The sequence below is a fragment of the Bufo bufo genome, chromosome 6, assembly GCF_905171765.1.
Source record: "Bufo bufo chromosome 6, aBufBuf1.1, whole genome shotgun sequence".
NCBI classification, from domain to species: domain Eukaryota; kingdom Metazoa; phylum Chordata; class Amphibia; order Anura; family Bufonidae; genus Bufo; species Bufo bufo.
In genome coordinates this window covers 282253358-282325446 of record NC_053394.1, presented here as the reverse complement: position 1 = coordinate 282325446, position 72089 = coordinate 282253358, and the positions used below count along the sequence as shown (strand labels likewise).

The 72089-nt window shown below is 42.5% G+C and overlaps 1 protein-coding gene across 1 annotated transcript; it reads right to left on the bottom strand.

Moving 5' to 3' along the window:
• Positions 1 to 37178: 37178 nt before the first annotated feature.
• On the bottom strand, positions 37179 to 45794 carry WNT9B (Wnt family member 9B). The gene is made up of 4 exons (XM_040436427.1): positions 45684 to 45794; positions 40117 to 40373; positions 39326 to 39591; positions 37179 to 38669 (listed from the first exon to the last, which is right to left on the bottom strand). Exons 1-4 carry the CDS (start codon positions 45761 to 45763, stop codon positions 38214 to 38216), a joined length of 1059 nt encoding a protein of 352 aa, XP_040292361.1. The 5' UTR covers positions 45764 to 45794; the 3' UTR covers positions 37179 to 38213.
• Positions 45795 to 72089: the final 26295 nt, after the last annotated feature.

Here is a 72089-nt window from a genome sequence, read left to right as displayed (position 1 = left end):
AACCTTAATAATATAGTTTGAGACTGGCACTCCTCCGTATAAGTTAAATATCAGTCGTAGCAGTATTCCCTGAATAATTCACAATATTTAATATGTCACATATAATACAAACATACAGTACAGACCAAAAGTTTGGACACACCTTCTCATTCAAAGAGTTTTCTTTATTTTCATGACTATGAAGGCACCAAAACTATGAATTAACACATGTGGAATTATATACATAACAAACAAGTGTGAAACAACTGAAAATATGTCATATTCTAGGTTCTTCAAAGTAGCCACCTTTTGCTTTGATTACTGCTTTGCACACTCTTGGCATTCTCTTGATGAGCTTCAAGAGGTAGTCCCCTGAAATGGTCTTCCAACAGTCTTGAAGGAGTTCCCAGAGATGCTTAGCACTTGTTGGCCCTTTTGCCTTCACTCTGCGGTCCAGCTCACCCCAAACCATCTCAATTGGGTTCAGGTCCGGTGACTGTGGAGGCCAGGTCATCTGGCGTAGCACCCCATCACTCTCCTTCATGGTCAAATAGCCCTTACGTTCAAAGTTTTCCCAATTTTTCGGCTGACTGACTGACCTTCATTTCTTAAAGTAATGATGGCCACTAGTTTTTCTTTACTTAGCTGCTTTTTTCTTGCCATAATACAAATTTTAACAGTTTTTTCAGTAGGACTATCAGCTGTGTATCCACCTGACTTCTCCTCAACGCAACTGATGGTCCCAACCCCATTTATAAGGCAAGAAATCCCACTTATTAAACCTGACAGGGCACACCTGTGAAGTGAAAACCATTTCAGGGGACTACCTCTTGAAGCTCATCAAGAGAATGCCAAGAGTGTGCAAAGCAGTAATCAAAGCAAAAGGTGGCTACTTTGAAGAACCTAGAATATGACATATTTTCAGTTGTTTCACACTTGTTTGTTATGTATATAATTCCACATGTGTTAATTCATAGTTTTGATGCCTTCAGTGTGAATCTACAATTTTCATAGTCATGAAAATAAAGAAAACTCTTTGAATGAGAAGGTGTGTCCAAACTTTTGGTCTGTACTGTATACTGAAACCAATCTTAATCCAAGGCTTAATAATTGCTGCAGTAAATCTCAACAATATTTAAAATAGCTAAAAGATAATAAGAAATACACATCTAAAAAATCCAATAAAATGTATCCAAAAAAACGTCCAGAGAAAAGGGGAACCAGAATTCCTAGATGGAAAATAATTAAACAGTTCTGAATAGATCCAGACAGATCCTGAAGTTATGATATGATTTGTCCAATCAATATACTTCCTGTGTCTGTCGGTCTTCTTTGACCGTATATTGGGCTTGTTTTCTTATATATAGTGTGACAACAAATCGTTCTCCAGTATTCGGTAAGTATCCACCATAAACATAAAGGGCATCCGGTTTCTACTCACGGTAACTTTGTACCTTCCGAGATCCAAATGTTCAGCGTCTCACTTTGCTTGTGCGCCACTGCTGCCTCTCGATCGCTATGCCAGAATCTCGAGTCTGGTCATGTGACCTGGATTTGTACTCGCGAGAAGTGGACATGTACTGACCGATTTAGGTGGCTGATCTTCCGAACTTTTTCTTTCTGTTTTGGAGCGCTCCAATTTTTATATATGTCGGAGTATTATCGCACGGGCTTCCAGTGAGGATGTCCTGTTGGGAATGTACTTGGTAGCACCAAACGCGTTTCGGGGATCTCTTTCCCCTTCCTCAGTGGTCACATCCCAACTTCCTATGATCCATTTTATATCCCTTTCAGGAGACCCGCAAAAACTGGTCTGGAATTGGTAAAAATCGCAATTTTGGTTGGTATGCGTTTTTCTTCGTGAAGATGCGTTTTTTGAGTATGTTGTGCCCAATGGTCTCCTTATCATAGTCTGCTGAGCACACAGACCCCAAGGAAACACACACCAGGTTTGCCACAGGAAGTATATTGATTGGACAAATCATATCATAACTTCAGGATCTGTCTGGATCTATTCAGAACTGTTTACCGTAATTATTTTCCATCTAGGCATTCTGGTTCCCCCTTTTTATCTGGACGTTTTTTGGATACATTTTATTGGATTTTTTAGATGTGTATTTCTTATTATCTTTTAGCTATTTTAAATATTGTTGAGATTTGCTGCAGCAATTATTAAGCCTTGGATTAAGATTGGTTTCAGTATATGTTTGTATTACAGTCAGGTCCATAAATATTGGGACATCGACACTACTCTAACATTTTTGGCTCTATACACCACCACAATGGATTTGAAATGAAACGAACAAGAAATGCTTTAACTGCAGACTGTCAGCTTTAATTTGAGGGTATTTACATCCAAATCAGGTGAACGGTGCAGAAATTACAACAGTTTGCATATGTGCCTCCCACTTGTTAAGGGACCAAAAGTAATGGGACAGAATATCAATTATAAATCAAACTTTCACTTTTTAATACTTGGTTGCAAATCCTTTGCAGTCAATTACAGCCTGAAGTCTGGAACGCATAGACATCACCAGATGCTGGGTTTCATCCCCGGTGATGCTCTGCCAGGCCTCTACTGCAACTGTCTTCAGTTCCTGCTTGTTCTTGGGGCATTTTCCCTTCAGTTTTGTCTTCAGCAAGTGAAATGCATGCTCAATCAGATTCAGTTCAGGTGATTGACTTGGCCATTGCATAACATTCCACTTTTTTCCTTTAAAAAACTCTTTGGTTGCTTTTGCAGTATGCTTTGGGTCATTGTCCATCTGCACTGTGAAGCACCGTCCAATGAGTTCTGAAGCAGTTGGCTGAATATGAGCAGATAATATTGCCCGAAACACTTCAGAATTCATCCTGCTGCTTTTGTCAGTAGTCACATCATCAATAAATACAAGAGAACCAGTTCCATTGGCAGTCATACATGCCCACGCCATGACACTACCACCACCATGCTTCACTGATGAGGTGGTATGCTTAGGATCATGAGCAGTTCCGTTCCTTCTACATACTCTTCTCTTCCCATCACTCTAGTATAAGTTGATCTTGGTCTCATCTGTCCATAGGATGTTGTTCCAGAACTGTGAAGGCTTTTTTAGATGTCGTTTGGCAAACTCTAATCTGGCCTTCCTGTTTTTTGAGGCTCACCAATGGTTTACATCTTGTGGTGAACCCTCTCTATTCACTCTGGTGAAGTCTTCTCTTGACTGTTGACTTTGACACACATACACCTACCTCCTGGAGAGTGTTCTTGATCTGGCCAACTGTTGTGAAGGGTGTTATCTTCACCAGGGAAAGAATTCTTCGGTCATCCACCACAGTTGTTTTCCGTGGTCTTCCGGGTCTTTTGGTGTTGCTGAGCTCACCGGTGCGCCTAATGTTTTTGCTATCTCTCTGATCGGTTTGTTTTGCTTTTTCAGCCTAATAATGGCTTGCTTCACTGATAGTGACAGCTCTTTGTATCTCATCTTGAGAGTTGACAGCAACAGATTCCAAATGCAAATAGCACACTTGATATGAACTCTGGACCTTTTATCTGCTCATTATAATTGGGATAATGAGGGAATAACACACACCTGGCCATGGAACAGCTGAGAAGCCAATTGTCCCATTACCTTTGGTCCGTTAACAAGTGGGAGGCACATATGCAAACTGTTGTAATTCCTACACTGTTCACCTGATTTGGATGTAAATAGCCTCAAATTAAAGCTGACAGTCTGCAGTTAAAGCACATCTTGTTTGCTTCATTTCAAATCCATTGTGGTGGTGTATAGAGCCAAAAATGTTACAATTGTGTTGATGTCCCAATATTTATGGACCTGACTGTATATGTGACATTAAATATTGTGAATTATTCAGAGAATACTGCAACGACTGATGTTTAACTCATACGGAGGAGTGCCAGTCTCATACGGAGGAGTGCCAGTGTTTGATTTGAGTGAATCAATTGAGATTAGAGCACCCATTCCAGAATTGTCAGAGGGGTGAGCTATTTGTCTATACCATATTTATCCCTAACCTGTCTGGTGTGTTCCTTGGTTTTCATGATGCTGTTTGATCACTAATGTTCACTAACAAACCTTCACAGAACAGCTGTAGTTATACTAAGAATAAATTAGACACAGATGGACTCTATTTACTAATTAGGTGACTTCTGAAGGTTATTGGTCACACTGGATTTTATTTAGGGGTATCAGAGTACAGGGGGCTAACTACAAATACACGCCTCACTTTTCAGATTTTTATTTATTAAAAAATTTTGGAAACCACGTATCATTTTCTTTTCAATTCACACATACTTGTACTTTGTGTTGGTCTATCACATAAAATCTCAATAAAATACATTTAAAGGCTATGTACACCTTTGGAGGCAATTTTTGCTTACGACTGCATTTTACTATTTTTTGGCTAAAAATCATATTTTCAATTGGCCTTTATTAAAAATATTGAGCCATTTTGTCACAAAGGGTTAACAGTTTTTCTAACTGTGCGACTGGTACTTTCACTTTCACTTTGTGTCTCATTAAACTACTGAGAGTTCATAAACACTTATTTAAGCAACATTCTTATATGTAAGATAAGAACTGAGCTATAATGAGCTATATTTAATGTCAGAGAGCAGAGATAAGAAGTCTGTCAGCTCCTCAGATTATGGAAAATACAGAAAATCCACAGGGTGCTTCTAAAGCAGGAATGGCCAACCTGCGGCTCTCCAGCTGTTGCAAAACTACAACTCCCAGCATGCCCAGACTGCCTACAGCTATCAGCCTACAGAAGCGCATGGTAGGAGTTGTAGTTTTACAACAGCTGGAGAGCCGCAGGTAGCTCCATATACAAAAGGAAGGCATATTTTTTTTTAATAAAGACCAATTGAAAAATTTATTTTTAGCTCAAAATAAGTACAATGAAGTATTTAAAAAAATTGTCCCCAAAGGTGTACATAGCCTTTAAGTTTGTGGTTGTAACATAAATAAAAATTTGAAAAAGTTCAAGGGGTATGAATACTTTTTTAAGGCACTGTAGTACACTAACTGCCCTTATACTGTCCCTAATGGTACAGCCTAAACATATCTGACAAAATATACAGTCAGGTCCATAAATATTCGAACATCAACGCAATTCTAACATTTTTGGCTCTATACACCACCACAATGGATTTGAAATTAAATGAACAAGATGTGCTTTAACTGCAGACTGTCAGCTTTAATTTGAGGGTATTTACATCCAAATCAGGTGAACGGTGTAGGAATTATAACAGTTTGCATATGTGCCTCCTACTTGTTAAAAGGGACCAAAAGTAATGGGACATAATAATAATCATAAATCAAACCTTCACTTTCTAATACTTGGTTGAAAATCCTTTGCAGTCAATTACAGCCTGAAGTCTGGAACGCATAGACATCACCCGACGCTGGGTTTAATCCGTGGTGATGCTCTGCCAGGTCTCTACTGCAACTGTCTTCAGTTCCTGCTTGTTCTTGGGGCATTTTCCCTTCAGTTTTGTCTTCAGCAAGTGAAATGCATGCTCAATCGGATTCAGGTCAGGTGATTGACTTGGCCATTGCATAACATTCCACTTCTTTCCCTTAAAAAACTCTTTGGTTGCTTTTGCAGTATGCTTTGTGTCATTGTCCATCTGCACTGTGAAGCGCCGTCCAATGAGTTCTGAAGCATTTGGCTGAATATGAGCAGATAATATTGCCTGAAACACTTCAGAAATCATCCTGCTGCTTTTGTCTGTAGTCACATCATCAATAAATACAAGAGAACCAGTTCCATTGGCAGCCATACATGCCCACGCCATGACACTACCACCACCATGCTCCACTGATGAGGTGGTATGCTTAGGATCATGAGCAGTTCCTTTCCTTCTCCATACTCTTCTCTTCCCATCACTCAAGTTGATCTTGGTCTCATCTGTCCATAGGATGTTCTTCCAGAACTGTGAAGTCTTTTTTAGATGTCGTTTGGCAAACTTTAATCTGGCCTTCCTGCTTTTGAGGCTCACCAATGGTTTACATCTTGTGGTGAACCCTCTGTATTCACTCTGGTGAAGTCTTCTCTTGATTGTTGACTTTGACACACATACACCTGCCTCCTGGAGAGTGTTCTTGATCTGGCCAACTGTTGTGAAGGGTGTTTTCTTCGGTCATCCACCACAGTTGTTTTCCGTGGTCTTCCGAGTCTTTTGGTGTTGCTGAGCTCACCGGTGCATTCCTTCTTTTTTAAGAATATCCAAACAGTTGTTTTGGCCACGCCTAATGTTTTTGCCATCTCTCTGATGGGTTTGTTTTGTTTTTTCAGCCTGATGATGGCTTGCTTCACTGATAGTGACAGCTCTTTGGATCTCATCTTGAGAGTTGACAGCAACAGATTCCAAATGCAAATAGCACACTTGAAATGAACTCTGGACCTTTTATCTGCTCATTGTAATTGGGATAATGAGGGAATAACACACACCTGGGCATGGAACAGCTGAGAAGCCAATTGTCCCATTACGTTTGGTCCCTTAACAAGTGAGAGGCACAAATGCAAACTGTTGTAATTCCTGCAGCTAAAGCCTATCTTGTTTGTTTCATTTCAAATCCATTGTGGTGGTTTATAGAGCCAAAAATGTTAGAATTGTGTCGATGTCCCAATATTTATGGACCTGACTGTATCTGCTTCACAATCTCTTCATGAGATTGTCTGCTTTGTCTGTCAGAGACATGGCAGGCACATCCTATAACATCAGTAGCTGAGCACACAAGGGCGTCTGTGCTTCAGAGCTAACATAGAGCCTGATAGACCAGCCAATATCCTCCCTCTTTATTGACGGGGTGATTGTAAAGCATTGTGGGCAGGCCTGTAAGCCAGAAAGGGGCTGTGAAGCAGCTCAGTACTGAGAGCACCTCACATTAACCACCTCAGCCCCTATAGCTTAAACACCCTTAAAGACCAGGCCACTTTTTACACTTCTGACCTACACTACTTTCACCGTTTATTGCTCGGTCATGCAACTTACCACCCAAATGAATTTTACCTCCTTTTCTTCTCACTAATAGAGCTTTCATTTGGTGGTATTTCATTGCTGCTGACATTTTTACTTTTTTTGTTATTAATCGAAATTTAACGATTTTTTTGCAAAAAAATGACATTTTTCAATTTCAGGTGTAAAATTTTGCAAAAAAAAACGACATCCATATATAAATTTTTCTCAAAATTTATTGTTCTACATGTCTTTGATAAAAAAAAAATGGTTTGGGTAAAAGTTATAGCGTTTACAAACTATGGTACAAAAATGTGAATTTCCGCTTTTTGAAGCAGCTCTGACTTTCTGAGCACCTGTCATGTTTCCTGAGGTTCTACAATGCCCAGACAGTACAAACGCTCCCAAAAATGACCCCATTTCGGAAAGAAGACACCCTAAGGTATTCGCTGATGGGCATAGTGAGTTCATAGAACTTTTTATTTTTTGTCACAAGTTAGTGGAAAATGATGATTTTTTTAAAATATTTTTTTTTCCTTACAAAGTCTCATATTCCACTAACTTGTGACAAAAAATAAAAACTTCCATGAACTCACTATGCCCATCAGCGAATACCTTGGGGTGTCTTCTTTCCAAAATGGGGTCACTTGTGGGGTAGTTATACTGCCCTGGCATTCTAGGGGCCCAAATGTGTGGTAAGAAGTTTGAAATCAAAATGTGTAAAAAATGACTGGTGAAATCCGAAAGGTGCTCTTTGGAATGTGGGCCCCTTTGCCCACCTAGGCTGCAAAAAAGTGCCACACATGTGGTATCGCCGTACTCAGGAGAAGTTGGGGAATGTGTTTTGGGGTGTCATTTTACATATACCCATGCTGGGTGAGATAAATATCTTGGTCAAATGCCAACTTTGTATAAAAAAAATGGGAAAAGTTTTTTTTTGCCAAGATATTTCTCTCACCCAGCATGGGTATATGTAAAATGACACCCCAAAACACATTGCCCAACTTCTGCTGAGTACGGAGATACCACATGTGTGACACTTTTTTGCAGCCTAGGTTGGCAAAGGGGCCCACATTCCAAAGAGCACCTTTCGGATTTCACCGGTCATTTTTTACACATTTTGATTTCAAACTTCTTACCACACATTTGGGCCCCTAGAATGCCAGGGCAGTATAACTACCCCACAAGTGACCCCATTTTGGAAAGAAGACACCCCAAGGTATTCCGTGATGGGCATGGCGAGTTCCTAGAATTTTTTATTTTTTGTCACAAGTTAGCGGAAAATGATGATTTTTTATTTTTTTTTTCTTACAAAGTCTCATATTCCACTAACTTGTGACAAAAAATAAAAACTTCCATGAACTCACTATGCCCATCAGCGAATACCTTGGGGTGTCTTCTTTCCAAAATGGGGTCACTTGTGGGGTAGTTATACTTCATTCGCATCGATCAATGTGGATGAAAAAAAAAAGGAGGGGAAAGGCGTCTGCCAGGACATAGGAGCTCCGCCCAACATCCATACCCACTTAGCTCGTATGCCCTGGCAAACCAGATTTCTCCATTCACATCAATCGATGTGGATGAATAAATCATTGCCGGGATTTTTTAAATTTTTTTTATATACAAAGTGTTTGCCAAAGCATAGGAACACCGCCACCTCCTCAGCTCATATGCCTCAGCAAACGTATCTTTTACTGCAGAGGAGAAATCTCGTCTTGCAGCCCCGCATACACCGACTTGCGTGTAATCTGACAGCAGCGCAATGCTTCTGTCAGAATGCACATCAGTGCTGCAGCTAGTCGATCGGTTGGTCCACCTGGAAGGTAAAAAAAAGAAAAAACCAGGCCGCAACACAATAATTTTAACTTTGGAAGAGAACATATAAGCTTAAACTTTTTGAACTGAACATTAACCTTTTTGCTTACTGTTTTTTTTTTTTTTACCTTTATAGAACAAACCTCTCCTTCCCCATGGGTCAATGTGCAAAGCGCAAATCGCCCAAAGATGTGGCGAAGTGCGTTATGCACTGTGTCCCATGTGAAAGGAGACGTTTGCAGCAGCTGTGAGTGAATGGGGCCTAATAGCCCTGTGTGCCTGTCCTGGTGAGATGTGATCCCTATGCTAGGTGTACCTGTGTGTGGTACTTCCGGAAACACTCTCCTAAGCATAGGGCAGGGTGGTCAGGACAGTCAGGACAGAAATAGCGGGTGTCACACCTTATTCCACTCCTGCTACAGACACAACATCTTTTTCGGGGTGACGGTTGGGTTGAGGTACCAGCAACGACATTGGGGAAATGTCGCTCGTGTAGACGGCTAACTACACTGGTGGATGGGGCCAAGGAACCTTCTGGATACAGGAGGTTCTCGATGATCTCTTCCTGGAATTTGAGGAAGGATCGTGTTCTCCCAGCCTTACTGTAGAGAACAAAACTATTATACAGAGCCAATTGAATCAAATATACAGACACCTTCTTATACCAGCGTCTGGTTCTGCGGGAAACTAAATACGGAGACAACATCTGGTCATTGAAGTCCACCCCTCCCATGAGCAAATTATAGTCGTGGACTGAGAGGGGCTTTTCAATGACACGGGTTGCACGCTCAATTTGGATTGTCGTGTCTGCGTGCATGGAGGAGAGCATGTAAACGTCACGCTTGTCTCTCCATTTCACCGTGAGCAGTTCTTCGTTACACAAGGCAGCCCTCTCCCCCCTTGCAAGACGGGTGGTAACGAGCCGTTGGGGGAAGCCCCGGCGACTAGGTCGCACGGTGCCACAGGCGCAAATCCGTTCTAGAAACAAATGCCTAAAGAGGGCCACACTTGTGTAGAAATTGTCCAGATAAAGATGGTACCCCTTGCCGAATAAGGGTGACACCAAGTCCCAGACTGTCTTCCCACTGCTCCCCAGGTAGTCAGGGCAACCGACCGGCTCCAGGGTCTGATCTTTTCCCTCATAGACACGAAATTTGTGGGTATAGCCTGTGGCCCTTTCACAGAGCTTATACAATTTGACCCCATACCGGGCACGCTTGCTTGGGATGTATTGTTTGAAGCCAAGGTGCCCGGTAAAATGTATTAGGGACTCGTCTATGCAGATGTTTTGCTCTGGGGTATACAAATCTGCAAATTTCTGGTTGAAATGGTCTATGAGGGGCCGAATTTGTGGAGCCGGTCAAAAGCTGGGTGGCCTCTGGGACGGGAGGTGGTGTTGTCGCTAAAATGCAGGAAACGCAGGATGGTCTCAAATCGTGTCCTGGACATAGCAGCAGAGAACATGGACATGTGATGAATTGGGTTCGTGGACCAATATGACCGCAATTCATGCTTTTTGGTTAGACCCATGTTGAGGAGAAGGCCCAGAAAAATTTTAATTTCGGAAACTTGGACTGGTTTCCACCGGAAAGGCTGGGTATAAAAGCTTCCCAGGTTGGCGGTTATAAATTGTGTGGCATACCGATTTGTTTCTGCCACAACTAAGTCTAAGAGCTCCGCAGTCAAGAACAGCTCAAAAAATCCCAGGGCCGAACCGATCTGAGCCGTCTCAACCCGAACTCCAGACTGGGCGGTGAAAGGGGGAACTAATGGTGCGGCTGAAGTTGGTGACTGCCAATCAGGGTTTGCCAGCACCTCAGGGATTCTAGGGGCTCTACGGGCCTGTCTGTGCGGTGGCTGCGACGGGGTAACTACTGCACGTGCCACCGTACCAGCTTCAACTGCCCTTCTGGTGCTCGCTACTTCACCATGTTGTACGGCAGTGCTGGTACTAGGTCCAGGAAGGGCTGCGCTGCTGGTGTATGCCTCACCACGTGATCCGGCAGCGCCAGCCCCACTCTGCTGCTCTTGAAGCGGATCCTGCGCAACCTGTGGTCTAGCGACACGGGGCCGGGTACGCCTGGTGCTATCAGGGACCTCAGCCTCCTCGTCCGAACTTTGGGTCAGAGAGCCACGGCTTTCTACAGGTTCATATTCTGACCCACTAGATTCGTCAGATGAGGGTTCCCACTCCTCATCCGACTGGGTCAGAATCCTGTAGGTCTCTTCAGAAGAATACCCCCTGTTTGACATGTGGACTACTAAATTTAGGGGTATTCCCTGACACTACCCAAGAAAAAAAGCAAGCCTGTCTTACCAAGGGGAGGCTAGCGAAGTACCGGAGGCCGCTGCGGTTGATAAAAAATATCAAAACTGATTTTTTTATCGCCGCAGCGCGTGTAAAGTGAATGTGCAGTGATCAAAAAATATATATTTTTTGTCACTGCGGCGGGGCGGGCGTGGGTGAACGCATGTGTGGGCGACCGATCAGGCCTGATCGGGCAAACACTGCGTTTTGGGTGGAGGGCGAGCTAAGGTGACACTAATACAATTATAGATCTGACCGTGATCAGTTTTGATTACTTACAGATACTATAAAAGTACAAATGCTGATTAGCGATACGCTAAACAGCGAATAAGTGACTGCGGTGCGGTGGGCTGGGCGCTAACTGATCCCTAAACTACCTAACCAAGGGGCCTAAACTATCCCTAAAACCTAACAGTCAATACCAGTGGGAAAAAAAAGTGACAGTTTACACTGATCACTTTTTTCCTTTCACTAGTGATTGACAGGGGCGATCAAAGGGGTGATCAAAGGGTTAATTGGGGTTCAGGGGGGTGATCTGGGGCTAAAGTGTACTGTTGGTGCTACTCACAGTTCAGTCTGCTCCTCTGCTGGATCCAACCGACGAAAAGGACCAGCAGAGGAGCAGACAAGCCATATAACAGATCATATTTACTAATATGATCTGTTATACGGCTTGTGATTAGTTTTTTTTTAAATCGCCAGCCTGCCAGCCAATGATCGTTGCTGGCAGGCTGGTGACGAACTTGTACTTTAACTTTTGCCGGCCCGTGATGCGCATGCGCGGGCCTGCTCTGACCGAAATCTCGCGTCTCGCGAGATGACGCACGGATGCGTCCAGGAGGAATGAATCAACCACCTTCCGGACACATCCGTGCGTTAGGCGGTCTGGAGATGGTTAAAGGCCCCGCCTCCTGGGCGCTTGAAGGAGCAAAGCCAGGCTGTCAGGATTTTACTTAGCCAAAATGTTGTGCATGGTTGGGCTTTGAGGATTACTATGCCAACCAGCCAAGCCCCAGCTGGTGGACTCATCAGTAAGGCTGGAAGACGAAGACCAACCAAAGCTTCCAATCCGAGAGCTAGGCAGGGTAGTTAAGCCTGCTATTAAGTCATGGCATCGGCTGGTGACTGTGTATGCATCATGGCTTACTTTGCACCTCCGTGCTTTGTACCTGAACTCTAGACCTGCTCTGTGTACTGACTGTGGCTAGTTTCTGGATTAACTTGTTTGTCAAACTGGTTTCTACAGATTCTCATAGTATTCTGATAGGAGATGATTGCTGGATTAACCTCTTATCTGCTGTTTGGGCTTTATCTATCTCTCCTGGTTCTGACTCTGATTTCTACTACTCTTTTTCCCCAGGTCATTCTGGAAAGCCTGCTTCTAGCTAGCCCGCACCTGTTTTCTGCCACCTTATTATTAAGACATAATCTATTTCCATTGCAGCCAAATCCATTCAGTCTTGCAGCAGGCTCTGGTGAGGAACCTAGGTGTATCCTTAGCTTCCTACCACCCGGAGAGGTTAAGGGAGACTGGTAGCAGTTTCTAGGTTTGCTGGTTGTGTTGCTGTATGGTTACCATAGTATTTTGTTACACTGGCAGAAGATTACATGTACACTATTCCTGATAATAAAGCTCCAAAAAAGGTATCTTTCACCTGCTCTCTCCATCCTGTACCTAGTGCTGTGAGCAGTTTTGTATGGTGAAAACTGCTGACTTTAAACCATGTTCTCTTTACTTGTGGGGCATTCATTTTTAAGGTATAGAACAGTGTTTAAAGGTTGCCCTGTTGGTAGGAGTAACACAGGTTTTTGGCACACTAGGTAGGATGCAATTTTAAGCCCAATGCATGGGGGATAGGATGGCACAGTGGGTAAAGGTGATAGAGAGGTAGGAGTAAAACAGAAGGGTTGGCACAGCAGGTTAAATTGCACTGCGGGAATATGCCCACAGGGTATAGGATAACATAGTAGGAATTGAGTAGCCTAGCCCATTGGATTTCAATGGCACAGAGTGTTATGGTGGATAGAGAAGGGTCTAGTTATAGCAGTGTTCTTAAGGTTTTATATCATACATGTAAATTACTTTTCTTATTTCTAGGCTTCGTTTATCTGACCTTGTTGATAGAATTATTAATATTGATGCCATACCCCACCCTTAGTCTTTTTCATTAAAAGTTTGTGTAATTCTGTCATTCTTCAATAATGTCGATTGTCCTTAAAGGCTATGAACACCTTCAGAAGCATTTTTTATGACTGCATTCTACTCATTTCGGGCTATTTTTGGGCTAATGTTTTTTCAGTCTTTATTAAGAATTTTCAGCAGTTTTTGTCATAAAGGGTTAAGTTTTAGCCTAGCCATAAGCATCTTATTTCACTTTCACTTTGAGCTTTCTTTAACAAACTTTTGCTACTTTTATCTATGCATTGTATCTGATATTGCAGCTCATCCTAGTTTAAGTATACATAAACTGCAATACTAGACACTGCCAAAGCACAAATATGGCGCTGTAAAAAAACAAAACAGACCTCAATTTTTCTTCTTCAAATCCAGGACAACCCCTTTAAGATGTTACAGATGAACATTATTTTAAAAGTTCTAATAGATATTTTAAAAATCTAGAATAGGAATTTGACCATTTACCATTGACCACTGAATGAATGTTGCAGAATAATTCAAATGGGTAAGGGTACTTTCACACTAGCGTTTTTCTTTTCCGGCGCTGAGTTCCGTCCTAGGGGCTCAAATCCGGAAAAGAACTGATCAGTTTTTATCCTAATGCATTCTGAATGGAGAGTAATTCGTTCAGGATGCATCAGGATGTCTTCAGTTCAGTCTTTTTGACTGATCAGGCTTTTCAGAAAACCGTAGCATGTTGTATTTTTACCTCCGGCCAAAAACCTGGAACACTTTGACTGAACGCCGGATCAGGCATTTTTCCCATTGACTTGCATTAACGCCGGATCCGGCCCCGTGTGTTCCGTCAAAACAGATCCGGCTTTTGCATGTTAAACCCGAAAAATTTGAAAAAAAAAGTTAAAGTCCATAAATGGCGGATCCGTTTTTTCCAATGCATTTCATTGTGATCAAAATCCTGATCAGGATTCAAATGTAATCAGTTTTCACACGTTTTTCCGGATCCGGCGGGCAGTTCCGTTGACGGAATTGAACGCCGGATTCAAACAACGCTATTGGGAAAGTAGCCTTAGGCTACTTTCACACCTGCGTTAGGTGCGGATCCGTCTGGTATCTGCACAGACGGATCCGCACCTATAATGCAAACGCTTGTATCCGTTCAGAACGGATCTGTTTGCATTACCATGAAGAAAAAAAAGAAAAAATTATATATATATATATTTTTTTTCATGATAATGCAAACGGATCCGTTTTGACTTACATTGAAAGTCAATTGGAGGCGGATCCGTTTTCAATTGCACCATATTGTGTCAGTAAAAACTGATCCATCCCCATTGACTTACATTGTAAGTCAGGACGGATCCGTTTGGCTCCGTTTCGTCAGACGGACATCAAAACGCTGCAAGCAGCGTTTTGGTGTCCGCCTCCAGAGCGGAATGGAAGCAGAACGGAGGCAAACTGATGCATTCTGAGCGGATCCTTATCCATTCAGAATGCATTGGGGCTGAACTGATCCGTTTTGGGCCGCTTGTGAGAGCCTTGAAACGGATCTCACAGGCGGACCCAGAAACGGCAGTGTGAAAGTAGCCTTAGTTTTTCACAAATTTTAGTGACATCCTGACTGGGTCTCCTCCCTGTACCGGGGACATTAATAATCCACCAGGAATTTTGATGAGGCTCTTGGAATTTTCCACAGTGCATTCCTTTCCCAGAGACAGGAATGAGTAGACCAGCACGTGAGTCTGAGCTGACAGGCCTTGTTTACCCCCAACAATGAGAGCTGTTCTATAGATCCTAAAGTGTTAATGGGTCAGACCACAGTCTAAGTGATTTTCCTAAAGAAATCTTTGGAGGGGATCCTGGGATGATGGCTGAGGCCTTACTTTTCCTAATATTCATGTATACTATTCCTCTAAACAGCATTATGCCATCTGATTTTGTTTCTGCTCATATTCATCCTGTTAGAACTATCGATCATTCTTTAATTCTTTGTTTCTACAGCTCTCAGTGTTCTTTTCATACTTCCTGTCGTGTGTCTTTTGACTTCTTTCATATCCTTCCTTTCCTCACTCATCTTCCTTCCTTACGCTTTCATTACCTCTTTATAGCTCTACTCATTGCATTTCCATGTCTCATCTTTGTGTTTCTTAGTTTGCCATAATTACTTGTCATATACAGAATATACCCCTCTCAATATCTGTCTTCATCTTTATGATGCATTTTATCTTTCTGTCACTTGTCTTCTATAACATCTTTTTTTTCTTTATTCTCTATTTCCTTCACTCCCGTATTTCCATTTACATTTTTTTTCTTTCCTTCTCTATGTTTTTTTCTTTCCACATTTCCTTTCCCTCTCCCTACTCTCTCATTTCATTTACCTCTGTTTTTCCTCTTTTTTTCTCTTTCTTTTTCTTTCTATTTCTTTCTCTCCTTCCTTCTGTCTTTGTCTCATCTCTGTTTTCCTTTTTTCTTCTCGCTAACCTTTATTCCAAGGATGGCCAACCTGCGGCTCTCCAGCTGTTGTAAAACTACAATTCCCACCATCCCCTGAGGTAGGCTGATGGCTGTAGGCAGCCTGGGCATGCTAGGAGTTGTAGTTTTGCAACAGCTGGAGAGCCGCAAGTTGGCCATCCCTGCTATTCCTTCTTTCTCCCATTTTCATCCTGTCTCTTCTTTCCTTCTCTGCGTATCTTTTTCTCTCTTCTTCAGTATTTCCAACTAATTCTTTCTCATTGTCTTTTTCTCTGTCCCTTCCTTTTCTTTGTGTTTCTCTCTTTCTACCTATTCTATCCATTTCCTTCTATTTTACTCTTTATTCTTTCCTTCACTCTTTCTCCATTCTCTGCCTCGCTCACTCCCTTTCTCTTTGACATCATGTATCTTTTCCTTTCTGTGACTGCATAACACTATGGGGGCAGATTTACTGAGAATGGCATTTCATACACCAGTCTTAGTAAAAAGTCCACTGGAGTAAGAGGAGCCAAATTAATTATGAGGCATGGGCCTTGTAATAACTTTGTAGCATCTTCCGGATGCCAGTGCGCCAGAAACTGAAATCTGTGCCAGACAGTAGTTTAACTTAAATTTAATGCACCTACCCCTCGCCTACTTTTCAAAGAAGCGTGCAAGCGTGGCATAAACTGTCAAAAAGTCACAAACCAGGGCATGTGCAGAAAATGTGTTACTTTTGGCACCACTCTCCTGGCACAGAGAGCTTGATGAATTCTCTCCTGAATCTCCTAATTTCTATCCTGCGTCTTTTTACATTGTGTTGTTCTTTATTTCTCTCTGATGCCCTCTTTCTTTCCCTCTCTTCTCTACCATTGCATATCTTTACCTTGACGTTGTGATTTAACACTATTACTCTGTATCTTTTTTCTTTATTTTTCCTCCGTCTATGTTGTTCTGTATTTCTCTCTTATACTGCATAACTTTTTATTTTCCTCTCTCTCATTCTGTTCTATGATTCCACTATCCTATTCACCACTGTCTCTGTCTCATCTACATCTTCCGCACTGTCACCTTGGCCCTGTCTAATAATCCCCCATCGTTTCTACTCTACCCTCAGGGAGCACTTGGCCTCCCAGTTTGATCTTTTGAGTCTATCTTTCCCACACCTGCAGTTGTGCTCCTGCCCTAGGACTTTGAAACACATGTAGATATGCACATACACATGCAGACACATGTTCATATGCTCTCATGCACTCTCATACATAAACAGTCACATGCATGCTTATAAATACATATGAAGTATAATAAACAAGTGGAAGCCACACATCTGAATGGTGGTTGGAACTAAATTGTAGACATCCCTCGTTTGCGCAAACAAATGCCAAAAAGTAGACAGTTGAACCCTTTTATGTAAGTTTTGTTATTAAACATGCAGAAAGAGGTAAAGTAATAACCTCTACCAAATCCAGAAAATATACTCCAGCTAGTTACCACTTTAACATACTAGGTGGTTTTAAGTATCATTTTGTTTGGATTTTGGGGCTACATGTCCATATTAAAGGGGTTTTCAGAGATTTTTTTTTTTAACTGATGGTCTATCCTCTGGTTAGGTCATCAGTTTGTGATCGGTGTGGGTCTGATACCTGAGAACCCCCGCTAATCAGCGCTCACAGTGACATAGCCTTCTCTCAGCTCAAGAAGCACAGCGCTGTACATTGTGCAGTGGCTGTACTTGGTATTGCAGCTGAGCCCCATTCAATTCAATGGGGCTGAGCTGCGCCTAGGCCACGTGACCGATGAACGTGACATCACATTGCCTAGGCAAAGCTGGGAGAGGGTAGTGGTGATACTGCGAGCAGCAGTGCCTTCTCAAACAGTTGATCAGTTTGGGTTCACGTGTGTCGGACCCCCACCGATCAGTTAAAAAAGTCTTGGAGAACCTCTTTAAACTGTCCTGTATCCTCTGAAGGACACCTAGATAGTGGTCATGAGAGGTCTAGGAGAGTTGCACCAGTCGGAAATTTTTAGTCTGGGCACCAATAAACTAGTCCCAAAAACACTGGAAAGTTTACTAACCTCATCTTGGAAACCATGTTAATGCCTCTAAAATGAACCTATTGGTCCGGTAAAAGTTACAACCTTTTCCTAATATTAGGTATTCTCATGGACAAAGAGTCTGGTGAGTGGTAAAATAGGAATGCATTACCGGTCTTATGACTGAGTACAACCTAGGTGTTTCCCATCATTCCTCAAGCCTGTACTTGTGGCTTCCAAATGAGACATTCAATAATTCAGTCATTTAGAAGACAATTGTTACATATTTACACAGTATAAAAATGTCACGAGGAAATGAAACACACGGTAATATAGATGCATTATCTATCATTATCCTAATTACTGTCAAGTAAAGTCAATTGCCAGAAATGGGTTGCAAACTTGCAATAAATAATTCAGATGTTGTGTCTGATGTATTTGAGAATATCTTTCTTGGTAAATGTCTCATGTATTTTGCATTAATAATTTCAAAGTTTTCAAGAAGTTCTTAGAAAGAGCCATGTGATGAGTGAAGCTCGCTGTATGCTCTCTGTGAGAAACATATTCTGTTTATGCGTTGGTTTGGTACCATTGGCCACTGTTCACAAGGTGTTCACTTTATTAGAGGATCCATCTGTATGTATTGGTCTGAAATAAAAATCTGAAGTGTCTGCAGGGTCCTGTGTTTTTCATTGTTTTTAAAGGGAGTCTCTGGTTTAGAAAAGGTTTTTTTTTAATACCATCTTAGAACATTCTGAATTCATGGGACCTCTGTCCATTAGCCAGAGCGGTATCTCTCTAGGGGTACCCAGCATGTCTGTGCATTACACTTCTTTTTTTTTTCAGAACTGGTGTCACCCCTTGCAGACAAGAGTGTCCAGATTAGGGCCGGATGCGTTGCGAATGCAATCAGTGAAAAATGCGCGATTTTGCAGGCAAAGTCATTCAGTTTTGCCTGCGATCGTGTTTAGTTGTTCAGTTTTTATCACGCGGGTACAATGTGTTTTGATGTGTTTTGCACGCGCGTGATAAAAAGCTGAATGTATACAAACAACATCTCTTAGTAACCATCCATGAAAAACGCATCGCATCCGCACTTGCTTGCGGATGCGATGCGATTTTTACGCAGTTCCATTCACTTCTATGGGGCCAGCGTTGCGTGAAAAATCGCAGAATATAGAACATGCTGCGATTTTCACTCACTGCACAAGTGATGTGTGAAAACCAGGGCACATGTACACAGCCCCATTGAAATGAATGGGTCCGGATTCCGTGCGGGCACAATGCGTTCGTATCACGCATTGCACCCGCGCGAAATACTCGCTCGTGTGCAAGGGCCTTAGGCCCCTTTCACACAAGTGAGTTTTTCACGTGGGTGCAATGCGTGACGTTAACGCATAGCACCCGCATTGAATCCTGACCCATTAATTTTTTTCATGCATCAGTTCTGCGTTGCATGAAAAACGCACCATGTTCTATATTCTGCGTTTTTCACGCAGCCCTGGCCCCATAGAAGAGAATGATGCTTCAGTGAAAACGCATTGCATCCGGAATCAAGTGCGGCTGCAATGCGTTTTTCATTGATGGTTACTAGGAGATATTATTTGTAAACCTTCAGTTTTTTATCACGTGCGTGAAAAACTCATCAAAACGCATTGCAATCGCGCAGAAAAAACTGAACGCAATCGCAGACAAAACTGACTGAACTTGCTTGCAAAATGGTGTAAGTTTCACTGAACGCACCCTGAACGCATACGGACCTAATCCGCCACGCTCATGTGAAAGAGGCCTTATTCATGGGTAACATCCTTTATACCAGCGGACGCCAACCCCCGGGCTGCGGCCCAGGACCGGGCCCTGGAAGATTGTTTGCCAGGCCGCGGCAATCAGGGACGTCTTTAACGCGGTACTAATGAAGCGCTTCCATTATGGAAGCGCTTCATTAGTACCGGAGGACCAGGAAGTGGTAAAGGATCTGTACTCACCGCTTCCTGGTCCTCGGCTCGGCTGTCGGCTGTGCAGGGCTGCGTACAGCGTGAGGGTGCACTGTGACCTCACACTGTGCGCCGCGATACACAGTCGACAGCAGGATGAAGAGGATCGCGATGGTGAGGAGCGGTGGCGTCCAGAAGCAGGAGAGGTAAGTGTTTTTTTTAATTTATTTTTTATTTGCGCTGGGGGCTGACATGATGGCTGATGGCTGACATGAGGGCTGATGGCTGACATGGGGGGGCTGATGGCTGACATGGGTGGCTGATGGTTGACATATGGCTGATGGTTGACATGGGTGGCTGATGGCTAACATGAGGGCTGATGGCTGACATGAGGGCTGACGGCTGACATGGGTGGCTGATGGCTGACATGGGTGGCTGATGGCTGACATGGGTGGCTGATGGCTAACATGAGGGCTGATGGCTGACATGAGGGCTGGGGGCTGATGGCTGACATGAGGGCTGATTGCTGACATGAGAGCTGGGGGCTGACATGGGGGGCTGATGGCTGACATGGGTGGCTGATGGCTAACATGAGGGCTGATGGCTGACATGAGGGCTGGGGGTTGACATGGGGTGCTGATGGCTGACACGGGGGGCTGATGGCTGACATGGGGGAATGATAGATGGCTAAAGGTTGGGGGTCTGATCTGAGGTCTGATTGACATTAGGGTCTGATTAGGGCTGTCAGCAGAGGTCTGATTAACATTGGGGGTCTGATTGCTGCTCTGACCTGAGGTGTAATGGAAAATATTTTTTTCTTATTGTTCTCCTCTAAAACCTAGGTGCATCTTATAGGGCGAAAAATACGGTACAGTGCAGCAGAGACCAGTGCAGCAGAGACCATAGTCAGTTTATATAGTCGTTATATAGTGTTATATATTTTAATATCCACCTTGTGTTTTGTTATGCGCGTGAATCAGTCTATGCCCCCCCCTAAGCCCCGCCCCAGAACCCACGCCCGCTTCCCCCCCCCCCCACACCCGGTCCCTGGTGCATGAAACTGGTCCCTGGTGCAAAAAAGGTTGGGGACCACTGCATTATACTGTATACAGCACATTGACAAGACTGTCACCATCTCTGGAAAAAAACAAAAGAGATATTTTCCTAATCTCCTAGATTCACTTTAACGGGTTGTCTCGCCTCTTATTTTAATTTCTTTCAATGCAGGGGTAAAATCTCTGCGTCAAAACGGAGCATGATGTTTGGAAAGTGGAAGGATCTGGGCAGTGTTGTAATGGGAGCTCTCTCTCTTTCTTTCTCTCTCTCTCTCTTTCTCTCTTTCTCTGTCTCTCTCTCTCTCTCTCTCTCTCCCCTCCACTGTGACTGTAGTAGCCTGCTCCCGAGGTGTACTGGTGAGTTCAGAATGTTCAGGCCCACCAGAGCGACTAGCTTGGGGGACACATGGGGGCAATGACACCTTAGGGTCTATTCACACGTCCGTTGTTTCTTTCCTGATCTGTTCCGTTTTTTGCGGAACAGATCTGGACCAGATCTGGACCCATTCATTTTCAATGGGTCCTAAAAAAAAAATCAGACATTGAGCTGTCCGTTTTTTTTCAGGACCCATTGAAAATGAATGGGTCCAGATCTGTTCTGCAAAAAACGGAACAGATCAGGAAAGAAACAACGGACGTGTGAATGGACCCTTATATGTATGAATTGTATTTGTTCTTTCTCTCCCCCCCCCCCCCCCCCCCTTTTTTTCTGGTTTGTTTTCCCGCCTTTATTTTTACCTCAAGTGAATTTGGGGATTCAGTTTGGCCCGGTCTGTGCTGGGTCTGGTGGCTGGCAGAAAATGAAATACAGCGGGTCAAGCTCAGCCTCTGATTGGTTGCAAGTTGTTGCTGGGGGGGATTTCCAGGTTTATTTTGACAGGTTCGTCGCTACTTCAGGGCCAGTTGAAAAAGATTTAGTCGGCGCCCACCCTCCCCTAATGTTAACCAGTTTTTTCGTTGCATTCATTTGGATGGTTTAAGAGTGGTCTATTTATTAATATGGTTTAATGGTTTGAATAATTTAATTGATTAATTTAATACTATGTTTCTATAGTTACCCATAATAAAGCACTGCGGCCATCTTTATTCCATAAACTCTCTAATGACCTGACATATTTGCCGCCCCTCCCTGCTTGTTAGCTGACGTACCAGTACTTCATGTGTAGTTCCGATCACCGCCGCCTGGCGGGCGGTGATCGGAACAAGGTGCCTGCTCAAATCATTGAGCAGCCACCCGGGGACAATGCGTGGGGGGGTCCTGTGACCCCCCCCGTGTCGGCGATCGCCGCAAACTGCAGGTCAACTGAGACAGGTTGCGGCGGGCAGCGATGCCATCGGGTCCCCGTGCGGCTGTAGGGGGGACCTGATGGCATGGAAGGCAGCGCGTCGCCTTCCTTAGGCATCGGCGCTGCCTTCCGGTGACGAGCCTGTGAGATCCAGCCCCCTGGATCTCACAGGCTGAAAGCTGTATGAGTAATACACACTGTATTACTCATACAGCTAATGCATTCCAATACAGAAGTATTGGAATGCATTGTAAAAAGGATTAGACCCCAAAAAGTTGAAGTCCCAAAGTGGGACAAAAAATAAAGTGAAAAAAAAAGTTTCCCCCCCAAAAAATTAAAAGTTTCAAGTAAAAATGAACAAAAACTTCATTTTCCCCAAATAAAGTTAAAAAAATTGGTAAAAAATAAGGAAATAAAGACCAGCTTTATAAACATATAACATGACCTAACCCCTCAGATGAACACCGTAAAAAATAAATAATAAAAACTGCTAAATAAACCATTTTTTTGTCACCTTACATCACAAAAAGTACAACAGCAAGCGATCAAAAAGGCGTATGCCCACCAAAATAGTACCAATCTAACCGTCACCTCATCCCGCAAAAAATGAGCCCCTACCTAAGACAATCGCCCAAAAAATAAAAAAACTATGGCTCAGAATATGGAGACACTAAAACATCATTTTTTTTGTTTAAAAAAAGCTGTTATTGTGTAAAACTTAAGTAAATTAAAAAAAGTATACATATTAGGTATCGCCACGTCCGTAATAACCTGCTCTATAAAAATATCACATGACCTAACCCATTTCTAAAAATAAAAACGGTGTAAAAAAAGCTATTTTTTGTCACCTTACATCACAAAAAGCGTAATAGCAAGCGATCAAAAAGTCATATGCACCCCAAAATAGTGCCAATCAAACCGTCATCTCATCCCGCAAATAATGAGACCCTACCTAAGATAATCACCCAAAAACTGAAAAAACTATGGCTCTCAGAATATGGAGACACTAAAACATGATTTTTTTTTGTTTCAAAAATGAAATCATTATGTAAAACTTACATAAATAAAAAAAAGTATAGATATTAAGTATTTCCGCGTCCGTAATAACCTGCTCTATAAAAATATCACATGACCTAATCCCTCAGGTGAATACTGTAAAAAAAGCTATTTTTTGTCACCTTACATCACAAAAAGTGTAATAGCAAGCGATCAAAAAGTCATACACACCCCAAAATAGTGCCAATCAAACCGTCATCTTATCCCGCAAAAATCACACCCTACCCAAGATAATCGCCCAAAAACTGAAAAAACTATGACTCGCAGACTATGGAGACACTAAAACATGATTTTCTTTTATTTAAAAAATAAAATCATTGTGTAAAACTTACATAAATAAAAAAAATAGTATACATATTAGGTATCGCCGCGTCTGTGACAATCTGGTCTATAAAAATACCACATGATCTAACCTGTCAGATGAATGTTGTAAATAACAAAAAAAAAACTGTGCCAAAACAGCTATTTCTTGTTACCTTGCCTCACAAAAAGTGTAATATAGAGCAACCAAAAATCATATGTACCCTAAACTAGTACCAGCAAAACTGCCACCCTATCCCGTAGTTTCTAAAATGGGGTCACTTTTTTGGAGTTTCTTCTCTAGGGGTGCATCAGGGGGCTTCAAATGGAACATGGTGTCATAAAACCAGTCCAGCAAAATCTGCCTTCCAAAAACCGTATGGCATCCCTTTCCTTCTGCGCCCTTCCGTGTGCCCGTACAGTAGTTTACGACCACATATGGGGTGTTTCTGTAAACTACAGAATCAGGGCCATAAATATTGAGTTTTGTTTGGCTGTTAACCCTTGCTTTGTAACTGAAAAAAAATTATTAAAATGGAAAATCTGCCAAAAAAGTGAAATTTTGAAATTGCACCTTCCATTAATTCTTGTGGAACACCTAAAGGGTTAACAAAGTTTGTAAAATCAGTTTTGAATACCTTGAGGGGTGTAGTTTCTAGAATGGGGTCATTTTTGGGTGGTTTCTATTATGTAAGCCTCACAAAGTGACTTCAGACCTGAACTGGTCCTTAAAAAGTTGAAAAGAAGATTTGTGTTAAAAAACAGATTTGATACATATGCAAATTAACCTAAGATGTATCCTTTCCCTGAGATGAGTCCAGCATGTAGGAGCCCAGCACCACCCCGCATCCTCAGAATCTCCTCCTTGCTAACCGACGTCAGAAAGCTAGAGCTAGCACATGCGCAATGTCCTCATAGTGTTCCTTCCCTGTGCTGGCATCAGCCTCAGGGAAGGAACTGCGCATGCGCTAGCTCGCGCATCGCGAGATTACGGTGCTCTAGCTTTCTGACGTCGGGGAGCAAGGAGGAGATTCTGAGGATGCAGGGCGGTGCTGGGCTCCTTCACGCTAGACTCATCTCACGTACAGGAATCATCTCAGGTTAATTTGCATATGTATCAAATCGATTTTTTTACACAATAAAAGCACAGAGAGCTGTGGGGACCGGGTATTGCGGATGTGCTAGCGGCCATCTAGCAACCTATATCCTCAGCTCTATACACAAAATCCTGGTGACAGGTTCCGTTTGAGCCTCATGCAGACGTCCGTGGAACATGGTCCGTGAGATACCCAACTGGCATCCTGCTTAGTTGATTGCTATGACACCGTACGCTTCGTGCCGCCGCCACAGTACAGTAATACACTCATATGATCTATAGCAGGATGCCAGTCCGGTATCTCGCGGACCGTGTTCCACGGACGTCTCCAGGAGGCTTTAAGCAGGTCTCCTGGGCAAACTTGCTAAGGGAAGTACACTTAGGACACAAACGTGTCCCGGCCGTTCCGTGCATTGGGACCACAGTTTGCAGTCCCCACTGCATGGGCACCATCAACTTGAATGGGTCTGTGATCCATCCACACCGCCCCAAAAAATAAAACGTTCTATTTTTTTTAAAGGTGCGGAGGCACAGAGAGAAACCCCATGGAAGTACTCCACAGTGCTTCCGTAGGGTTCCGTGCCTCCGTTCCACACTGCTCCTCCTGGATTACGGACCTCTTCAAGTCACAAGGTTAGCACTCCTTTTTTCTGAGATTTCTGAGTTTGGTTATCTAATCTAAGCAAACACCTTAAATTGCTTTTCAATGGCTTTTGTCTCAAGATAATGAAATGAGTTAAGAAGTTTTAGTTAACAGCGGGAGTGCTAACCATGGTACATCTGTATGGTGAGCACACGATCGGTGCCCATATATTGCAGACGAGCAACGGCCGTCTGCATGAGCCCTTAGGCTGAGTTCCCACTTCAGTTATTTACATCAGTTATAGTGAGCCAAAACCAGGTGTGGGTCAAAAACACAGAACAGGAGGAAATCCTTCCATTATACCATATCTCTGTGTAGGCTTCACTACTGGTTTGGGCTCACAATAACTGATGGAAATAACTGACCAAATAACTGAAGTGTGAACTGGGCCCTACCTGCTTGCTGACACTGGCTCTCGGCTTCGGTGCTCGCTGACCTTTGCTCAGGTCCCTGGAGGTCATCATCCATTTTGACGCTGCCTGCAACCAATCGTGGACCACAGCGGTGACTTCTCCCCTTGCGTCAAGTGAATAAATGTGACAGTACTTCAGAATTTGGGGCCTCGCTTTTAATTCCGCCAAGGGCCACATTTTGTCTAAAACCGGGCCTGGACCTATCCTCAGCATAGGTCATCAATATCAGATCAGAGGGGCTCCAATTCCCGGCACTGCTGCTAATTAGCAGGGCCACCTTTACAGTCGAGATGTCATGCAGGTAATTTTGAACAGGAAGTAACACAAGAACTTCTACCAAACAGCTGATTAGCAGGGGTGCTGGGAGTCGGGCACCCACCTATCTGATATTGATGACTTATACTGAGGATAGGTCAACAATATTTAACCACTGCACAACCCTTTTAAGGCTCATTTACATAGGCTGGGCAAATATTGGGAGGAGCCTTCCTAGGAACCTTTGTTTCTGATAATTGCCCTGTATAAATGTGCCACTAATCACCCAATGAACAAGCAAACTCTTGTTCATTGGGTGAAAGTATTGTTGATGTGGGCTGGCACCCAAAATTATTGTTTCTGGACGGCAAATTGTCCTTGATAAACGCCAATCTGCTTCCCAGAAAAAATGAATTTATATTGGGGACGAGTGATTGTTAATCCCCGTACAGTGAAGAGGATTGCTGCATTCAAATGCTGCTCTCACCTACACTGACGATCAGGAAGTTATTTGGAAAAACAGTTTGTTCCCAACATTTGTCTGCTCAGTTGGACTGTGTAAAAGGGCCTTTAGATATCATTTGGATGGCAGGTTATAATATATGGCCAATTCCAGACTGGATTTACACATAATGGTTCCAGCTGTTCCTGGAAAACAATCTTAAAATGTTTTATGTATCAAAAAGATCATGAGTTAAATGTCTGCATCCATTTTTAAGCCTCACGCCACCAATTTTTAGATTTTTTAAGACTTAGGCTACATGCACACGACCGTATGTGTTTTGCGGTCCGCAAATTGCGAATCCGCCCAAAAAAGGATGACTTTCCGTATGGCATCCGTTTTTTTTGCGGATCCGTTTTTTTTGCGGATCCATTGTAATAATGCCTATCCTTGTCCGCAAACTAGAAAAAAAATAGGACATGCACTATTTTTTTGCGGAGCAACGGAACGGACATACTGATGCGGACAGCACACGGTGTGCTGTCCGCGTTTTTTGCGGACCCATTGAAATGAATTGGTCCGCATCCTATCTGCAAAAAAAACGGAAACAAAATACGGTCGTGTGCATGAGGCCTTACTGTAGTTCAAAAATGTGAACTTATTTGTAGCAATATTGTCCTGTGTAATAGCAACCTGCTGCCCAGAAACAAATTTGTAAGGGGGTGAGTGATTGTTCATCCCCATACAGCGGAGGTGATTGCTGCATACAAATGCTGCTCTCACCTTTACTGACGATCAGGCAGGTATTTGGAATGAACGGTTTGTTCCCCATATTTGTCTGTGAAGTTGGACTGTGTAAAAGGGCCTTCAGATGTCATATGGATGACAGTTTATAATATATGGCTAATTCCAGACTGGATTTACACATAATGGTTCCAGCAGTTCCTGGAAAACAATATTAAAGGGAGCCTTTCACCGGGATTTAATGTATAGAGCTGAGGACATGGGCTGCTAGATGGTCGCTAGCACATCCGCAATACCCAGTCCCCATAGCTCTGTGTGCTTTTATTGTGTAAAAAAAACGATTTGATCCATATGCAAATTAACCTGATATGTGTCCTGTACGTGAGATAAGTCCAGCGTGAAGGAGCGCAGCACCGCCCGCATCCTCAGAATCTCCTCCTTGCTCCCCGACGTCAGAAAGCCAAAGCGCCGTAATCTCGCAATGCGCGATCTAGTGCATGCGCAGTGTCGTCATAGTGCTCCTTCGCTGTGCTGGCACCAGCCTCAGGTAAGGAACTGCGCATGCGCTAGCTCGCGCATTGCGAGATTACGGCGCTTTGGCTTTCTGACGTCGGGGAGCAAGGAGGAGATTCTGAGGATGCGGGCGGTGCTGCGCTCCTTCACGCTGGACTTATCTCACGTACAGGACACATATCAGGTTAATTTGCATATGGATCAAATCATTTTTTTACACAATAAAAGCACACAGAGCTATGGGGACTGGGTATTGCGGATGTGCTAGCGACCATCTAGCAACCCATGTCCTCAGCTCTATACATTAAATCCCGGTGACAGGTTCCCTGAACCTGGACAACCCCTTTAAGATGTTTCACGTATCAAAGGGATCATGATTTATGTGTCTATATACATTTTTAAGCTTCATGCAACCAAGTTTTAGATTTTTTAAAGATTTACTGTGATCCAAAAATGTGAACCTATTTGTAGCAAGGAAAAGACCACAGTTTGCAAGTACTTAGTCAGTGGATGCAGCTTACCTCAAAAAGCAATTATCGGAAATCTATGCTTTTCCCCACTGAAGTCTATGAGTATAGGCTCTATTTTTTAATGCTCAATTTGTAAAATTAGGTTACTACATTTCCCAGCAGAGACTTTTAGCAAGAAAGCCCGGGTCCTAATGGTAAGTAACTGGCTTCTGTATAAGCAAATCTGACTTTCCTCTGTGTTCTGCCTTTTGTTGTGCGGTTTTGGTGAAAACCTATCACCAGTCATCCAAGCCTTTAAGTCTATGGAGATTATTGTCAGTGCTATAAAACGATGCAATAAAAAAGCTTCAGTAGTGAAAATACAGATTTACAGCATTTGATATAATACAACAGATTTCTGCTGAGCACAGAACTAAATCCTGCACTGATCACCCGAAAATACATGAAAGAGCTGGAGGTTTCATTGTGCCCTGCCTGCACGTGTCAAGTTTAGGGAAAGTGCTTAAACATAGACAAGTTCTTAAAGGGGTTGTCTCACCTCAGTAAGTGGCATTTATTATGTAAAGAAAGTTAATACAAGGCACTTACTAATGTATTGTTATTACCCATATTGCTTCCTTCGCTGGCTGGATTCATTTTTCTATCACATTATACACTGCTCGTTTCCATGGTTACAGACCTCCCTTCAATCCATCAGTGGTGGTCGTGCTTGCACAATATAGGAAAAGCACTAGTCTATGTGCGCTCCCACAGTCCCAGCCACCAGAGAGGCTGATGCTTTTTACTATAGTGTGCAAGCACGACCACCACTGATGGATTGCAGGGTGGTCTGTAACCATGGAAAAGAGCAGTGTATAATGTGATGGAAAAATGAATCTAGCCAGCAAAGGAAGCAATATGGACAATCACAATACATTAGTAACTGCCTTGTATTAAAGGGTTTCTGCAGTTATTTTAAACTGATGATCTATCCTCTGGATAGATCATCAGCATCTGATCGATGGGGGTCCGACACCGGGGACCCCCGCCAATCAGCTGTTCGAGAAGGCAGCGGCGCTGGCAGTAGCGCAGTAGCGCCGTGGCCTTCTCGCTGTTTACCACAGGCCCAGTGACGTCATGACTAGTATCACTGGCCTGGGCGGGGCTACACTCCATTCAAGTGAACAGAGCTTAGCCCCGCCCAGGCCAGTGATACTAGTCGTGACGTCACTGGGCCTGCAGTAAACAGTGAGAAGGCCGCGGCGCTACTGCCAGCGCCGTTGCCTTCTCAAACAGCTGATTGGCCGGGGTTCCGGGTGTCGGACCCCCGCTGATCAGATGCTGATGATTTATTCAGAGGACAGATCATCAGTTTAAAATAACTGTAGAACCCCCTTAAACTTTGCCTACATGGTAAATGCCACTTGCTGAAGTGAGACAACGCCTTTAACGCCTATGCTCCTCTCCTGGTATCCAGCACTGTACATGTGAACAAATCCTGCTCAATTTTTTGTGTACTATTTCTGTTTCTCATCTAAGACACCAGCATATTCTGAAGTGCAATATAGACTGTCATCACTAACCATGATTCCTATCCCCAATCGGTCTAATAATCTAGATACTAGGGATGACTGAATCGACTTCAGATGAAACATCGAAAGTCGATTCGCATAAAACTTTGTTTCAATACTGTATGGAGGGAGAGCTCTGTACAGTATTAGAATGTATTGGCTCTGAGAGACTTTGCATAATAACTTCATGAATTGATTTCTACTGTAAAAAAACATTTCCCCAACTCAGGTTTGGTTTCAAATGGTACCTTGGAACCGAACCCGAGTTGGGGAAATGAGTTGTTTACAGTAGAAATCAATTTATGAAGTTATTATGCAAAGTCTCACGAGACTTTGCTAAGTAATAACTTCGGCTCATCGGCGCCAATACATTCTAATGCTTGCTCCGTACAGTATTGAAACAAAGTTTTATGCGAATCAACTTTGGATGGGGCTCTGGTTGTGGCACTGTCTGTCTCGCTATTCAAGGGATCCAAAATAATAGCGTGGTTTGAGTAGTGGTAATGACAGCCACTGCCCAAAGCAAGTGACAAAGCAATTGAAAAAATGTGTACACATCCGTTCGTAAAATAGGATAAGCAGTAGCGTAGCTAGAAATGACTGGGCCCCACAGCAAATTTTTTAATGGGGCCCCCCTCCCCCAGTAATTTTTTCGCAACCCCTTCCTTTCATGCCGCCCCCATTCCTGTGGCTAGTAAAGATCGCTCTCGCAGACCAGGCCCAGCCGCTGTTCCATCAGTTTTATACACTGTCTATACTGTCACTGTATATAATTTCATTGTGTAATACTGTTGAGGGGGCCCTGACCAAATCCTTTAGTCCTCCTCCTCCTGGATGGGCCCCTTCTGGGTCAGGGCCCCAAAGCAGCCGCTTCCCCTGCTTCCCCTATAGTTACACCCCTGAGGATAAGTCATCAGTATTAAAAGGGTTTTTCCCGCTGCCTTCTCCGTGCTCACCAAGCACAGTGCCGTACATCGTATTGCTTGGTATTGCAGCTCAGCCCCATTCACTTGAATTGGGCTGAGCTGCTCCTAAGCCATGTGACTGATAAGCGGGAAGTCACTGGCCTAGAAAAAGCAGAGAAAAGGCTGCAGCGCTACTGCGAGTGTTGCCTTCTCAAACTGTTGATCGGCGGGGGTCCCGGGTGATCCAGAGGACAGGTCATCAGTAAAAGAAAATTACTCTCAGAGGTAATGCAGTAAGGTGCTCCCATTTCTTTTACAGTTTGTCAGTTTTTTTAACATGAATTTGCTGAGGGATGGGTAGCCAGTGAAGGGAGTGGCAGAGAGGAGACATAGCAGTTGGGCAGTGGAGTTGAGGATGGATTGAAGGGGCATAACAGTGTTAGATGGATGGTCACCGAGGAGGATGTTGCAGTAGTTATCATTTACGTTATTGTAACTCTTTGTAAAACTAGTCCACCATATAGCTTCCAACATCAAGAAGTACAGAGTCTACAACGAAATGGAAAACTTATTCAAAGGAAAGGAGGGTGGAAAAACTTGATGATATCACCAACTGAATTTTGTGGACCTGAAATCTTATACTAAATTTATATGTAATAATCAAGATAATAATAATAATAATAATAATATGCACCTAAATGATTTAACACAGATTTGGCTTGTTTGCACTTAGATGTTTATTTTGCATTCCAGTTATTCTGATGATTGCTCGCTGCTTGCTTTCATATCCAGGGTTCTACATATATGTCTAGGTTCTTCACGTGTTAAGCAGTTGAAGGTCGTTTAGGTAGCATGCTTCTCATCCCTTCTGTTGGTAACCTTACAATTTAGCTTCGTGGATTTTGCTTGGAATTATGGTTGATGTTACTGGTTTGGGGTTTCAGATGTTGGTTTCTCCTGAAGGAATGTTCAAAAATGTTCCACTTTTGTGACCTGAAGGAAAGTTCATAAAAGCTTTAAACTACAAGACACTGCTGGACAACTATACTAATTATTGCTTCACAGAACAGCGCTAGGTACATTTGGTGCAAGTACTACAGTGAAAGTTACATTGCAAATTGTTCTTCTTGGGGGGTGGTCTTCTCAAAGAAGATGGCTAGTATATGGTAGAACTGAAAATCTGGTCTGCATTAAGGGGTGGTCTTCTTAAGGAAGTGGTCTTTTGGAGAGGTTTCAATATGTCAGTCATTGTTTAGGACATAGGGAATTGTACAGTCCTATGCAAAGTTACAGCGTGTTTCTGCCTGGTAAAATAGTTGAGCCAGTTATCCAGCACACAGCCATATAATGAAGTGTATAGGTGAATGGTGGGTCATTTATAAAGCCAATATCATTCCTACCTGGCGCTCTCGTTATGCTTTCCTGCCTCTCGGTTTCAGTGTATTAAACAGCTCACTTGAATTGTTTTTTCTTCTACGTTTTGTTGGTTTTTGTTGGCAGAAACACATCCATGGATTGGACAGTAAAATATTTTGGCCTTTTTGCCTTTACGGTGGCTCTCATGGTGGTAATTTTTGGTGTGGGTACTCTCTGAGTATTGCGTCCTTTTCTTTGAATTCCCAAAAATAGCACTGTGGATGAGGCACACTATTTGATCGGAGCTTGCCTTTTTCTTTGTATCCTTGCAATCACTGTTGTTTTTGGGTTCGTCCTTCTGCTTCTTCTGATGAGCAGTGCTTGTTTTCAAGCGTTTGTAGCAAGCAGTGTGGACAAGGCAGACGGTGGAAGATGTTGATGGGTTTGGAATGGCCATGGTGTCTTCTGTGGGCAAAGCAAATATGTAACTGAAAAATGTTCACACAGTGTTTCTACTTTACCTTCATCCAGATACTTGTGGGTGTTGTGAAGCGAACTGTGTCACACAGTTATCAGTTAAAAAATCTCGGAAAACCCCTTTAAGTGTATGAGAACTCCCTGTATAATGAGCCATGCAATATGTTCAAGGTGTGGCATTTCACCTCTGGATGCAAACATTAATGTTTCCAGCTTCAGGAGGCAGATGTAATGAGGAAAGCGAGGAATTGATACACAAGGGGGGGGAATTTATCATGAGGACAATATTTGACGTCAGTTTTGCTTGAGTCTGCGTTAGAGTACTTTGTGCCACATTCAGTGGCGTAACTACCCGGGAAGCAGGGGAAGCGGCTGCTTCGGGCCCGGCGCTCGACAGCGTGTCAGTCAAGTTTAATCTTTTTTATTTATATGCAAATTACCTTCCTAACGTGCCCAAGAGGTTGTCCCTCCGGCCGTTTGTGCCCAGCCGCGCCCATTATCGCCAAGCCCACCACTGCCCCGCTGTTAATTATTCACTGCTGTCCTCGTCTTTTTTTTTTTTCTAAGTGCGCCGTAGTCTCACGCATGCGCTGATGTTACTCACGTCCGGGCCCATGCGGTGTCCTGGCAGCAGCCTCAAGTAGTGTAATCACGCATGCGCCAGCTTTCTCCGCTTTCTGGAACATGTGCAATTACATTACTTGAGGCTGCTGCCAGGACACCGCGCGGGCCCGCACGTGAGTAATATCGGCGCATGCACGAGACTACAGCACACTTAGAAAAAAAAAAAGACGAAGACAGCAGTGAATAATTAATAGCGGGACGGCGCTGGGCTTGGCGATAATGGACGCAGCTGGGCACAAACGGCCGGAGGAACAGCCCTTTGGGTACGTTAGGAAGGTAATTTGCATATAAATAAAAAAGATTTTTATCAAAAATAAAAAGGACAGGTGGGGGTAAAAATAGTATATAAAAAATTGGGCGGGGGGCTGGGGGGGGCCCATACAAAAATTTGCTGTGGGGCCCAGGCACTTCTAGTTACGCCCCTGGCCACATTTATCAAATGTCACAGGTTGTTTGATAAATTTGGCTTGTCTTTAAACCAAACACTTCTGTCTAGAGAAGCTACTCCAGTTTTCCTACTCCACCCTCCCCATGGAGTGAGATTGCAACTTTTTTTTAAAGTTGCAATGATAAATCTTGAGTAAAACTCATTAACATAGCTAAAATTAAAAATGCAAACATTCACAAAATATTGCGCAAGTGAGTGTAAAAAGTCACAGATTTTTACGCAAGCGCTTAAATTTTGCATAGGCGAGTGTAAAAAAGTCATAAAACCCCTATTTTGCGACTTTTTGACTCCAGAATTCTGGAGTGAAGGTATGATAAATCAGGGCCAAGGAGTATTATGAACTTGAGTTATACAATGAATTAACTATTAATATAAAACTGTGACTTCTTATTTATATATCTTATTACCTTCATGATTCACTAGCAGAATCCAGTAATAGGATGTCCTGTAAACTCATCTGAAGAGAAACCAAAGAAAACTTACATGATGATGGATGTGTAGAGCACGAGCTAAACATGAATCATTCCTCTAGATGTTACAGGACTTACAACCCTGAATGTGACACTGGCCACCGGGGATTTTAGAACCCTGACTGACTGAGGTCATAATAACAGCATCATGACATCACAACTCTTTTTCCCCCTAATAGACTACATTGATAACTCAAAGTAAGATGACAGAATTTTTTTCTACTCTGTACCCATAGGGATACATAAGAGCTGTGAACACAAAACTTAAAGGCTATGGACACCATTACCCAAAATGTTTTTACTGTTCATTTGCTTCCTAAATGCAAAATTAATCTTTATTAAAAATGTCCTACCATGTTTCATCTGGAGAGTGTAAGGCTTCTTTCACATATGTGGTAGCTCTCCTACCAGAGCTCTCTGGATCCGGCATAGCTGGATGTTACTTCAATGCCCACCTGCCCCATTGACTGTAATGGGCTCTGGTGGACAGCAGATCGAAGAGTGGAGAGTGGGGAAAGAATCCAAAGAGGGCAGCTCACACAGGCTGTAGATAGGTAGGAAAGCGTATACAAAGTACAGTAGTTTACAGGGGGAAGGCAGTAGCACAGATCCAGCATGTATTACTGGGAGAAACACGACCTGCATGAGAAAAATCTGAAACTAAGAACGGTTAGAAAACTATAAGGAGTTTGAAAACGAATTGAGGTATGTAGGTTGCAGCCTGAAAGCTAATGCTACTTTTTTACTCAGGGTAAATAATAGCATACGTAAAAATCATTATTCCATTTTTCAATGTGGATTTGCCACAGATTTCACACTTTGAATTTTAAAAACATAAATTGACATGTTGTGGATTTAACGGCCATGCTGCATGTCAAGTTATAGGAGGACATTGCTGTGGAAACTGTCCACAGCATGATGATGAGATTTTTTTTAAATCTCATTCACTTCACTGCTACTCTAAATGCTGTGAAATTCCACATGCACTTCTGCAGTTTCTATGCTACCGGCAACTGTACCCTTACAAATAATTTGTCTAGGAAAGAGATATCTGACTGAAGTCTAAGGTAGAGGAAAGATGACATTGATCTTCTGGTGGGCTCAAGACTCTGATAGTGGGCCCCAAAGGTCCAGAAGAAAAAAAAATAATATTTTGAGCCAATCACTAGAGTCTATTTCTTTGAAATAAAACCCATTAGACTTTATTGATGATATGAGGGTTAGTCCCTGAGAATAATTTCTCTGGTGGGCAAGGAACCCAAGTCCAACAATGGTACATAGGGAATGAAGCAGTTCACTGTAATGTTCACCATGTAGGTATAGTTGTAGCTACATGCCATCAAGTGAGACTCGATGGTTTGCTTTAGCTATGAGACTTATAAATGAAGCAGTCTACTAAAAACAGCCGGTTTCACAATAAGCGTTAATGTTTCCACTGCACCCTGCAAGTGTTGGAACATATCAGCTCACCAGGATCCAATATTTATGAGAAGCATGTATATAGCATCTCTAGCTGTTGATGGACTGGACCTTCCTGTTCTTGATGACCCTTTAGCCTGCTAGCTCAAATATGAAGACATTTGTTGAGTCAGCTAGAATATTATTCATCTCAGATACGTAGGCAACTAGTAAATGGAGAGTAAAGTGAGAATCCAATAGAAAACATATATATGTATACAATCTGTGCTGTATTATGGCTGCAATAACCAGACCTCTTACTGTTCTAATGAACTGAATGACAGCTGATGCTGACTTTAACGTGTCAACTAAATGTGTTGTGCATGACCTCATTTTTAAATGTCAAGCAAGGACTACTATGCTGTATGCTTGTGAGACTGATCCAGATTTTAGATATCTACAGAGAAATTTGAGGAAGTTTGTATTATGAACTTTTCATCATATCAATAAAACATTGGTTGGGTCTTGAACTGGGAATCATCACAAATGTTGAAAATGAATGTGGTTTTGATTACGTAAAAACCGAAAGGATACACATCTGATTGTTAGGCAAGAATCTGAGCTAGGTCCTCAAACAAACATTTAGGATTATGGCATAGAAACAAGTCCTGGACCTGTCCATCTTAGACTAGAATGCTTAAAGGGGATGAGGCTTAGTATTCTTTTGATTTCTTTGATTTCTGCTGCAGCAAGCTGCTTCCCAATCACAGGAAATGTAACTTAAAGGGGTTGTCCAGGATTTTAATATTAATGAGCTATCCTCAGGATAGGCCTTTAGTATCAGATGAACACCCTGCAGCCCATCCTTCCATTATGTAGTGGATGAAACTGATAACTGCAGCACTGCTCCCATTCACTTTATATTGTTCTCATGTGGAGACAAAAATCTTCAATGAAATGTATAGAAGAGGTTTTATCTTTTAATGTACTGTGCAATGGATTAGAATTTTTTTATATATATTTTTTTATTATTTTGTGGTCATTAGGGAAATGCTGGACAATATTTTCATGCACATTATTATTTATGGAACAATAAAAAATACACAGTCATTTACAAAAAAAAAATTAGTTTATATTGGAGCAATATATAAACAGAAGTGCAGCGTCTCCTATGTACATAGTGGAAAAAATATAAATACTGAATGAAAAACCAATACCTATATACAATTTTATAAAGCAGACAGGAAGCGGCTTCAAGCAGTGTGAATACTGCAGATTTAAATAACTTAAATAGTTGTAGATTTGTACACACGAGGTAGAAAGTATGGGCCTTGTACTTTGTAATGTGAATTCAATAGGTTAAGGCCCAGTGCTCGTTATTGAGTCCTAACTACAGATATGCATGAAGAATTGTCAAGGTAAAAAAGGCAAATATTTAAATAGATTTTTACATATTATTTTACCATATATTAATGATAAGTAGAATTATTGGTTCTCCCATAGCGGGGCTGTGTTTGTGGTGGCATGTTTGTAGAGCACAGGATTCATTTTTCGCTGTAAATTCATTACCCTGATGTAGGGGGCCGACACAGATCTCATAGGTCCCCATAATAAAAGTTAGTTTGGACCCCCCTGCCCCACCCAGCTTCCCATTATATGAGTGTCAATCACTCCCAGACAATGCAGAATGAAAAGTGCAATGCCCCAGAGTTTTCTTTTTTTCAAATTAGGCATAAGATTTTAATTTAAATAAATTGTAGTAAAACGTCACACCTGGCTTCATCCACTTTATCTGACTTTTATGTCAGAAAAAGTGAAACAGGAGCTTCATAAATATGGTTCTCATTCTGAGCAGCATATTTCTCAGTGTATTCCCACCAGACAACTAGCCGAAATACATTGATAAATCGCTGCTTACAAAGATGGCTTTGTGCAGCCACCACTAGGTGGAGCTCAGTGTATAGGAATTTATGCAGTTACAACGGACTCAATTAGAAGCACTGAGCTCTCCCTACTGATGGGTGTTTGATAATGCAGTGTTTTTACATAAAAAAAAGAGAAGAAGGACTTTACCACCAGGTCCCCCGCCCCATATCAAGTAGCAGTTGCATGGTTTGCCTCCATTGAAGGTATGCCACTACCCGGATTTCCATCTTGTAAGTAAGCAGCTATTTTTCAGTACTCCCCTTTATAAACCACATTGGAAAGCCTGTGCAAAGTAGCCTATGCCTACTGTAATAGACTTACCACCATATATGACATGGTTGCCCATTTATTTGAACGGTACCATGTCCACACAACGCTAATAGCTGATTACCAAGGACTAGAAAAACTAGACTGTGGTGATCAGTTGATCACTGAGTGCCTTTGTTCTAAAAAGTGGTTGTCCAGATGGGATAACCCCTTGAAATACAGATGCCCATAAAGGCTTGAAGAGGTAAAAACTAAGAGCACCTGCTATACAGCTCCCTCAGCTGATGCAGGGAGTCCCTCAGAAGACACCTTCTACTTGACCAATTCTGTGAGTTTGAAAAAACAATATGGATTCCCCTGAACTGTTACTTATGGGGGGGTATATAATGGGCACACTTGGCATCCACCACTTCAACCCTTTATAGACATCTCACACATGATAGATCTGTCTCTTGCACGTTACTATTATATGATAATTTGCTACACAGTTCAATTTTCATCCACTACAATCTTCAGCATCAGTAGTTAGCCCACCAATAGGGAAAGGTACTGTAGGCAGATTTACTAACAATAACAGTTTTCTCAGAACATTGTCCATGCAGTGTGCTTCTACTACAATACATCAGTAATCTATTGGTGTATTCATCAGATAGTGGTTATTGATCCTGTGGGACATGCAAAAAGCTATAATATACCATGGCTTGATCTGTGACCCACCAACCATAGTATCAATGGAGTCAATGCAACAGAAAGTATTTGATGCCTAAACACCTTCCAACAAGGTCCATCCGTCCAAAAATTAGAGGAGGGCACATGTAATAGCAGTCTAGTCAGATGGAAGATAAGAGGCGAACCACCTCTTTCAAGTCTGTGGTCTCTCTTCTCTCCTCCACTTTAATGTCACTGTTTGCAGGTATAGGTGTCTTGTTGCTGTACACACTTCTGACACTCCACGTGGCAACACCAATGCACTTGGCAGTGGCAGGAAAAGGTGACCATACGACTCTGCGTGTTGTACCCTCTTCCACAGCACAGACTGTCACAGGTGGTCTCCCGAGAACACACTCTCCCGGCAGTACCAGGTGAAAAGCGACTGGCACGACAGAAACTGGGAGAATCCTCTAAGTAGACTAGATCAGTGGATCGTGGAGAACGGCCAAAGGAGTGTCCTAAAGACTCATGACCTCCCACTGCCTCATTAGTGGCTCCCAGAACTTTCACCGCGTTGTCGTACTTTGCTTTGAGCAAAGCTCCTGTTTCGTGGAAAGGGGAGAGTTGTTTCCAACAGGTGCGAACAGCACAGGAACCGGATACTCCATGGCATTTACATGTTGTCTTTAGCCCACTCTTTACAGCCTGAAGATGAGAAAAATATAAGACATTAACTGTCAAGGTTATAGAATTGTTGTTAGTGTATAAATATGTCTGACCTAGGGGTATCCATGTGTTCCAGTGTATGTTTGACATCATTCTGTAGTGCAGCTCTTTACAACTACTCTACCTAAATGTAGGGAAGGAATAACCGAGAAGTTGAAGGACTGATTACCAGAATACTAAGCAGCAGCAGTCAATGCCAAGCAGCAGCCGCGAAAGCAAGTTTTAGTGCATATAAAACGGTGATTCAAACATAATGAGGAATTATGCTTACTACAAGGCCTTAGGGGATGAAGAATTCTCCTTTGATGTTCTTTGAATCCTTATATCTAGTAATTGGCTAGAGGGACAAAATAGTAGCTGCTAAATCGAGAACATGCACATTTGTAATTGTTTGTGTGCTTGTTTGCTTTTTCAGATTATCTCAATATAAGTCTTCTTTACTGAGACTCAACCAAATTTTGCTTTCTTGTCTCTGATGCTTTTGATGTCCAGATGTGTATGGTGTAAGCATGAATGATGACAGGAGCTTTGTTCTACTAGTTTACAGTGGTTTACTGTGTATCCTGCCAAGTTTACATGTACTGTAGGTTAAATTGTATGCATCATCTAACATGGCCTCTTTAGGAGCTTCTCACCTTTATTCCAGCATTGGTGTTGTGCAGATCCACCTTGGCTCTCATGTCTCTTCCTCCTTTTCTTTGGCCCAAGAAGTTCTGAAGAAAGCGAGTGCTATGACGTAGATTATCTCCACAGACCCCCCACTGCCATGCTCTCTGGCTCTCTAGCCCTGGAGAATCATCACATGTGCAACGTTCCATTTTACCTCCACTGCAAGCCTTAGCTAGCGAATGAGTTAAAGCAGCAGAAGACACTGCATATAGTAAGGCTGTCTCTTTAAATCCTGGAAAAGAGTGCATATGATTATCTATGTGGCTAGTCATTATATGTGCAAGCTATGTTCCTGAAATTTCAATTGTCATGCTGAAGTCCTAGCACAAAAAGGAACATTAGAATAGACATTTCTATTATTTTATGCATTTTCATATGCATGTATATGAAACCAACTCTCCTATGTGGCCTAAACTCTGCCACTACCTCCAAACTGACATGGATTGCAACTTCTCCTGAAGTATCCACCACTCAACTGTATTGATAAGAACCGAGCCATGATTAAGAACTGCAAGGTTCAAAACGTGTAGGACAGATATGTGCTGTTGTGCTACATGGTATTGTTTTATCTCTTCAATAAAGCCTGTGGATTTTATCAAGACACTTGAGTGCTGGATCGCTTTATCTTGCATGTTCACCTGCTCCTCTCTGGGTTTTCCGTGCACCTAGCAGTCTGGATGAAGCTACATAGGCTAGCTGAACTTTTCTTTGGTTCTCCTGATGTATGGTTTGTCACAAGAATATATCAATTCCTTACCTCTTTTTAAGAGGCTCCCCCTGCCTTGTAGACTGCAGTTCCAGCGTTCACTGCGCAGTTGGTATTGGCATTCCACAATACCCAAACGAACTGCTTCCTTCAGTGCTTCTGCCAAACCTGGTTCTTTTCGACACAATCTCTTCTGCCTCCGTGTAAGGGGCAGCAGATCACACTGTTTGAGGTGGGGTCGATTGTGGTTGCTGCCAATTACAGATGAGGGTGAAGTGTAGTGTGAGAGTGACTCCTTGCTAGTTAGCCTGTGGAGAGTCCCAAAAACAAAAGGTTATGTTTTGATGGCTATAGTTTAGTATCACACATGGCCAGTATTCTCCATTGGTATACTTTTGAGTATAGCATCATTCACATAATCATGTTCTTCATCCGTGCACATTTTTTTGCGGATAGCACACTGACCTATTAAATTCTATGGGGCCATGCACACATTCATAATTTTTCAGAACTGTGTGGCTGTTCTGGAAATTATACAACATGTCCTATTCTTGTCTGTACTGGAAACAAGTCCATTCTATTGATGGGAGTGAGAAAAATGTGGAATGCACACAGAAAGTATCTGTATTTAGTGTATCTTTTGTTTGCAGACCTAAATATGGACGTGTGCATAAAGCCTATATCATATCTGCAGAAATGATGACCCTTATAGATTTTCTGATTACCTGAAGACCATCATTTTTGGAGAGAGATCTTCCCATATATGATCAGATCTAGAAAAGCCAATAAGTTGATATCTAGACATTTTTGTATATAGGGTAGATGAAGCAGATCACTGTAGGCTCCATGCTGGGTTGTGGTTGACTTCTAAATACGGATGTATGCATGAAACGTATATCGTATCTGCAGAAATGATGACCCTCATAGATTTTCTGATTACTTGAATCTATAAGTATGATATAAGGTTAACAGAATCTTCTATATACTCATATAAAAGGGAGGAGTAGACACCACTGTAGATCCAGTGGAATCTGGTCTTTTGCCCAGGTCCAAGGACAAGAAGACCATCATTTTTGGGAGATATCTTCCCATATATGATCAGATCTAGAAAAGCCAATAAATTGATATGATATGATAGGGTAGATGAAGCATATCACTGTAGGATCTATGCTGGGTTGTGATTGACTTCTAGCTCCATCTTAGTTAATAATGAGCCTCTTGATCTTGGATTGTCACTTCAATACCAGCTAGCACTTTGGACAGTTTGGGTTGGCTGTTTTATCATACTATGGCCTCTTTCACTTGAGCGTATTTTCAATCAGTATATGGCCCGGATTTTATGCACCGGAGTCCGCTGGTAATGTTAATCAATAGAGCTCTTCACATGGCCATATAATTCCCATCAGTATTTGAAATTCACAGCACATTACAGTCTATGGGAGTGCATCAAAAGTGCAGGGAGTAAAGAATATTGTAAATCCTGATGAAATCCTGGTGAAATTCTAGTGACAATATCCAAGCATAATCCAGAGCCAGAATACTGATGGATTTCAATACGCTTGTGTTAAAGAGGCCTATGTAGAGGTGGCTTCAAACACATTATGCATAATGAGCAGACAATCCATTAGTATTTTATGCTTTTCTGAACTTTTGTGGCTGTGAAGTGGCTGGATTATATCATTTACTATGGTAGCATTTTCTTGTTTCATTTTCTACTCCACCTGCTTGAAAATACTGATTGTTTGCTGCATACCTACTCCGTCTTCATGTATTATCTCCTGTTATCATTTTAAAATGCAGTCAAATTCTTTTAATCCAGCAACTGGCAATCAAGAATTTGTTTCTTTTGCTGCTAAATATAAAATATATGTGATTGTATGAGATTAAGGCGCCTGCACCTTCAGAAACAGTGCCCAAAGAGGTGATTTCTTAAAAGGAACCCAAAAATGTGTGCTTTTTTTAATCTATGCATGATTATAATAATCCACCAAAATGTATTCGACATAAAGCTCTAGTCAATTCACATGTGGTATTATACTATAGCAATATTTTTACTTTTTTCAAACAAAAATCTAAGTCTTAGGCCTCATGCACACGACCGTTGTGTGCATCCGTGTCCGTTGTTCCGTTTTCCATGATTTTCTGCGGACCCATTGACTTTCAATGGGTCAGTTGAAAACTCGGAAAATGCACCGTTTGTTATCCGCGTCCGTGATCCGTGTTTCCAGTCCGTCAAAAAAATATGACCTGTCCTATTTTTTTGACGGACAACGGTTCGCGGACCCATTCAAGTCAATAGGTCCGTGAAAAAACACTGAGGCACACAAGATTGTCATCCGCGTCCGTGATCCGTGTCCGTTTTTTTCCTATCATTTTCAAGGCAAACTTGACTTAGATTTTTTTTTCACTTTTCATGTCTGGTGATCCTCCAAAAATCAAGGAAGACACACGAAAAAAAAAACAGACAAGGATCACGGAACAACGGAACACCGTTTTGCGGACCGTGAAAAAATACTGTTGTGTGCATGAGGCCTTAGCAAAACTCTGCTGCTGCTCTACTGTATGTTGTTGCATTATTGTGATGTTCAAGTTGCAATACATCTCTAATTCTCTATATTCTAGATATTTTTATTTATAACATTAATAATTTGGTAACCATAAACCCTGTTTAGATTTACATACACTATCTTTTTTATATTCAAAGTATATATATATATATATATATATATATATATATATACATATACACACATTTATCAATTTAGTCCCTATTTACAGTTATTTCTGTTGTTCTGCTCAGTTCTAGGAGTCATCTCTTTAAGGGTACTTTCACACTTGCATTGTTTGATTCCGGCAGGCAGTTCCGTTGCCTGAACTGCCTGACATGCAAACGCATGTCATTTTTTCTGACTGATCAGGCATTTTTCAGACTTATCAGGATCTTGATCAGTCAGAAAAATGCCCGATCAGTCAGAAAAATGCATTGCAATACTGGATCTGTTTTTCCGATGTCATCCGGCAAAACGGATCCGGTATTTATTTTTTTCACATTTTTAAAGGAATACCGGATCCGTCAATGCGGCGATTTGAATGCACTAATACATTACTATGGGAAAAAATGCATTCAGGCAAGTGTTACGTTTTTTTGTCCAGAGATAAAACCGTATTATCTCCGTCCTGAAAAGTCAAAAAGATTGAACTGAAGACATCCTGATGCATCCTGAACGGATTGCTCTCCATTCAGAATGCATTAGGATAAAACTGATCAGTTCTTTTCCGGTATAGAGCCCCTAGGATGGAACTCAGCGCCGGAAAAGAAAAACGCAAGTGTGAAAGTACTCTTAGCAGAGAAAAAAGGCCCCCAACAAAGCCTCTGACTCAGATGTGAATAAGCCCTTTTTTTCCTTTTTATTTTATGTATGATTTTTCATTCAAAACTTTCCTGGAAACATAGTATTCAGGCTTTTTTTTATGATATTAGATATTTATCTACCCTGGCAGTAGAAAAGCAAACAATTTATATTCTAAACAAAATAGACCTTTGACATTATAAAGGTATATTCATACACAGCAGTAACAATTCCATACATGTGAATAGGGTTTGTCATTCAGATGTGTGGAACAGATTTTCCTTCACAGAAATTTCATCAAATTTATCACAAAAGTCTCAAAAATAACATGGCAATGAACTTCACTACCCATCATCTATTTCAGAGATTTTTTTTTAGACATGAAAAGTCTTTTGTAACTTACATTTATAAACTAATTAACCCCTTTTTAATTTCTTATATTTCGTTATGTACTTTTTTTTTAAATCTTAATCTCTAAAGCTCCCCATTATTCCCTTACTATGACCGGAAAGATCGAGAGGAGAACTTACTTCCACCACATCTAGTAACTGAACCCTCATAGAGTTTTTATGTTACAGCTATTAAAAGTTCAGTAAATGTTTTTATTATTATTTCACATTCACAAACACACACATGGTGTACAGCTGGAGGACGACCGTATCTGCCCGCTTTCCCATCACCTGCTATTACCCATATTATGTGATCTTATGAATGTAAATATTTTTTGGGAAAAATAAAAAATCTTCAATTCAAGGTCTCCAAGCTCTGTGTGAATCATCGAAAAGAGAGAGAGAGAGAGATGTTCTACACAGGGAGGAAAAAAAACGACTCTGAGAAAACAGGAAAGGGAAATCTCTGGGATAGAAGTGTGAGAAAAGAAAATGAAAAATATGCATTTATCGGGTTGCCTTAACCCTTAAATTGAAAAAAAAAAATATATATACACACATGCAAAATGTATTTACAATATTTTTATATGGCTTGGAATAATGTTTGCTTTAATAATCTAAATGTGTACATTTCATTAAAAAAAATAAGTAAAACAAAAAGTATGTTAATTTCCTTTTAGTAAATAACAACCTATGAAGCCAAGTGTAATACAAACTGATCAGGTATGCAAAGGTATTATGATTATTAATACATTCATAGATAGGAATATATACTCATCTGTGTGTATATATATATATATATATATATATATACACACACACACTATATATATATATATATATAAAAAAGATATATGTTTGTGTGTATATATATATATATATATATATATATATATATATAGAGAGAGAGAGAGAGAGAGAAAGAGGGAGAGGAAGAGAGTACATACCTATTAATTATTATATAATTATATATGAAGATTATAATTTTAGAGAAAATTATATATATACACACACAGATTTATAGGATATACTGAATACTTTTTTCTTCAATAAAACTATTTTCATGTGTAAAGCTGATGGAGATGAAAGCTTTGCAGATAATCTCTGCCCTGTGAAAAATTTGTAATAATGTAATAATCTCCAGTCTGATCACGGTAATAACATGGATGAATTATGGCAGATAGGATACATAGGGGACAGTAATGATCACCAGTGAGTTCCAGAAATTGCAGCCAGGGCAGTGCATAATAACTAGGCAGGAAATTATAGGACTTGTAGTCCCCACAGAGGTTTTCAAAATACTAATATTATTAGCCTTTGATGTATGTAAAACGCCTATACTTGGCATACTGCTACATTTAATTCTTCTGCAGCACTGGTCTTTAACCTGTGGCTCACCAGCTATTGCAAAACTACAACTTCCAGCATGCTGGGACAGACCACTGCTCCAGAGATATGCAAACTATTCAGACCTGTATAACCAGAATGGAGATGCTTGGACTTGTAGTTCCCCACCAGAGGTTTAGGAAATTATTACATGGGAAACCTGAGAGCTGTACCTTTCCCACAGGTATACATAATAACTGCAAAGGGAATACTAGCATGTGTAGTTTCCTCAGAAGTGTATGTAATACTCACACAGGGAATACTGGGACTGGTAGTTACCCCCAGATGTTTGCAGGCTATCAATGTAAGAAACTGAAGAGATCTGCATTATATCTATGCACTTACATATAGTACTCCTCTCTAAAGAAAGTCACCTCCAGCCAAACGTACACGCAGTCTGTTACAGGTAATACAGGAGAACAAAACTACATCTTCTGTGTGCAGCTTCAGAGTATTGGATGGCGACAGAACAAGGTAATAAGTGGTTTCTCACCCAAAATAGGAGTCCACAGGCTGTCCTAGAAGGGTGAGCAGAGGCAGGGCGGCCAGGAACAGGTGGAGGCCGGCTGGCATGGTGCACACTGGGCTCTGCTCCTCATCTCTCTCCTCCTGCTGCTCTGATCACTGGCCGCTGCTCACTCCTGACCAGTTTAAAGGGACAGGGCACACCTTGTTGCTGATTGGCTGACATCCGACACACCCTTACTCTGGTTGGATAAACATTCAAGGTGTGTAGAGAGGAGGTGGGATTTGTAGTGCACATCAGGCTGTGGGTGACAGGAATTGTCTTGTAGTGTCACAATGAATGAAGCTTCACCCTGTACTCTATCCTTCTAATATCTATCTACCATCTATGTATCCATCTATCTAATATCTATCTACCATCTATGTATCCATCTATCTAATATCTATCTACCATCTATGTATCCATCTATCTAATATCTATGTATCCATCTATCTAATATCTATCTACCATCTGTGTATCCATCTATCTAATATCTATCTATCTATCAAGTATCTATTATTTATCTATCTGTCTAATATCTATCTATCTGTCTATTATATATCTGTATATTATTTATCTATCTAATATCTATCCATCCATCTGTCTAATAGTTATCTATCTATCTATCTATCTATCTATCTATCTAGTATCTATATATCTAATATCTATCTAGTATCTATATATCTAATATCTATCTAGTATCTATCTATTCATCCGTCTATCTGTCTAATATTTATCTATCTATCCCTCTAATATCTATATATTGATCTATCTACCTAATATCTATCTATCTGTCTAATATCTATCTATCCATCTGTCTAATATTTATCTATCTATGCGTCTCTCTAATTTTTATCCATCATCTATCTAATATTTATCTATCTAGTATCCACTTATCTATATATCTAATCTATGTATCTATTTTCTCATAACTATTCTAATTTATAACAATTTTATCTAATATCTATCTAATATCTATTCTATCTACTATGTTATCTATTATGTTATCCTATCTATTTATCTATCTATCTAATATTATCTATTATATATATCAACTATGCTGTCTAATCTATGTATTTATATAATAAATATGTTGTCTAATCTGTCTATATACAACCGGTCACAAAACCGAAAATCCCTGTAGGGCTACTACTTTTTAGAAATAAAAGGTATAAACTTTATTGGATCAATTTAAAACATGGTCTTTTATAAACCATAACCCCACACACATTTAAAACTATCAGGTGGTCGTGCTGATTATTAGCTTGCTTTGAATTATAATAAACCCTCCACAGTGTGGTGAGGAGAGGGTGGAAGGAGGGTGAACAGTTTTCACCTTATATATGCAGTTCCAATGCACAGAGTGGGGATATATCCCTAAATGAGAGACATAATTTGATTTGGGCCCAAATCATAAATTATATATTGCTATCTCCATAGTCCGAACTCATATGTGCATTTTTTCTTCACTGCCCCTGAACTAACAGGAGGTTGCAACATTCACACACATCCTAATGTAATTGTACTCATTGCATGTTACACCTTGTAATGTTTAGCATACACCTAGATCTAAGCACTGAGCATCTGTCTATCATGCTATCTAAATCTATCTATGTCTCTGCTTCTCAACCTGCATGTACGTCAGAGTTCATAGGGTTAGAGGGTACATGGGACATCAAGCAATGTTTTATTTCTGGTTGCTAGAGTCTCTCCAAATTCAACCATACTGCCCCGCCATTCACTCTCCTAGGAACAGGCACTCGGCTTATCAGAGGACAGCACAGGTGGCACATCGTAGACAGTAGCATGGAACCAGAGTGAGGTATTTGAGTTTATTTTTCCTTGGCACCTTATGCCACTCCAAAGGGGTCTTTATTATTACAAGGGGGCATTATGGGGACATTAGTACTACTCAGTGGTACACTAGCAATGAGGTGAGGTGAGGGGCATCAGAAAGGCCTTGGGCAATGAGTGCTTTCATTGTGGAAGTGTTCATCTCTGCATATTCAACTGTATCGCTGTTCTCAGGACAGTGATATAGTTCAATGCTGCGACGGGCAAGGGAGCAATGTCTCCCTGCCTTAGTGTTCATTCTAATAGGATTTAGTTCTAGTGCCTGCAGTCTATTAGAGGCTGTGTTGTCATCATCATCATCTTCTCGCTGCCTGAGCCGTGCTGCATACAGCGCAGGGAACAGACTAGAAGAGGTCTGTGTCCTGCACCACATTGCTGACAGCAGAATAGAGGTAAGTATTTTAGTTTTTTTTATTTGGCAGCATGCTGTTGGGCCACAATGAAGGGGGGTCATTATTTTTTTAACTGGGGGAAACCATATGGGGACATTAGGGGTGCTAAAAAGGGGCATTTTTGTACTGGAACACATTATTAGGGGGCCTCTATGGGGACATCGTTCGACTAGGGGAACTAAAAGGGGGTAATTTTTCTGCACTGGCACATGTTATAAGGGAGCATGTTTTATACTGGCACATATAAGAAGTATTTTTTGTACTCGCACACATTATAAGGGAGCATTTTGGTACTGTCACACATTGTAAGGGGGTATTTTTTGTACAAGCACACATTATTGGGGGAATTATTACTACTAGGGGACTGGACATTATTACTATTGGGGCACTGTTACCACATAGTGCACTCTGGCATTTACTATTTGAGGACTGTTACAGTAGGGAGCGCCCTGGCACAGTATCAGCTTAGCACTGATATTTTTGGAGTACAGCACTATAAGTGTCAGGTGCAGTATTTGTTGGGCACTGTTATTTTTTTTAGGGAGCTATGTGCCAATATTTATTGATGGGGCACTATCTCTGTGGTACTAGTATTTTTAGGGAGACTTTTTCGGCAGTAAAGTATTGAGGAGCACAGTTGGCATAGTATTAGGGGTTGCAGGATGGAGTGTTCAGAGGGTGGGGAGGAGGATGGAAAAGTAGGAAACTAAGATGTCTGTGTGCCAAACTCTGCAGAGACAAGAGAACACTGAAAGAAATCCTCATGGTGGTCTGGTCTGAATGGAGAAGATAAGAAAAGGGAACATCTACATCAGAGGAGACGTCACTGGATGTAAGATATATGTTGTGCTATATTAACCTATATGTTTTAGAGCGCTATATGTAATGTTTTCTAAGTATGCCTTTAACAGTAGGGTTGGAGGGAAGGGATTAGGTTGAGAATGCATGGGGAGGGGCGTCATTTAAGTTCTTGACTCAGGCAGCAGAAAGGCTAGATGCACCCCTGGTACTACTTGTGGTACTTTAAGGACACTTCTTCCTTACGGGGCACTTTATGGGGGCATTTTTTACTGCTGGGTGGGGCAAATAGTGGGCATTATTACTTCTGAGGCATACTATGGGGGCTTTATTATAAACAGGGGCACTTTAGGGGGCATTAGTGCTATTGGGGGCACTATAAAGGGGCATATTTACTACTGAAGCACACTATAGGGGTTTTAATATTACAATGAGAGGCTTTATTACTACTGGTAGCCACAGTAGTACGCTTTATTATTACCGGTAGCACTATAGGGGGCAATGGTATTACTGGGGGCACTATAGGTGGGAATTATTACTTTTGGGGTCACTATGGTGCATTATGGTGGACTTTACTACTACAGGGGGGCAATATACAGTTAAGAACAGAAGTATTTGAACACCCTGCAATTTTGCAAGGTTTCCCACTTAGAAATCATGGAGGTGTCTGAAATTCACAATGTAGCTGCATTCCCACTCTGAGAGACAGAATTTAAAAAATAAATTCAGGAAATCACATTGTATGATTTTTAAAGAATTTATTTGCCTTGCACTGCTGAACATAAGTATTTGAACACCTGAGAAAATCAGTGTTAATATTTGGTACAGAAGCCTTTGTTTGCAATTACAGGGGTCAAACGTTACCTGTAGTTCTTGACCAGGTTTGCACACACTACAACAGGGATTTTGGCCCACTCCTCCACACAGATCTCCTCTAGATCTGTCAGGGTTCGGGGCTGTCACTGAGCAACACAGAGTTTCATCTCCCTTCAAAGATGTTCTATTCGATTTAGGTCTGGAGACTGGCTAGGCCACTCCTGACACTTGATATGCTTCTTACGGAGCCACTCCTTGGTTATCCTGGCTGTGTGCTTTGGGTCGTTGTCATGTTGAAAGACCCAGCCACGACCCATCTTCAATGCTCTGACGGAAGGAAGGAGGTTGTTGCTCAAAATCTCACAATAAATGGCCCCATTCATCCTCTCTTAATACAGTGCAGTCGTCCTGTCCCCTTCGCAGAAAAGCACACCCATGCTTCACAATAGGGATGGTGTTCCTGGGATGTAACTCATCCTTTTTTTTCCTCCAAACACGATGAGTGAAGTTTAGACCAAAAAACTCTACTTTGGCCTCATCTGAGCACATAACTTTCTCCTGTGCTTCCTCTGGATCATCCAGATGTTCATTGGCAAACTTCAGACGGGCCTGGACATGTGATGACTTGAGTAGGGGAGCCTTCCTTGCAATGCATGATTTGAAACCATGACGGCGTAGTGTTCTACCGACAGTGACCTTTGAAACTGTGATCCCACCTCTCTTCATGTCATTGACCAGCTCCTGCCTTGTAGTTCTGGGCTGATTCACCACCTCTCTTATCATCAGTGATACTCCAGGAGGTGAGATCTTGCATAGAGCCCTAGTCCGAGAGAGACTGACAGTCGTCTCTGGTGTCTTTTGACAGCTCTTTGGTCTTGCCCATGGTAGTAGTTGGTGTCTGACTGACTGTGGGGTGGACAGGTGTTTTTAAAGAGCTCAGACAGGTGCTACTAAGTGAGATTAATGAGTGCAGTAGAGGTGGATTTTTTTTAAAGGCACAGTAACAGGTCTTTGAGAGCCAGAATTCTTGCTGTTTCTCAGGTGTTCAAATACTTATGTTCAGCAGTGCAAGACAAAAATTCTTTAACCTGTTGGGGACACAGGACGTACCGGTATGTCATGATGTCCCGGTACTTAAGGACACATGACGTACTGGGTGCCTGCTGAAATCAATCAGCAGGCACCCTGGGACAATGCGCGGGAGGGTCCTGTGACTCCCCCGTATCGGCGATCTGCACCATAAATTTAGGAAAAGTAGACATATTAGGTATCGCCGCATCCGTAAGAATCTGCTCTATAAAAATACCCCATGACCTAACCCATCAGATGAACACAGTCAAAAAATGTAATAAAAACGGTGCAAAAAAGTATTTTTTTGTCACCTTACATCACAAATAGTGTAATAGCAAGCGATCAAAAAGTCATATGCCCCCCAAAATAGTGCCAATAAAACCATCCTCTCATCCTGCAAAAAATGAGCCCCTACCTAAGATAATCGGCAAAAAAAAAAACTGACTCTTACACTAGGGAGATACTAAAATGTTTTAGGTATCGCCGCTTCCGTAAGAATCTGCTCTATAAAAATACCCCATTACCTAACCCCTCAGATGAACACGGTCAAAAAAATAAAATAAAAACGGTGCCAAAATGGCAATTTTTTGGGCAAATTTTCCTTTTTAATCCGTTATTTCCAGTAACAAAGCAAGGGTTAACAGCCAAACAAAACTTAATATTTATTACCCTGATTCTGCAGTTTACAGAAACACCCCATATGTGGTCGTAAACTGCTGTATGACCAAACGGCAGGGCGCAGAAGGAAAGGAATGCCGTATGGTTTCTGGAAGGCAGATTTTGATGGCCTTTTTTTTTGGCACCATGTCTCATTTGAAGAACCCCTGATGCACCCCTAGAGTAGAAACTCCATAAAAGTGACCCCATCTAAGAAACTACACCCCTCAAGGTATTTTAAAACTGATTTTACAAACTTTATTAACCCTTTAGGTGTTCCTCAACAGTTTATGACAAATGGAGATGAAATTTCAGAATTTCTATGTTTGGTAACCTTGCCTCACAAAAATTTTATATAGAGCAACCAAAAATTATATGTACCCTAAAAATAGTCCCAAGAAAACTGCAACCTTATCCCGTAGTTTCCAAAATGGGGTCACTTTTATGGAGTTTCTACTCTAGGGGTGCATCAGGGGGCTTCAAATGGGACATGGTGTAAATAAACCAGTCCAGCAAAATCTGCCTTCCAAAAACAACACGGCGCTTCTTTCCATCTACGCCCTACCGTGTGCCCGTACAGTAGTTTACGGTCACATATGGGGTGTTTCTGCAAACTACAGAATCAGGGCAATAAATATTGAGTTTTGTTTGGCTGTTATCCCTTGCTTTGTTACTGGAAAAAAATTATTAAAATTGACGTCATCGGCGCAGGCGCATTGAGGATGGAGCCAGATATTGAATGAAAACAGGCAGGGCCAGCAGAGAACGATTCCGTTCCCTGGCCCTGTCAATCACAATGCGGAGGGGGCGTCATTAGGTTCGGAGGATGCGGCTGCTACCAGCAAGTAGCCGCCCTACTTGCTGGTAGCAAGGTAATTTACATATTATAAAAATAGCGTTTTATCAAATTCTACTGAACGAAAATTATTATTTTACTTATGTATGCAGAGATCGCAGGTTAGGGATTATTATTAAACAAAAAAAAAAAAAAACGGTTTAGTGGGCTGACAGAAGCCCTTTAACTCTTGTGGAACACCTAAAGGGTTAACGACGTTTATAAAATCAGTTTTCAATACCTTGAGGGGTGTAGTTTCCATTTTTGGGTGGTTTCTATTATGTAAGCCTCACAAAGTGACTTCAGACCTGAACTGGTCCTTAAAAAGTGGGTTTTTGAAAATTTCTGAAAAATTTGCTTCTAAACTTCTAAGCATTGTAACATCCCCAAAAAATAAAATGTCATTCCGAAAATGATCCTAACATGAAGTAGACATATGGGGAATGTAAAGTAATAACTATTTTTGGAGGTATTACTATGTAATATAGAAGCAGAGAAATTGAAACTTGGAAATTTGCAAATTTTTCCAAATTTTGGGTAAATTTGGTATTTTTTTATAAATAAAAATGATTTTTTTTTACTCCATTTTACTAGTGTCATGAAGTACAATATGTGACGAAAAAACACTCTCAGAATGGCCTGGATAAGTAAAAGCGTTTTAAAGTTATTCACACATAAAGTGACACTGGTCAGATTTGCAAAAAATGGCCTGGTCCTTAACCCCTTAGGGACCCATGACGTACCGGTACGGCATGGTTCCTGAGTCCTTAAGGACCCATGACGTACCGGTACGTCATGTATAGTTCCGATCACCGGCGGGCGGTGATCGGAACCTGGTGCCTGCTCAAATCATTGAGCAGGCACCTCGGCTAAATGCGCAGGGGGGTCCCGTGACCCCCTATGTCGGCGATCGCTGCAAACCGCAGGTCAATTCAGACCTGCGGTTTGCGGCTTTTACCTGGTGCGGCGGCGGTGGTGCCATCGGGTCCTCATGGGGATGTGGGGGGGACCCGATGGCATGGAAGGCAGCGCGATGCCTTCCTGAGGCATCGCGCTGCCTTCCGGTGAAGAGCCTGTGAGATCCAGCCCCCTGGATCTCACAGGCCGGAAGCTGTATGAGTAATACACACAGTATTACTCATACAGCCAATGCATTCCAATACAGAAGTATATGGAAACACAAAAACATGATTTTTTTTTGCTTTAAAAAAGTAATCATTGTGTAAAACTTACATAAATAAAAAAAGTATACATATTAGGTATCGCCGCATCCGTGACAACCTGGTCTATAAAATATCACATGATCTAACCTGTCAGATGAATGTTGTAAATAACAAAAAATAAAAACGGTGCCAAAACAGCTATTTCTTGTTATCTTGCCTTTACAAAAGGTGTAATATAGAGCAACCAAAAATCATATGTACCCTAAACTAGTACCAACAATACTGCCACCCTATCCCGTAGTTTCTAAAATGGGGCCACTTTTTTGGAGTTTCTACTCTAGGGGTGCATCAGGGGGGCTTCAAATGGACATGGTGTCAAAAAAAACAGTCCAGCAAAATCTGCCTTCCAAAAACCGTATGGCATTCCTTTCCTTCTGTGCCCTGCCGTGTGCCCGTACAGCTGTTTACGACCACATATGGGGTGTTTCTGTAAACTACAGAATCAGGGCAATAAATATTGAGTTTTGTTTGGCTGTTAACCCTTGCTTTGTTACTGGAAAAAATTTATTAAAATGGAAAACTTTCCAAAATGTTTTAATTCTTAGATTTCATCTCCATTTGCCAATAACTCTTGGGGAACACCTAAAGGGTTAACAAAGTTTGTAAAATCAGTTTTGAATACATTGAGGGGTATAGTTTCTTAGATGGGGTCAATTTTATGGAGTTTTTACTCTAGGGGTGCATCAGGGGGGCTTCAAATGGGACATGGTGTAAATAAACCAGTCCAGCAAAATCTGCCTTCCAAAAACCACACGGCGCTCCTTTCCCTCTACGCCCTACCGTGTGCCCGTACAGTAGTTTAAGACCACATATGGGGTGTTTCTGTAAACTACAGAATTAGGGCCATAAATATTGAGTTTTGTTTGGCTGTTAACCCTTGCTTTGTTACTGGGAAAAATGGATTAAAATGAAAAATTTTCCCAAAAATTTAAATTCTGAAATTTCATCTCCATTTGCCAATAACTCTTGTGGAACACCTAAAGGGTTAACGACGTTTGTAAAATCTGTTTTGAATACTTTGAGGGGTGTAGTTTCTTAGATGGGGTCATTTTTATGGAGTTTCTACTCTAGGGGTGCATCAGGGGGGCTTCAAATGGGACATGGTGTAAAAAAAAACAGTCCAGCAAAATCTGCCTTCCAAAAACCGCATGGCATTCCTTTCCTTCTGCGCCCTGCCGTGTGCCCGTACAGTAGTTTACGACCACATATGGGGTGTTTCTGTAAACTACAGAATCAGGGCCATAAATATTGAGTTTGGTTTGGCTGTTAACCCTTGCTTTGTAACTGGAAAAAAAAATTAAATATGGAAAATCTGTGAAGTGAAATTTTGAAATTGTATCTCTATTTTCCATTAATTCTTGTGGAACACCTAAAGGGTTAAAAAAGTTTGTAAAATCAGTTTTGAATACATTGAGGGTTGTAGTTTATAGAATGGGGTCATTTTTGGGTGGTTTCTATTATGGGTGGTTTCTATTATGTAAGCCTCGCAAAGTGACTTCAGACCTGAACTGGTCCCTAAAAATTGGGTTTTTAAAAATTTCTGAAAAATTTCAAGATTTGCTTCTAAACTTCTAAGCCTTGTAACATCCCCAAAAAATAAAATATTGCTATGTATTATAGAAGTAGAGAAATTGAAACTTGGAAATTTGCAATTTTTTTCAATTTTTTTGTAAATTTGGTCTTTTTTTTTTCAAATTTAAATTTTATTGAGATTTTTCCGGTACAACCAAAATAGAGACAAATGCACATTCAAAAAATGTTATCAATTTAAACATAATGTCCACAGAATTGTGTTGGGTATACACCCGTTATCACATAGCTTAGCTCATGGAAGAATATGAGTGAGACATATCTAAATGGACATGTAAGATTTCAGTAACATATAGACAGACAAGACATTAGACAAGGGATTAGGGGGGAGGAAAGGAGGGGAAAGGGTATAATTTCTGCTAAAGCGGTTAAACTTGCGCATCACGAAATGTGTCTGAGGAACGAAAGACTTCCCAGGGGCCCCAAGTCTGTACATAGCGTGTGGTGTCTGAGGGCGTAATACAAATGAGATCTTCCAACCTCTGATACAAGGCAATTTCGTCAAACCACTCCTCAGGCGAGGGGGGAGAAGAAGATTTCCAATGTCTGGGAATCACTGCCTTTGCTGCCTGAACCATATATTTTAGAAGGGATTTTTTATATGCCGGAACGTTCAGGACACTGTCGAATAACAGAAGGGCTTCTGGAGAGTTTTGGATAGGGACACCCGTGATCTCTTTAATCATTCTATGAACGAAGTTCCAAAAGGGCCTTAAGCCGCTACAGTTCCACCATATATGGATCATCGTGCCTTCCTCATTCAGACATCTCCAACAACGATCCGACACCGTCGGGAACCATTTATGGAGTAGTGCTGGTACTCGGTACCATCTGGATATAATTTTGTAGCTCGTTTCCTGAGCTTTGGCCGAAACCGTTGATTTGTGTGTTAGAAGGAAGCATCTGTTCCACTGGGCTGGAGTATAATGATTCCCCAGTTCTCGCTCCCAGGCTTGACAATATGGGGGAAGGCATGAGGATCGCTGGTGTATCAGAAGTTTGTATACTGAGGATATGGGGTGTGAAGTCACTGAGGAGGAGATACACATCCGCTCAAACTCAGTGAGTTTTCTGTTCAGAGTATGAGTTCTACTTAGAGAGGCGTAGAAGTGTTGAAGCTGCATGTGTTCAAAGGAGTTGCGGGTTAGTGGAGCCTCTAAAATTTGGGATAGGGGTTTTAGTGTGGGGCCAGAGAGAACTTGGCAAAACCTGATCGGTCGGAATCTTGAGCTTTGTAGAAAATGTTTAGAAGAGTGTCCTGGGGGGAATCTAGGATGATCCGTGACTGGCACCAGAGGGCCTTTAGGGTCAATCAGTGAGGATGGGCGACCAATGGATGCTAAAGTTGCAAGGGTATGGTGAGCAGTGAAGGACAAATGTGACAATGTTTGGCGTGGAGAGCCCACTAGCCATGGGAGGGTTGATACCGCACACGTAGAAGTATCTTTTGTAATTTGCACCCACGCCTTGGGGGAATCGGTACATGTCAAGTCCAACAGTCGGGCATATGCTGCAGAGTGATAGTATAGTCTACAATCTGGAAGACCTACTCCTCCCGTTTCCTTGGTGCGGGTCATTATTTCCCATTTTATCCGCGGTCGACCAGGGGCCCATACGAATTGTGTGAAGCACCTACGGAGCTGGGACCAGAAAGTGGACGGTATGTGAAGGGGAATAGTTTGTAAAAGGTACAATAGTTTTGGTAAAAGGGTCATCTTTATAATACTAATCCTTCCAAACCAGGAAAATTCTCGTTTACGCCATCCATCTAAATCTTTTTGAAACTGTACTAGGAGGGGCGCAAAGTTCAATTTATGAAGATGTGAGAGGTCTGCTGTTATTTTAATCCCCAGATACGTTATGCCTTTAGATGGCCAGGCAAAGGGAAAAGAAGCCTTAAGAGCAGGGGTCAGTTCGCTCGGTAAAGTGACGTCTAGGGCCTCTGACTTGGACATATTAATCTTGAAATTGGACCAGGTACCAAATTGAGCTACCTCCCGAAGTAAGGACGGTAAGGAGATACGAGGATTGGTTATGTAGAGCAGGAGATCGTCAGCAAATGCCGCACATTTATATTCTCGTGATCCGATCTTTATTCCTGTTATATCTGGATTGGCACGAATAGAAGCCAGCAGGTGTTCCATAACCAGAACGTATAATAAGGGGGATAATGGGCATCCCTGCCGTGTCCCATTATGAATTGGGAAGGGGGGGGAAAGGGTACCATTTACTTTGACTCTAGCGGTGGGATGTTGGTATAATGTCAGGATTTTTGACAGGAATGTTGGGCCTAGACCTATATGTGAAAGGGTCTCATGGATGGCATTCCAAGATATCCGATCAAAGGCCTTTTCTGCGTCTAGGGAAAGCACCATAAGGGGGGTCTTTTTGGATTTAGCATAATGGATAATGTCTAGGGTTTTGAGAGTGTTGTCCCGGGCCTCCCTCCCCGGCACAAACCCAACCTGATCAGCAGAAACCAGGGAAGGCAAATAAGCATTCAATCTGTTCGCCATTAATTTGGCGAATATCTTGAGATCCACGTTTAAAAGGGAGATAGGACGATAACTGGCACATAGGTGCGGGTCCTTTCCTGGTTTCGGAATGACCGTAATATGCGCCTCCGTGGTCTGCGCCGGGAAGGGGACCCCAGGAGACACTCCATTGAAAACCTGGAGCATAATAGGGGATAGATTAGAGGAAAAGGCCTTGTAAAACCTAGCCGTGAACCCGTCAGGGCCTGGGCTCTTGCCACCCGGGAGTGACTTAAGTACCGTATGGAGTTCGGTGTCTGTGAATGGGGCCTCCATAGTGGCAGAATCAAGCGCAGAAAGTTTGGGGAGCAAGAGAGGTCGGTCGGGGTGTTTGCCCACCATTTGAGGGGAAGGCTGGGGCAGGTTGTAGAGCTTCGAGTAAAAAGAGTGGAAAGTAGTCGCAATATCAGCGGATGTGTGGATCATACGATCTTGGGCATTTTTGATAGCGGGAATATGGGAGGCTGCTAGTCTTCCCTTTAGAGCCCTTGCCAGCATACGACCACTTTTATTCCCGTATTCGTAGAATTTAAATTTGGTCTTTTTTTATAAATAAATGCCCAGACAGTACAAACACCCCACAAATGACCCCATTTCGGAAAGTAGACACCCTAAGGTATTCGCTGATGGGCATAGTGAGTTCATAGAACTTTTTATTTTTTGTCACAATGATGATTTTTTTTTTTTTCTTACAAAGTCTCATATTCCACTAACTTGCGACAAAAAATAAAAACTTCCATGAACTTACTATGCCCATCACGAAATACTTTGGGGTGTCTTCTTTCCAAAATGGGGTCACTTGGGGGGTAGTTATACTGCCCTGGCATTTTAGGGGCCCAAATGCGTGCGAAGTAGTTTGAAATCAAAATCTGTAAAAAAATGGCCAGTGAAATCCGAAAGGTGCTCTTTGGAATGTGGGCCCCTTTGCCCACCTAGGCTGCAAAAAAGTGTCACACATGTGGTATTGCCGTACTCAGGAGAAGTTGGGGAATGTGTTTTGGGGTGTCATTTTACATATACCCATGCTGGGTGAGAGAAATATCTTGGCAAAAGACAACTTTTCCCATTTTTTTATACAAAGTTGGCAATTGACCAAGATATTTATCTCACCCAGCATGGGTATATGTAAAATGACACTCCAAAACACATTGCCCAACTTCTCCTGAGTACGGCAATACCACATGTATGACACTTTTTTTCAGCCTAGGTGGGCAAAGGGGCCCACATTCCAAAGAGCACCTTTAGGATTTCACAGGTCATTTTTTACACATTTTGATTTCAAACTACTTACCACACATTAGGGCCCCTAGAATGCCAGGGCAGTATAACTACCCCACAAGTGACCCCATTTTGGAAAGAAGACACCCCAAGGTATTTCGTGATGGGCATAGTGAGTTCATGGAAGTTTTTATTTTTTGTCACAAGTTAGTGGAATATGAGACTTTGTAAGAAAAAAATAAAAATAAATAAATAATCATCATTTTCCGCTAACTTGTGACAAAAAATAAAAAATTCTAGGAACTCGCCATGCCCCTCACGGAATACCTTGGGGTGTCTTCTTTCCAAAATGGGGTCACTTGTGGGGTAGTTATACTGCCCTGGCATTCTAGGGGCCCTAATGTGTGGTAAGTAGTTTGAAATCAAAATGTGTAAAAAATGACCTGTGAAATCCTAAAGGTGCTCTTTGGAATGTGGGCCCCTTTGCCCACCTAGGCTGCAAAAAAGTGTCACACATGTGGTATTTGGAGAAGTTGGGCAATGTGTTTTGGGGTGTCATTTTACATATACCCATGCTGGGTGAGATAAATATCTAGGCAAAAGACAACTTTTCCCATTTTTTTATACAAAGTTGGCATTTGACCGAGATATTTCTCTCACCCAGCATGGGTATATGTAAAATGACACCCCAAAACACATTCCCCAACTTCACCTGAGTACAGCGATACCAGATGTGTGACACTTTTTTGCGGCCTAGATGCGCAAAGGGGCCCACATTCCTTTTAGGAGGGCATTTTTAGACATTTGAATCCCAGACTTCTTCTCACGCTTTAGGGCCCCTAAAATGCCAGGGCAGTATAAATACCCCACATGTGACCCCATTTTGGAAAGAAGACACCCCAAGGTATTCAATGAGGGGCATGGCGAGTTCATAGAAATTTTTTTTTTTGCCACAAGTTAGCGGAAATTGATTTATTTATTTTTTCTCACAAAGTCTCCCTTTCCGCTAACTTGGGACAAAAATTTCAATCTTTCATGGACTCAATATGCCCCTCAGCGAATACCTTGGGGTGTCTACTTTCCGAAATGGGGTCACATGTGGGGTATTTATACTGCCCTGGCATTTTAGGGGCCCTAAAGCGTGAGAAGAAGTCTGGAATATAAATGTCTAAAATAATTTACGCATTTGGATTCCGTGAGGGGTATGGTGAGTTCTTGTGAGATTTTATTTTTTGACACAAGTTAGTGGAATATGAGACTTTGTAAGAAAAAAAAAAAAAAATAATTTCCGCTAACTTGGGCCAAAAAAATGTCTGAATGGAGCCTTACAGGTCAGTGATCAATGACAGGGGGGTGATCAGGGAGTCTATATGGGGTGATCACCCCCCTGTCATTGATCACCCCCCTGTAAGGCTCCATTCAGACGTCCGTATGTTTTTTACGGATCCACAAATACATGGATCGGATCCGCAAAACACATACGGACATCTGAATGGAGCCTTACAGGGGGGTGATCAATGACAGGGGGGTGATCACCCCATATAGACTCCCTGATCACCCCCCTGTCATTGATCACCCCCCTGTCATTGATCACCCCCCTGTAAGGCTCCATTCAGACGTCCGTATGTTTTTTACGGATCCACGGATACATGGATCGGATCCGCAAAACACGTACGGACATCTGAATGGAGCCTTACAGGGGGGTGATCAATGACAGGGGGGTGATCACCCCATATAGACTCCCTGATCACCCCCCTGTCATTGATCACCCCCCTGTCATTGATCACCCCCCTGTAAGGCTCCATTCAGACGTCCGTATGTTTTTTACGGATCCACGGATACATGGATCGGATCCGCAAAACACGTACGGACATCTGAATGGAGCCTTACAGGGGGGTGATCAATGACAGGGGGGTGATCAGGGAGTCTATATGGGGTGATCACCCCCCTGTCATTGATCACCCCCCTGTAAGGCTCCATTCAGATGTCCGTAAGTGTTTTGCGGATCCGATCCATGTATCCGTAAAAAACATACGGACGTCTGAATGGAGCCTTACAGGGGGGTGATCAATGACAGGGGAGTGATCAATGACAGGGGGGTGATCAGGGAGTCTATATGGGGTGATCACCCCCCTGTCATTGATCATCCCCCTGTAAGGCTCCATTCAGATGTCCGTACGTGTTTTGCGGATCCGATCCATGTATCCGTGGATCCGTAAAAAACATACGGACATCTGAATGGAGCCTTACAGGGGGGTGATCAATGACAGGGGGGGTGATCAATGACAGGGGGGGTGATCAGGGAGTCTATATGGGGTTATCACCCCCCTGTAAGGCTCCATTCAGACGTCCGTATGTTTTTTACAGATCCACGGATACATGGATCGGATCCGCAAAACACATACGGACGTCTGAATGGAGCCTTACAGGGGGGTGATCAATGACAGGCGGGTGATCAATGACAGGGGGGTGATCAGGGAGTCTATATGGGGTGATCATCCCCCTGTAAGGCTCTAGTCAGACGTCTGTATGTGTTTTGCGGATCCGATCCATGTATCCGTGGATCCGTAAAAAAACATACGGACGTCTGAATGGAGCCTTACAGGGGAGTGATCAATGACAGGGGGGTGATCAATGACAGGGGGGTGATCAGGGAGTCTATATGGGGTGATCACCCCCCTGTCATTGATCACCCCCCTGTAAGGCTCCATTCAGACGTCCGTATGTGTTTTGCGGATCCGATCCATGTATCAGTGGATCCGTAAAAAACTTACGGACGTCTGAATGGAGCCTTACAAGGAGGTGATCAATGACAGGGGGGTGATCAATGACAAGGGGGTGATCAGGGAGTCTATATGGGGTGATCAGGGGTTAATAAGGGGTTAATAAGTGACAGGGGGGGTGTAGTGTAGTGGTGTTTAGTGCTACTTATTACAGAGCTGCCTGTGTCCTCTGGTGGTCGATCCAAGCAAAAGGGACCACCAGAGGACCAGGTAGCAGGTATATTAGACGCTGTTATCAAAACAGCGTCTAATTTACCTGTTAGGGGTTAAAAAAATCGCATCTCCAGCCTGCCAGCGAACGATCGCCGCTGGCAGGCTGGAGATCCACTCGCTTACCTTCCGATCCTGTGAACGCGCGCGCCTGTGTGCGCGCGTTCACAGGAAATCTCCCCTCTTGCGAGAGGACGCGTATATGCGTCCACCCAGAATAGCAGGGCCGCCGCCAGGACGCAATCCTGCGTACGGCGGTCCTGAGGTGGTTAAGGGGTTAAAAATCATACAATGTGATTTCCGGAATTATTATTTTTTATTCTGTCTCTCAGAGTGGGAATGCACCTACAATGTGAATTTCAGACCCCTCCATGATTTCTAAGTGGGAGAACTTGCTAAATCGCAGGGTGTTCAAATACTTCTGTTCCTCACTGTAGGGGGAATTATTACTACTGGGGGACTATGGAGAATATTATTATTGTTAAGGAACAAGAAAAAAAACAATGTGGATAAATAGAACTGTAAAGAAAGCAATAAATGACTATAATAAAGCATTTAACCCTTTAAGACTGATCGCATACATTTTCCCTTTCAGGTGCCGTGGTCAAATGGGACCACGGCATCTGCACAGTCCGGAAGCGGAAGTCACGCACTTGCACTTCCACTCCCGTAACAGCGTTCCCCGGCAGAACCTGTTACCTTGCGATAATAGGCTGAAGCCTCAAGCAGGCTTTAGAGCAGCGGTTCTCAACCTAGGGGTCGCGACCCCTTTGGGGGTCGATCGGCCCTTTCCGGGGGGTCGCCTGAGGCTTCCTATTGTGGGTCGCCCGCACAACGGCAGCGGCCCCTTATCCTCGCGCACAGGAAGTGATGTCCTATCACTGCCTGTGCTTGAAGGAGCCTGACGTCTGGACGGGTAAGTCGGGCCGCCTGTCTGCTGAGGTCCGAGTTTTTTCGTTAATGACACCGCCGCTGAGCACCACTGCCACCAATGATTTAATTGAGCCTGGCTGAGCCTGGCTAATTTTATTTTAATTATTTGGCTGAGCAAGGCTTAATTTATTTGGGGGGACATGAAGCACCGCTGATTTATTTATTTGGGGGACCCTGAGCACTTCTGATTTATTTATTTGGGGGACCCTGAGCACCATTGATTTATTTATTTGGGGGGGGACCTGAAGCACCGCTGATTTATTTATTTGGGGGACCCTGAGCACTTCTGATTTATTAATTTGGGGGACCCTGAGCACCATTGATTTATTTATTTGGGGGAAACCTGATGCACCACTGATTTATTTATTTGGGGGTACCCTGAGCACCGCTGATTTATTTATTTGGGGGGAACTTGAAGCACCACTGATTTATTTATTTGAGGGGTACCCTGAGCACCACTGATTTTTTTTTTTTTTTTTGGGGGGGGGGTACTGTGAGCCCCACTGAGTTATTTATTTGAGGGGTACTGTGCGCACCACTGATTTATTTTTTAGGGGGTATTTGTTGTTTATTATTTATTTTAAAGTTATTTATTTGGTTTACAAATATTTTGTATTTATGCTAAAGTTCTGTGGTTATGAATGAATACTTGTGTATTTGAATTAACATTTGGTGTATTGGTGTCTGTGCGTGTTTTTGGTGGGTCATCATAACAGTAGCAAAATTAGTTATGACGTAGCAAGGAAAAAAAATGTAATGGTTGGGGGTCACCACAACATGAGGAACTGTATTAAGGGGTCACGGCTTTAGAAAGGTTGAGAACCACTGCTTTAGAGCCTATTGGATGACTATACAAATACAGGCCACTAGGTGGCAGCATTGTATTGGTATAGTGCAAATGAAGTGTTCAATGATGTCTATATAGCCATCAATGAACACCAATTAATAAAAGTAAAAAAAAAAAGTTAAAAAAGTTTTTACAAATTCAAATCGTCCCCTTTCCTTAAAACAAAAATACTTAAACAATAAAAAAAATAAACATCATGGGCATCGCTGCGTGTGAAAATGCCCATACAGTTAAACTATAACAATATTAATACAAAAAATGGCGTAACGGGAAAAATATAAAAACAGCCAATTTGCCATTTTTGTCACTTCAGCTACCCAATAATTATTTTTTATAAAAAGTGATCAAAAAGTCGCACACACTTTAAGTTGGTATCACTGAAAAGAACAGATCGTCCCACAAAAAAAATTTCTCTCACACAGCCCCGTACACATAAGGCCTCTTTCACACGGGGGTTGCGGGAACACGCGCGAGTGCAAAACATTGTAATGCGTTTTGCACTCGCGTGAGAAAAATCGCGCGTGTTTGGTACCCAAACCCGAACTTCTTCACAGAAGTTCGGGCTTGGGATCGGTGTTCTGTAGATTGTATTATTTTCCCTTATAACATGGTTATAAGGGAAAATAATAGCATTCTGAATACAGAATGCATAGTAAAATAGCGCTGGAGGGGTTAAAAAAAAATAATAATAATTGAACTCACCTTAGTCCAGTTTTAACTCACCTTAGTCCAGTTGATCGCGCAGCCCGGCTTCTCGTCTGTCTCCTTTGCTGAACAGGACCTGTGGTGAGCATTCATTGCAGGAACAGGACCTGTGGTGACGTCACTCCGGTCATTACATGATCCATCAGATGATCCATCACCGTGGTAAAAGGTCATGTGATGGACCATGTGATGACCGGAGTGACATCACCACAGGTCCTGTTCCTGCAATGAATGCTCACCACAGGTCCTGTTCAGCAAAGGAGACAGACGAGAAGCCAGGCTGCGCGATCAACTGGACTAAGGTGAGTTAAATTATTTTTATTTATTTTTTTAACCCCTCCAGCGCTATTTTACTATGCATTCTGTATTCAGAATGCTATTATTTTCCCTTATAACCATGTTATAAGGGAAAATAATAATGATCGGGTCTCCATCCTGATCGTCTCCTAGCAACCGTGCGTGAAAATCGCACCGCATCCGCACTTGCTTGCGGATGCTTGCGATTTTCACGCAACCCCATTCATTTCTATGGGGCCTGCGTTACGTGAAAAACGCACAAAGAGGAGCATGCTGCGATTTTCACACAACACACAAGTGATGCGTGAAAATCACCGCTCATGTGAACAGCCCCATAGAAATGAATGGGTCGGGATTCAGTGCGGGTGCAATGCGTTCAACTCACGCATCGCATCCGCGTGGAATACTCGCCCGTGTGAAAGGGGCCTAACTGCAAAAAAGTTATAGGGGTCAGAATATGGTTATAAAATTTTTTAAGATAACAGTAACAGTAATAATTTTACCACATAGTGTACAGTGTAAAAAATTTAAATAAAAACCTTTATCAGAATTGCATTTTTTCACAATTCTACCCCATTTAGAATTTTTTCCCCGCTTCCTACTACATGGTATGCAACCGTAAATGGTGCCATTAGAAAGTACAACTTGTCCCGCAAAAATAAGCTCTCATAAGGCTATGTGAATGGAAAAATATAAAAATTAGGACTATGGGAAGGCGGGGAGAGAAAAACGAAAACGCAAAAATGGAAAATCCCAGGGTCCTTAGGGGGGTTAAATCACTAAAACAGGAGGGTAGCGAGGAAGCACTGAAAAACTATGAGGAAAAAAATAAAATATGTAAAAAACAAATAAAAGTAGCCAAACTAGACACTGAGAGATTAATTGCCAAAGAGTGCAAAACTAACCCTAAAATGTTCTTCAATTATATAAATGGTAAAAAGTATAAATCTGAAGGTGTCGTCCCTTTACAGAGTAATGAGGGGGGAGTTGCAGAGAGCGATGAGGAGAAAGCAAAGCTATTAAATATTTATTTTCCACTGTATTCACTAAGGAAAATAAACTGTCAGATGAAATGCAGAATATAAAAGTTAATTCCCCATTAATAGTGCCCTGTCTGACCCAGGAAGAAGTACAGCGGCGTCTTAAAAAGATTAAAATAGACAAATCACCAGGACCAGATGGAATTCACCACCGTATCCTAAGATAATTAAGTAATGTAATAGCCAGACCCTTATTTCTGATATTTAAGGACTTTATACTGACAAAGAGTGTTCCACAGGATTGGCGCATAGCAAATGTGGTGCCAATATTCAAAAAGGGTCCAAAAACAGAGCCCGGAAACTATAGGCCGGTAAGTTTAACATCTGTCGTGGGTAAACTGTTTGAAGGTTTTCTAAGAGATGCTATCTTGGAGTACCTCAATGAAAATAAGCAAATAACTCCATATCAGCATAGCTTCGTGAGGGATCAGTCACGTCAAACTAATGTAATCAGTTTCTATGAGGAGGTAAGTTCTAGTCTTCACAGCGGCGAATCAATGGATGTCGTATATCTGGACTTCTCCAAAGCATTTGACACTGTACCGCATAAAAGGTTAGTATATAAAAGGAGAATGCTTGGATTGGGAGAAAATGTCTGTATGTGGGTAAGTAACTGGCCCAGTGATAGATTAACAGAGGGTGGTTATTAATGGTACATACTCAGATTGGGCCACTGTCACTAGTGGAGTACCATCATCTATTTATGCCCAGGACTGTGACTGTGACAACGGGACATCCTCTGCGTCTGGAGGAAAGAAGGTTTGTACACAAACATAGAAGAGGATTCTTTACGGTAAGAGCAGTGAGACTATGGAACTCTCTGCCTGAGGAGGTGGTGATGGTGAGTTCACTAAAAGAGTTCAAGAGGGGCCTGGATGTATTTCTGGAGTGTAATAATATTACAGGTTATAGTTATTAGAGATGGGTTGTTGATACAAGGAGTTATTCAGATTGCCTGATTGGAGTCGGGAAGGAATTTTTTTCCCCTTGAGTGGGGAAAATTGGCTTCTACCTCACAGTTATTTTTTTGCCTTCTTCAGGATCAACTTACAGGATAACAGGCCGAACGGGATGGACAAATGTCTTTTTTCAGCCTTATAAACTATGTTACTATGTTATGCGGGCATTATTATTATTAGAGGCACTACAATATGCCCCATTACTACTATGGGCACTCTGGGAAAAAATATTACTATTGGTGGAACTTTTGGGAGCACTAGTTCTATGGGGTGGTACTCTGGCACAGAATCATCTTGGCATAATTTATTTTTGGGGAACATTATTTGTGACACTATTACTGTCAGGGACACTATTTTCAGGGTGTAATTATTTTTTCTATAAAGCCACTGTGTGACAATAATTATTACGGACACTATTTATGTGGTACTAGTATTTTCTTTGGGATTATCTATTTCTGCAGTATAGTATTTGGTAGAATTGTTGAGCATAGCAGGAGGCACAGTACTGGGGTTTGCAGGATGGGGTGGTGATAAGACAGGGAGGATGATGGAAAAGTAGAAACCACGCCCTCCACCAGAACACGCACACACAAAAAGAAATCCACACACCTCGTAAAGTAGTAAACATAAAGAACTGGTTCACAAATAAGTCCTTAGCTTGACTTAGGCTACTTTCACACTAGCGTTCGGAGCGGATCCGTCTGATGTTTCATCAGACGGATCCGCCCCGATAATGCAGACGTTTGCATCCGTTCAGAACGGATCCGTCTGCATTATTACTTAGAAAATTTTCTAAGTCTGAAAGTAGCCTGAGCGGATCCGTTCAGACTTTACATTGAAAGTCAATGGGGAACGGATCCGCTTGAAGATTGAGCCATATAGTGTCATCTTCAAGCGGATCCGTCCCCATTGACTTACATTGTAAGTGTGGACGGATCCGCTCGCCTCCGCACGGCCAGGCGGACACCCGAACGCTGCAAGCAGCGTTCAGGTGTCCGCTCACTGAGCGGAGCGGAGGCTGAGCGCTGGCAGGCGGATGCATTCTCAGTGGATCCGCCTCCACTGAGAATGCATTGGGGCCAGACGGATGCGTTCGGGGCCGCTCGTGAGCCCCTTCAAACGGAGCGCACGAGCGGACACCCGAACGCTAGTGTGAAAGTAGCCTTATTTACCACCTGTAGCTTCTTTTAACCTCGGTCTTATTCACCTCAGCAATAAAATGCATAGAAAAGTGCAGTGTGTGAGTATTGCAAGCTCTACAGCAGGGGTGCACAACCTGCGGCCCCCAGAGCCATGGTTTGCGGCCCCCGCCATGCTGGGCAGAAACACAGCTGATCCTGCAATCAGCTGTGTTTCTGCACAGAGCAGATGGATCACAGGTTTTGCCACTGCACTGTAGCAGGAGCGGAAAGGGTCCCCGGCTATTAGTGAGATTGGGGAAGCCGAGGAGAAGACAGAAGCGCTTTATTAGCGCTTTTGCCTTCTCCTCTATGAGCGCTCTCCAGTGTGGACCCGGCGATCACGTGATCGCTGGGTGTCTCGGGAACAGAGAAGCGCTGCCCTGGTACAAAGCCTCCGCAGCAGGCTGGTTTCCCTGTAACTGGGGCTCTTTTGGATGCTCCAGTTACAGTGTAAATAGTACAAAAAACTGTCACTTATTGTCTCCCAAAGGTCAAAAATTTGAAAACAAAATAAAAATATAATAAAATATAAATAAAAGAAAAGAGAAATAAAATATTATGTGGCACAAAAGAAAAGAAAATTATTTAAAAAAATTAACAAATAACAAAATAAAAAGGAAAAAGTGCTTAATAAAAGAGTGTTCACTGTCCCACAACAGTCTTTTTATGACCCCTTGGGGGACATATTATGTTGCAAAAATATATTTAAAAAAATGATAGAAAATTATAAAAAATATTCTAAAAAATTATACAATAAAATATTAATAAAATTCAAATAGAAGTAAAAAATAAAAAGGACAAAGTGAAAATTTTTAAAAAGTGACAGTGTCCCCCAAGGTCTTTTTATGACCTCTTGGGGGACATATTATGTAGCAGAAATATATTAAGTTAAAAAAAAAATTATACATAAAAGAAAAAATACCCACACTAATCAAAACCGTCACCATTACTGCCCCATTCACATGAAACTTTTCATATTATATAGCAAAACGGCCTACACAAAATAGGGAACTAATTCTAATCATTTATTTTGGTGTCAGTTTGCATATTTAAAGAATAAGGAGCTATAGTTTGAAAAAATATATACTTTTTAAAAACATTTTGTACAGTTTCCCCCAAATAAAAATTGTTGCAAAAATTATTTTGGTAGTCCAACAAATAAGATAGTTACAACCATTTGAACCACCACGCGCGCTAAATCACAAAAAAGTGTCTGGTCATTAAGGCCTTTTTGGTCATTCAAGAGTTAACCAATAGGCGCCTTTCCCACTAGCAAGGTAAAGCGCTTACTGGTTACTGCAGGGCGCCTATAACTGGATTGGCAGGAGATGGTAATAACCAGTGAGCTCCGTCCTCTGCAGTGAAGGAAAACGCTGATTTATAAATAGGAGGCAGGATGGAAGGAAATGTCGCCTTTTCTGGTAAAAATTATTTTTAACAAGTTCCTGCAGCATGGCCTCGGAAAGAGAAGATTCATACTTACCTGCTCCACGACGCTCCTGTCCTCTGCCCTGCCCCGGCTGCCTCCTTCTTCCGGTTCCTGCTCTGTTTACACCTGACAGTGATTGGCCATGGTCACTTGTACGGCTCCAGTCAATGACTGGCTTCAGCAGTGACTTGCTGCTTGTGGCCACATCACTGCCTAAGCCAGTCATTGGCTGGAGTGGTGTATGACCATGTCCATGCACTGCCAGGTGTAAACAGCGGGGGCAGTTCGAAGGACCGAAGCGGCGGGAGCAGGTAAGTATAACTCTTCGGTTTCAGGGGCTATGCTGCAGCACGATATTTGGGACAATTACTGGGAACAAGTGTTCATAGGAGCGCTCATATCTTATATCTGGCCGGTATAATCGTGCAGCTGATCAGTCGATAAACAAGGAATTGCTCATTTGTCGGCTGATTTGCATATTTTATCAGGATAAAAGATGTCCTATTATCTGCAGCACGACTGTGGCAGCGATCACTCCTCCCCAGTCACTTTGCACTGACTTGTGTAATAGGCAGATGAGCACCGATCAAAATTTTTTTATTTGCGGCCCCTTTAAATAGACCGATGTGACAATGCAGCCCCCAGACCAAAAAAGGTTGTGCACCCCTGCTCTACAGCAATATTTGTGGTCGTGGCAACCAAGTACGTACCTATCCTACCTAGGATACCCTGTCCCTAAGCGGTCAGAGTTGTGCCGTAACCGCGTCGTGGAGGGACGCCTGAAAGAGGGCATCCCCTTTGAGAGTAACAGGAGAAAGGGGAGGGTGGGAGGGAGAACTCTGCACGTCGTACGCATGTGGGAGGGTGCCGGCCGTTGAAGTAGGTGGCCAAGCCCCTCCCACAAATACAGGCCAATGAATCGGCCTTTACACTTGTGGTCGTGGCAACCAAGTACGTACCTATCCTACCTAGGATACCCTGTCCCTAAGCGGTCAGAGTTGTGCCGTAACCGCGTCGTGGAGGGACGCCTGAAAGAGGGCAAAAGACATACTGATAGGCAGAAGTAATTTATTGCAAAGTCGTTACAAAGCCAAAGTTTGAAAGGCTGCCGACATTTCTGTTTCGGGGTGAGGTATGTAACGATTGAAACAAGACGAGTGCCAACGCCCCAGTTTCTGTATGACATGCGCAGGCACTCGGTTTTTGGAGGCCGCGGATGCGGCACCTATGCGAAATGAATGACCCGAAATTGTGGCAGGGTCACCGCCCGTGCTGGCCACGAGTGACCTTACATGGGATATGAACTGATGGGTGGTGAGTGGAACCCCCCCGAAGGGTAACAATGGACTATTCGGTCCGGCCTCGGACAAGGCAGACCGTAACTGACGAAGTACCGTCACTGGACACCATTGGTGTGCTGTGGGAAAGAAGGATACCGGAACAGGGGGGCCCATCTGGGAGGTCTTGGACGTTTTGAGCAGTAATATGAACCCGTCGGAGTTCTGGACCAGCTGGCTGACCGTGAGGAACTTACTACTGCCTGGCGCACAGGTGAACTCCCCAGGTCTTAGGAAGCCGTAAAAGGCTAGATAGATGGCGGATTTAAGTACCAAGCTGGCCAAAACCCCGAAAGGATTACCGTCCAAGGCGTCGGACATCTTTCGGAAAAGAGGGCCGGTGACCGCTTGCCTGCGTACTTGGCTTTGAGGCCCGCACTTGCTCAAACCCTTGAGAGCGGCTTTGACAGCATGTATGGTAAACACTGACGCTAGCTCGGGATGGCTAAGAGAGAGGAAGTGTCGCACTCCCGCCAGGTACGACCTCACTGTACCGTGGGAGAGCCTGCGCACGGAGTGGCAGTAACCAATGAACGCCAGGATGTACTCTGGAAAACTGGAGTCCCCTTGAGGACATTCCCCTCGAAACCTGCAGAACGTCTTCCACCCGGTGTTGTATGCCCTGGTTGTGTTAGGTGAGAGGGAATTGCGTATCAGAGCGTGAGCCGTCTCAAGGTGGTTGGTTACATTAGCCTTAAGGACTCGAGAGGAGGGACGATGGTGCCTGTCGCATCTGCCTCTGGCATGATCTGAAAGAAACGGGAGAAGTTAGCCCTCGACAAGGCGTCAGCAGCCCCGTTTTGCGCACCTGGCACATGCGCACTGAAAACATGAAAGTGGTGACGTAGGGAGAGCTGCACTAACCGTCTGAGAAAACACATGACTTGGCTAGACTTTGACAGCCCACTGTTAAGGATGTCTACCACGGCTGCGTTATCAGTTACAAACAGAACAGACTGACGCGCCCAGAGACTGCCCCAAATGTGGGCGGCTACCACGATGGGGTACAGCTCGAACAGCGCCGAGGTTTGGAGGAACCCCGGAATTTGTTCCACCTCGGCAGGCCACTCGCCTGCAACCCAGTGGGAGCCAAAAATGGCGGCAAACCCTGAGCCCGCAGCTGCATCCGAAAATACTGTAGGCGACCGACAAGACAGCTCGGGTACGAATAATGACACCCCGTTCCACTGGCTCAGAAAATGGTCCCACATGTGGAGATCCGCTAGGGCTTGACTGTCCAGGCACACTGGGCTGTCCTGTTCCGGGGCGGAACTTAAGAGCGACAGTAGGCGGGATATGAACGCTCTGCCCTGCGGGATGATGCGCATGGCGAAGTTCAACATACCCAGTAGAGACTGAAGGTCAGCCTTGGTGACCACGGTTGTGACTGTAAACCTGTGGATGACTTCTCTAATCCTTGTCAACTTATCCGCAGGCAACCTAGCTAACATGTGCTGGGAGTCTAACTCAATGCCCAAAAAGGTGATGACTGTGGCCGGGCCTTCTACTTTCTTGGGGGAAACCGGGACACCTAACTGGGAAAAACACCTCAGCAATTTCCCCAGCCCTAGGGGAACTGCCCCTGGCCTCTCAATCAGCAGGAAGTCGTCCAAATAGTGGATGACAAACTCACAGAGGACCCTGTGAACCAAAACCCAGTGGAGGGCCTGAGCCAACTGATCAAA

Bases quoted from the DNA above. Each gene is read 5' to 3' on its own strand.
- WNT9B (XM_040436427.1), bottom strand. From the start codon at position 45,763: ATGCCAGCCGGCCTCCACCTGTTCCTGGCCGCCCTGCCTCTGCTCACC. The intron at 39,592-40,116 runs GTAAGGAATTGA...ACTCTTTTCCAG, and splicing joins GGGGAGCCTCTTAAAAAGAG to GATTTAAAGAGACAGCCTTA. The intron at 38,670-39,325 runs GTGAGAAGCTCC...TCTCATCTTCAG, and splicing joins ACACCAATGCTGGAATAAAG to GCTGTAAAGAGTGGGCTAAA.